Source organism: Mobula birostris, chromosome 2, assembly GCF_030028105.1.
Source record: "Mobula birostris isolate sMobBir1 chromosome 2, sMobBir1.hap1, whole genome shotgun sequence".
Lineage (NCBI taxonomy): Eukaryota > Metazoa > Chordata > Chondrichthyes > Myliobatiformes > Myliobatidae > Mobula > Mobula birostris.
Genome location: NC_092371.1, coordinates 62,339,454 through 62,411,542, shown reverse-complemented (window position 1 = coordinate 62,411,542; position 72,089 = coordinate 62,339,454).

The window sequence follows — 72,089 nt, the reverse complement described above, 5'->3', positions numbered from 1 at the left end:
GTTGCAGGGGATATTCAGCCTCGCAGCATTAAAGCTTTTGGATGTCACACACACTGGAAACCTTGGTTAGCTGTCAAAGGAAGAGCCTGCAGTGGCTGAAAGCTTCATTAACTCAGCTTTGTTCTGATTCGGTGCAGTTGGTTGGGCAAATGATGCCTTAAGTGTTATCAGCAGCATGCAGGTTCCTACGTTACCTAGCAACGCAGATTAATCCTCAGCCTGGGCCTGCAAAAAAATCATCCTTTTTCAATTTCGTAGCAGAGCTAATGTACAGATTTTGCTTCTTACAATTGATCTTCTTCACTGCAAAGTCTAGATTTTTTTAAACAGAAGTATTAACGCTATCTTTGATTTTTGAGAAAATCGGTTGGAAACCTTTTCAATGTGGTAATTAATCCCATAGACAGAAACCTGCTCATTATTCTGATCCATGGTCAGTTTCCATCATGGTGTAAGCTGGTAATAAGATTTGCTGTTATGTATCTACTTATAGAAGTAATAAATAATGATGTACAAAGCAGCATGGCACTGTAATTATCTTGGAGCTAGCAAGCTAGGAATGGTTTTATTTCAAATTTGTTATTCTGCTCAATAACGTTGAAAGAAAGTACATTTGCACTGTTATAAAACTGAGAAAAATGTTTAGTTTTGTTAATGGGTATAAGAAATTTCCATAAAAGTTACAGGTTCCTTTCAAAATTGTTGTGCTAAATCAAATACATGAAATATAGGGAACCATTGACTGACAACTCTTTGTGGTTCAGTTTATGTCTGATTTCAGTGTGGTCGAAGTATGGAATCAGTGTTGAGTCCAGCAAGGAAGCATGGATGTGTTGAAAATAGGAAACTGACCACATCCAGTCCCTGAACTTTAAGGCAGAACCACAGATCCTCTGGAGATAGCAAGTGCAGGTAAATATTTGTGTTAGTTGTAAAGTCATAAAGCACAGAAACAGGCTTTAGATTATGAGGACACTCAGTCCTCGTTTATTGTCATTTGGAAATGCATGCTTGCATTAAGATAAATGATACAATGTTCCTGCAGAGTGATATCACAAAAAACAGGACAAACCAAAGACTAACACTGACAAGATCACATAATTATAACATATAGTTACAGCAGTGCAAAGCAATACCATAATTTGATAAAGAGCAGACCATGGGAACGGTAAAAAAAAAAGTCTCAAAAAGTTCCAGTCGACTCCTGATAGTCCCTGATAGCAGACGCCAGAAGGGAGAAGCTCTCTCTGCCATAAACCTCCTGGCACTGACAACTGTCGATGCATTGGAAGCACCCGACCACAGCTGACTCTGAGTCCATCCGAAAAATTCAAGCCTCCAACCAGCCCTTTGGCACCGAGCACCAAGCACCATCTCTGCCGAGCGCTTCGACCCCATCCCAGCCACTGAGCAACAAGCAAAGCTGAGGATTCGGGGCCTTCCCCTCCAGAGTTTCAGGATCACACAGTAACACCGACAGCGAAAAAGGCATTTCAGAAGTTTCTCCAGATGTTCCTCCATTCTCTCACATCTGTCTCCATCAAATCAGAATTGTGCACGGCACCCTATTTGACAGATTACAGATATCATTCATCGGAGTGGCTGCGCGAGCTGAGTCGCGTCGCCATCTTCTCTTTGACCATGCTTACTATCAAATACAACAAGAGTTATTTTACTTTATTTTAATGCTTTAAATTATTGGTTAGTATTTTAATAAATATATTCTGGAATATTTTTAAATTATTTTAGTTTTTTAGTTACTTAACTCTCGTTGGCTAGTTTTTAAATATCTCTGAGCTGTCAATGTCCATCAGGACACTCCGGGAATGGGGCCTCAGATTACAGAGCCTGAAGCCAGCTTGCTGCTCAAGCCCAATCCACCTCAGGGACATTTGCCTGTGGGTGATGGGTCAGATCCTTTGGCCCTCTGCAATCTCACTACGTCAAGGGAAGTGTGCATCACAGGTAGTGATTCTGGATCATGGCTGAGGCTTAGCAATGAATTAAATGATACCTGATCTCAATGAGAACAAGGGTCTTTTAAGAGACTCTTAGATAGGTACATGGAGCTTAGAAAAACGGAGGGCTATGGGGTAAGGAAATTCAGTTGCTAGGGTAGGTTACATGGTCAACATGACATTGTGGGCCAAAAGGCCTGTAATGTACTGTAGATTTCTATGTTCTGTGTTCTAAAGATTATGTTTAGATGGATGAGCAGTTACCTACAGTCAATCTATGTAAACTTGATCATAAATGGATGACTGAAAATGGTAAGTTGTTTCTTAGTACACAGAGTGATCCTAACGCATGAAATTGTAGTGGACACTTGAAACTACTCCATGATTACTGACGCAAAGTACTCTGACACTAAGGCAGTATACAACATGATAAATAATAGCTTCAGTCCTGAAGAAGGGTCTGGGTCCAAAACTGTTTATTCATTTCTATAGATGCTGCCTGACCTGCTGAGTTCTTCCAGCATTTTGCGTATGTTCTTCTGAAAAATAATAGACTGGATCAAATGTTTCCTTTATCAGGCAGTTGCAAGCAGGATCATTGGCATTCACCATTGAAAGTACAACAATTTCCACATTGCATTGGTTAGCACAAATATCTGGGGAAAACAATGTGCTGGAGATACACTGCAGTTCATGCAGTATCTGTGTAGACATTTTGAGTCAAAAACCTGCATCAGCATTTATAGTGGAGAGGCAAGAACACCAGTATAAAGAGGAGAAGGGGAACGGCAAGAAAGGATTCTGAGATGATTGGTGAACTGAGGAGCGGTGGAAGATGGCAGGCAGCTGGTACCAGACAGAGGGGGTGATTGGGGGTGTAATTGGAAGACAGGGGCAGGTGACTGATAGATGAAGACAGACAAAACAAAGAGTGGATAAATATGGAGAAAGGTGGGGAGAGGTGAGCATAAAGATGTGAGACAGCTTTTGGAGGGAGATCAGCAGGAACACAAAGCACTACCAGAGCTGCATTAGGGTAAGGAGCTGAGAATGGTGACCATGAAGGGGAAAATGAATGAGCATTGGAATCAGACAGGGGATAGAGGGGGTGGGGTGGGGAAACCACTGTATAAACTGAATAAGGAAGCCTAGAAGGGGAAGAGGATGAAGATGGTGGAAGAGTGGGAAAGGAGACGAAAATAGAAGAACTAGAGGATCAGAAGGTGAGGGAACGGGATACCAGAAAGAGGAAGGGGGGGGAGAGGGGATGAAAGGAAATGGTGCTGGGTAAACCTAATTTTGGAAAAATCTATTGTTGTAGATTATCCAGGCAGAATATAAGGTGTTATTCGTCCAGTTGCATTAGCTTCATGCTGGAAGTAGAGAAGGGCAGGGACAGACATATCAGCTTGGGAAAGGGAAGGGGAATTGAAATGATCAGCAACTGGGTCCTCAGGCTGGCCATTGCGGTCTGCATGCAGGAGTAACAAGTACAAAATGCTGGAGGAACTCAGCAGCTCAGGCAGCATCTATAGAGGGTAATAAACAGTTAATGTATTGGGCCAAGATCCTTCATCAGGACTGAAAAGGAAGGGAAATGTTGTTTCTAACGTGGGTTATGACCTTTAATTTTACTGAAGAAAAAAATGGCTGGAGTTGCCTAGCACCTTAATGCAAGGGTGCTTATTAGGTGCATCAAAAATCAAAGTTACAAAAATTAGTGAAAATGCTTGAAAATAGTGCAAAAATACCAATGTTACAAAAGGATATCTACAAGAAAACACTATAATAGCCCCATACTTACTCTTGTCCAATGGGAACTCGTGGCAGCCCCAATATCTCCCTCATATTGAAGGCGATGAACTCTTTTTATAGCCACTATAAAGTCATACCATCTTTAATTGCCAACAAAGTTAACTTAAGACTACACATGAATTATGCACCCCATAAAGTAATTACATATATATGACAAAATAAACAGAAATATCTACATTAAGTACAGTACACTAATAACATATACACATTTACATATCCCCATTACTAAAAAAATGGAGTATCCTGCTGTGCATGGCAGAAAAGGCACCATGAACCCAATCCGAGTGCATCAGCTTGGTTTAGCACCCAGTCGATGCTGTGGAACTGATGGGAGATGGCAGCATGAGACAGTAGAACACTCAACACAATCGCACACTTGCAGTTAAGTACAAATCAAGAATGAAATTAAACTAAACTTTGATGTCTGACTCTGCAGCTATGTAGCAATGTAGGAGGGAAAATAGTGGGTTAATCATGTGAATATACTGGGGAAGACACTGAAGTGTGTACACCCAGTGCAACGACAGCAGAATCACCAGTCAATGTTTATGTGTGTGCGTGTGCGTGCGCACGCATATGTAAGGAGTGCACATACTGGATAGTCTCAGTCATTGTTGTGTATATAATCTTTCAGTAATATTTAAGTAAAATTGTATATATGTTTGATTAAGCATTCTTTGTTTACATAGTTCATTAAAGGTTATATGTAACGCATCATAAGTGCACGCTTCACTAAAGAAAAGAAACGAAATGAACGCAAGATAACCCAGTTTTATATTTTCGAGTTACAAAACATAACAGTGGTGACAAGTAAGTATTAAAATAACCCCAAGACGCCAAGCCAACTATCTACCCATTGAAGTGCAGCATGTTTTTTTTTCTTCACAGGTTGCAGAGAAATATGTTTGAATTAAAAAATAAAACACAGCACATTTTCTTCAGAATTGCAGTGAAACGATCAAGTGGATGAAATTCATGGGTTCATAAACAGTGAGTACCAGGTAATAATAAAAATAAATAATAAAAAAAGCAGAAATAGCTAGCTACATTGGAAAGATAGATGTGCTTGATTGCATGGGTGTTAACCAGATGTTGTACACTGAATGAATTGAACAGTATTATGAAGCAAATGAAATAGCCAATACAAAATGTGTGCCAGTTTTGCTGAGTACTTTAGGTGGAAAGGCATACAGTTTGTGTAGAAGTTCGACTGCTCCAACCAAATCAGCTGAATGAGCTTTGCTGACATTGTGAAAGTAATGCATTATTGATTGTAGAATGTTTTTTGTTTCATAAGTGGAATCGAACGTGGCTGTATTGAAGAAATTCTCTGAGCATTGTCAGTTCAGAAATGGGCTTAATTGTGTGCTGAGAGACTGTTTAGTTTTTCGAATCTTACAAGAATGCATTCAAAAACGGCTCCTAACTGAAGCTCGCAGATAAAAGAGCAGACTAAATAGTTGTTTTGAAGAACGGTCCAGGCCTGAAAAGTTGACTCTCTTCCATAGATGCTGCCTGGCCTGCTGGGTCCCTTCAGCATTTTGTGTGTGTTGCAGTTGAAATAGCTGTATCAATAGAAATAGCAGACTGAGATGCAATTGATTTTCAGTCAGGATTGAAAACAAGCATGAACAAAATTGCAACATCTAAACAGAAACCTGCCTGGCTGAGCAAATTGTGTTAATATTGTGGCAGGGGCTCACATGCATCAGACCAATGCAGATTTAAAGTTGAAATTTGCAGAAAATAAGACCATAAGACCATAAGACATAGGAGCAGAATTAGGCCATCTGGCCCATTGAGTCTGCTCCGCCATTCAATCATGGCTGATCCTTTTTTCTATCTCCTCCTCAACCTCAGTTCCCGCCCTTCTCCCTGTAACCTTTGATGCCATGTCCAATCAAGATCCTATAAATCTCTGCCTTAAATACACTCAACAACCTGGCCTCCACAGCTGCATCTGGCAACAAATTCCACAAATTCATCACCCTTTCGCTAAAGAAATTTCTCCGCATCTCTGTTTTGAAAGGGCACCCTTCTGTCCTGAAGCTGTCCTTTCTTGACCTAGACTCTTCCGCCATGGGAAACATCCTTACCACATCTACTCTGTCTAGGTCTTTCAACATTTGAAAGGTCTCAATGAGATCCATCCTCATCCTTCTGAATTCCAGCAAGTACAGACCCAGAGCCATCAAATGTACCTCGTATGATAACCCCTTTCATACCTGGAATCATCCTTGTGAGCCTCCTCTGGACCCTCTCCAACACCAGCACATTTTTTCTAAGATGTGGGGCCCAAAACTGTTCACAATACTCAAGGTGAGGCCTCACCAGTGCCTTATAAATTCTCAGCATCACATCCTTGCTCTTGTATTCTAAATCTCTTGAAATGAATGCTAACATGGCATTTGCCTTCCTCACTACCGACTCAACCTGCAAGTTAACCTTCAGGGTTTTCTGCACAAAAACTCCCAAGTCCCTTTGGTCCTCAGATTCCTTGATATTCTTCCCATTTAGAAAATAGATTGCACGTTTATTTCTTCTACCAAAGTGCATGACCATACATTTTCCAACATTATATTTCATTTGCCACTTCCTTACCCATTCTCCTAATCTGTCTAAGTCCTTCTGCATCCTACCTGTTTCCTCAACACTATCTGCCCCTCCACCAATCTTTGTATCATCTGCAAACTTGGCAACAAAGCCATCTATTCCATCATCTAAATCATTTATTTTCAGCATAAAAATAAGTGGTCCCAACCCCCGTGAACACCACTAGTCACTGGCAGCCAACCAGGAAAGGATCATTTTATTCCCTCTTGCTGCCTCCTACCAATCAGCCAATGCTCCAACCATGTTAGTAACTTCCCTGTAATACCGTGGGCTCTTAACTTGGTAAACAGCCTCAGGTGTGGTACCTAGTCGAAGGCCTTCTGGAAGTCCAAGTATACAACATCGACTGCATCCCATTTATCTATCCTACTTGTAATCTCCTCAAAGAATTCCAATAGGTTCATCAGGCAGGATTTTCCCTGAAGGAAACCATTTGTCCTATCTTGTCCTGTGTCACCAAGAACTCCATCACCTCATCCTTAACAATTGACTCCAACATCTTCCGAACCACTGAGGTCAGGCTAACTGGTCTATAATTTCCTTTCTGCTGCCTTCCCCTTTTGTTAAAGAGTGGAATAAAATTTGCAATTTTCCAGTCCTCTGGCACCATAATATTTGAAAGATCATTTCTAATGCCACCACTATCTCTAACACTACCTCTTTCAGAACCCTAGGGTGCAGTTCATCTGGTCTGGGTGACTTAAGTAGCTTTAGGTCTTCTCTTCCTTCACACATTACAGCATCAGGCATACTGCTAGTGTCTTCCACAGTGAAGACTGACACAAAATACTCATTTGGTTCAGCAGCCATCTGCTTGTCTCCGGTTATTATTTCTCTTGCCTCATTTTCTAGTGGTCCTATATCCACTCTCATTTCCCTTTTATTTTTAATATACTTGAGAAAACTTTTACTATCCTCTTTGATATTATTTGTTAGCTTGCTTTCATATTTCATCTTTTCCTTTCTAATGATTTTTTTAGTTGCTGTGTACGTTTTTAAAAACTTCCCAATTCTCTATCTTCCCACTAATTTTTGCTTTGTTGTATGCCCTTTCTGTTGCTTTTACAATACCTTTGACTTCCCTTGTCAGCCACGGGTTGTACAATTTTACCATTGAGTATTTCCTCATTTTTAGAATACACATGTCCTGCACCTTCCTCAGAAATGCAGAAACGCACGCCATTGCTGCTCTGCTGACATCCCTGCTGGCAGCTCCTTTCAATTTAATTTGGCCACCTCCTCTCTCATACTACTGTGATTTCCTTTACTCCTGCTACATCAGACTTTACTTTCTCCCTATTAAATTTCAAGTTGAACTCAATCATATTGTGATCACTGGTTCCTGAGGGTTCTTTTACCTTAAGCTCCCTTATCACCTCCGGTTCAGTACAAAACACTCAATCCAGGATAGCTGATCTCCTAGTAGGCTCAATGACAAACTGCTCTAAAAAACTATTTCTTAGGCATTTTGCAAATTCGCTCTCTTGAGATCCCCATTACCAACTTGATTTTCCCAATCGACCTTCATGTTAAAATCTCCCATAATTACCATAACATTGCCCTTTTGACTCGCCTTTTCTATTTCCTGTTGTAACCTGTGGTCCACCTCCCAGCCACTGTTGGGGGGCCTGTATATAACTGTCATAAGGGTCCTTTTACCCTCTTGCAGTTTGTTAACTCAACCCACAAGGATTAAACATCTTCCAATACTATGTCACATCTTTCTACAGATTCGATGCCATTTTTTACCAGTCGAGCCACACTACGCCCTCTGCCTACCTTCCTAGCCCTCCGATATAACTTGTAACGTTGGATGTTCAGCCAACTACGACCATCCTTCAGCCACGATTCAGTGATGGCCACAACATCATACCTGGCAATCTGTAATACTGCAACAAGATCATCCACCTTATTTCTTATACTATGTGCATTTAGATACAACACCTTGAGTACCGTATTTGCTATCCTTTCTGACCCTGCATCCTTAATGATTTGATACTCATCTGTTGTCTGCAACTGTCCCACCATCTGCCTGCCCTTCCTGACAATCTGACTGCACGCTAACTTTACTTTTTTTTTTAACCATCCATCCTTTCCTGAGTCCCTTCACTCTGGTTAACACAAAGTAGGACACATACAAAGAGTATGTTGGGCAGATAAAAAATAAATGGTCTGCACAGGAAATAGAAAAATATAAAAAAATCAAGTTGTAGTTTCAAAAGTAGCACCATTTTATCAAAGTACATATATGTCACCATATACAACCCTGAGATTCGCTTTCTTGTGGACATACACAATAAATTCATAATAGAATCAAAGAAAGACCATTTGTCTTTTGTTCAATCGGCGTGCAAAAGACAACAAACTGTGTAAGTGCAAAAATAAAGAAGCAATAATAATAATAATAATAATAAATAAACATTAAATATTGAGAACATGAGATGAAGAGTCCTTGAAAGTGAGTCCATAGGTTGTGGAAACATTTCAATGATGGGGCAAGTGAAGTTGAGTGAATATATCCCTGTGGTTCAAGAGCCTGATGGTTGAGGGATAAATAATAATTGTTCCTAAATCTGTAGATGTGAGTCCTGAGGCTCCTGTACCTTTTTCCTGATTGCAGTAGCGAGAAGAGAGCATGGCTTGGGTGGTTGTGGTCTCTGATGATGGATGCTAATTTTCTGTGACAATGTGTCATGTAGATGTGCTCAATGGTGAGGAGGCTTTACCTGTGATTGAGTGGACTACATCCACTACCTTTTTGTAGGATTTTCTGTTCAAGGTGCTTCCATACTAGCCTGTGATGGAGCCAGTCAATATACTCTCCATTACACATCTATAGAAGTTTGTCAAAGTCTTAGATGTCATGCTGAACCCTTGCAAACTCCTAAGGAAGCAGGAACACTGCTGTGCTTTCTTTATATTTGCTCTAATGAGCTGGGCCCAGGACAGGTCCTCCAAAATAATAACATGAAGGAATTTAAAGTTGCTGACACACTTCATCTCTGATCCTCCAATGAGAACTGGTGCATGGACATCTGCTTTCCTCCCCTTCAAGGCTACCCAGCCCTGACACAGGACTGGATAGCCTTAAGATTGACAATGTAAAAACTAACAATAGACCAGCTATCTGGCTTACACCAGAAGTGAACTGCAAATTAATGAAAACTGAATTGGACCCTGGCTTGGCTGTTTCAGTCCTTTAACAAAATGAGATCGAATGGCATTTCAAAGATACTGAACTGAACCCTGCAGAAATCCATCTAAGAATTTATACTGGAGAAAAGATAACTCCAATGAGAATACAACAACCAACAAGCCATATTGGGCATGTATGTGGAACAAATAGGAGGGCCAGCATTGTAGGACATGATTATTGAGACAACTATAACTTGATTGGTGATCCATCTACCACTTGCATACCACATCCCCTGCAATTGAGTCAACTGAAAATAAATTAAGAAAGATACTGAATGATGCCACAGCAGTGTTCGAGGATGGCATTGGAAAGCTCAAACATCTCAAGGGTATGGTGTTAAATGAAAAAGATGCACCCAAGTTGTACAAAGCCTGTCTGATTCCTTATAACAATCACGATAAAGTAGCCAGTGAGCCAGATCACATGGAGGCTGAAGGAATGTTTTCCAAGATTGAGTGGAGACCATGGACAATGCTAATGGTCCCAGTAATCAATAAAGGTGGGTTTGTTAGGATCTGTGGTGATTTTAAGTTTACCATCAACCCAGTATTGAAAGTAGATCAATACTTTCTGCCCATGATAGAGGATATCTTTGCAAACCTTTCTGGAGGGAAAGTGGACTTAGCTGAGGCCTACCTACAGACAGAGATGGAAAAAGAGTCCGAAGCGTTTCTCACTATAAGCACACAGAAATGGCTTTATCGCTATAATAAACGTATTTTTGGAGTAGCATCTGCAACTGCACTTTCACAGAAAGCTATGGACTAGGTGCTACTAGGCTGCCAAGGTACTCAGTGTTACCTGGATGACATCATTATTTGCGGTGAAAACAATGAGGAGTATCTCCAAAATCTCAGCACAGTGTTATAAAGATTAGAAAATTATCATCTCAGAGCATGACACAACAAATGTGAATTCTTTACACCAAGCATTACTTACTGTGGTCATGCATTAATGCACAAGGTTTACGCAAGTATGCTGAGAAAATTCAAGTAGTGGTAATTGCCCCAAGACCAAAGGATGTGTCACAGTTGTGGACCTTTTTTAGGATTAGTCAATTTGTCAATTAGCATTTGTTCTGTACCCTACAATATTTAATTTTATGTGCTTTGATTATTTATATGTAATTCATTTGTAGATTTTGTTCTTATTTTCCTAAGTTATTGTGTGTTATGTATACTACTATGCTTTACATCTTGGTTTGGAGAAATGTTGTTTCCTTTGAAGGTATGCATGTATATAGTTAAATGACAATGAAATTGACTTGACTTGACTTGATAACAGGTTCCCGCGAAACCTAGCCCTTGAACTCATTACTGCAGATCAGGAGGAAATGGCAATGGACAAAGCAGTGTGAGGTTGCCTTCCAAAAGGCAAAGGAAATGGTAATGTCAGACACTGTGCTCACATATTATAGTCTACATCATCCAGTGAAGCTTGCCTGTGATGCCTTGCTTTCTGGTATAGGTATAATCATGTCACATGTTATGAGTGATGAAAGTGGATGCCCCATAGCCTTTGCATTATGTTCCCTTATTGCTGCTGAGAAAAATTACATATAGATTTTCAGAATGGCCTTGAGTCTGGCTCGGTTTGTAAAATGTTTCAACTAGAACTTGAATGGGGAGAGTTTGCCCTCAATGATTGTCAATCACCGGTGTCAATTTTCAATTCACAGAAGGGTGTTCCACTAACTGCATCAGCTCAATTACAAGATAGAATTCAAGATGGAAATGCTTATGGATTGTCCCATTTATCTTTGGGAAGGAAAGTACCAGAAAAATTTACCAACAAAGACAATCCTCTTGACGTATTCTCCCTAATGTAAATCAGAAGTCCCCAATCAAGATAAGAGTCAGAAGAGATATATATCAAGCTCATCAAGATCTATTTTACACCTTTGCACAAGTCAAGTGGGAGAGCTGAGCTAAATTTGTTTGTCCGCTGGAATGGATGACGCAATTACAATGTACTATGAAACCGTGATCGGTAGTTCTGTTGCAGGCAGCCTGCCAACATTGTGCTGACCATTTACTTTCTTTGCTGCTGCATGCAGATGACATTTATTGTGCTGCCGAGTAGCTTAAGAGCTACAAGAGGGAGCTAACATTATACATGACCGTTCCAAGCAAGTCTGCATCTTATAGATAGGATATGCACTGTATCTGCAGCCGTTGTCAGTAAAATTGTGGAACTAAGTCTTACCATAAGACCATAAGAAATAGGATTAGAATTAGGCCATTTGGTCCATTGAGTCTGCTCCACCATTTAATCATGGCTACTCCTTTTTTTTCACTTCTCAACCCGTAACCTTTGATGCAGTGTCCAATCAAGAACATATCAAGGTCTGTCCTCCACAGCTGCCTGTGGTAACAAATTCCACAAACTCACCACCCTCTGTTTAAAGAAATTTCTCCGCATCTCTGTTTTAAATGGATGCCTCTATATCGTGAGTCTGTGCCCTCTTGTCCTAGGCTCCCCCACCATGATGAACATCCTTTCTGCATCTACTCTGCCTAGGCCTTTCGACATTTGAAAGGTTTCAGTGAGATCCCCTCTGATCTTCTAAATTCCATTGGGTACAGACCCAGAGCTATCGAGCGTTCCTTGTATGATAACCCTTTCATTCCCGCAATCATCCTTGTGAACCTCCTCTGAACCCTCTCCAATGCCAGCACAACTTTCCTTAGATGGAGGAGCTCAGAACTGTTCACAATACTCAAAGTGAAGCCTCAAGAGTGCCTTATAAAGCCTCAGCACCACATCCCTGGTCTTGTATTCTGGACCTCATGAAATGAATGCTAACATTGTATTTGCCTTCCTCACCACCAACTCCGACTGTAAGTTGACCTTCAGGGTGTTCTGCACAAGGACTCCCAAGTCCCTCCGCATCTCAGATTTTTGGATTTTCTCCCCATTTAGAAAATAGTCTGCACATTTATTTCTTCTACCAAAGTGTGTGACCGTGCATTTTTCATCATTGTATTTTACTTGCCATTTTCTTGCCCATTCTCCCAATCCATCTGTCCATCTGCATCCTACCTGTTTCCTCAACACTACCTGCCCCTCCATCAATCTTCATATCATCTTCAAACTTGGTAACAAAGCCATCTATTTCATCATCTAAATCATTGGTATACAGCATAAAAAGAAGCGTTCCCAACATCAACCCCTGTGGAGTACCACTAGTCACTGGCATCCAACCAGAAAAGGATCCTTTTATTCTCACCTGCTACCTCCTACCAATCAGCCAATGCTCTAACCATGCCAGTAACTTTCCTGTAATACCACGGGCTCTTAACTTGGTAAGCAGCCTCATGTGTGGCGCCTTGTCAAAGGCCTTCCGAAAGTCCAACTGAACAACATCCACTGCATCCCCTTCATCTATCCTACTTGTAATCTCCTCAAAAAATTCCAACAGGTTGGTCAGGCAAGACTTACCCTGAAGGAATCCATGCTGACTTATGTACTATCTTGTCCAGTGTCACCAAGTACTCCACCACCTCATCCTTAACAATTGACTCCAACATTTTCCCAACCACTGAGGTCAGGCTAACTGGTCTATAATTTCCTTTCTGCTGCCTTCCTCCTTTCATAAAAGAGTGGAGTGACATTTGCAGTTTTACAGTCCTCTGACATTGTACCAGAGTCGAATGATTTTTGAAAGATCGCTACCAATGCCTCCACAATCTCTACCACTGCCTTTTTCAGAACCCTAGGGTAGTTCATCTGGTCTGGGTGACTTATGTGCCCTTAGGTCTTTCAGCTTTTTGAGCACCTTCGCCTTTGTAATAGGAACTATCTTGTCTGAGGGATATGGAAAAATGATACTACAAAGGAAAGAGAGAGCTCCAAAGCTTTACTAAGACGAGTGGAGACCTTGTTGGAGGAGGTGGTGAGGAGGGGAGAATTGAACTCTATGTTGCCTCAGCCCAAAATGTTAATTGTTTACTCCCTTCATAGATGCTGCTTGACTTGCTGAGTTCTGTCAGCATTTCAATAGTTCAATGGCTCCACTTAATATCAGAGAATGTATACAATATGCAACCTGAAATTCTTTATCCCCACAGACATCCTCAAAACAGAAGAAATACCCCAAAGAATGATTGACAGAAAAAACATAAAAACACCAAAGCCCCCTGCCCCCTCCCACACACCAGCAGCATCAACCCCCCCCACCCAATTATATTAGCATAAAACATCAGCATTCCCACCACCCATCATGCAAGCAACAGCAAAGCTCCTAAAGAGAGACCATGGTCTACATCCTGCAGGTATTCAAGATTACCAGCATCTGCAGAATCTCTTGTGTTTACACACTTAGCATTCATTGGTTGACCTCAGTCTCACAGGATAAGCAAGGCTACACTGTCCAAGCAAGACACAACAGCCAATGCTGAGGCGTTGACCAATAATGGAAAGAGAATGAAGGTGACCAAACATTGTTGCTCCATTTATCTCAAGCTCAAAATGCACTGTTAATAGTTACATCAAGTTCAATGCCAACAGTCATGGATAATTTCAATAAATTAATGAAGGAAGAGAGAGAAAAAATATGGGAACAGATTTGATGACTTTGAGAATTAACAGTGGCATAAATTACTTGGAACATTCCCCCCCCCCCCCACAAACACACACACACACACACACACACACACACACTCTCTCTCTCTCTCATATACATGTTCACACAAAGAAACACTATAAAGATTGAAGTTCCTCAAGTCAGGTGCTCACCACACACCAGATGCCATTATCTTATACGTAAGTAGCTGTTAAGAAGTTATATGGCGTGCATTTTACAGAGAGAATGCAATCGATGCTCTGAATGATAATCTGTTTGGTTAAGTGTGTCTACAGTTTTGGCCACTTGCAACAAATTTTCAATCTCTTCAAATTTGAATTTACTTGAGAGATTCATTTGACAAGCGATTATTTCTTAGATAAAAAGAAAGTAGGCTAGAAAATTTATGCAGAAAGATCCTATCTAGCCTCTTGATGTTCAAGCAATATGCATTCCTTAATGATTGAAAAATGACTCAATTTTCACAGAAATAACCAATTTGACTAGATGCTTAGATAGATTTGAGCATTGTATCATAATCCAAATATTGTTTCAGCATCTCATAATGTGAGCATTCTCCTCAATCAGTTTAAAGCTTATCCATCAATGTAAAATCTACCAGTCTCATTCTGTAGTCTTAAACGATCACTCTGATTACTGGAGATGCCATTATACTTGTGCCCAAAGATCATATCTTTGCCTAGCATATATCGAAATAAGCTGAATAGCTATTCAGTAATAATTCCAGTGATAACATCTGGCAAAGTTTATTGGATATGGATTTCTGAGCTTACAGCTTCTCAGCATCAAAATGTTGGGTAGCTCTTGCTTGTGCTGCAATGGAATCTGTGGCATTGCATGGGAGGTGTTACGTTACAGGTGGATGCATGAATGTGCTTCTTGTTTTGCCCATTATGCCACTGGTGCTTCGGGCAGCAATGAAGGTCCTCCATCTCTGGCACCATTCACGGCTTCTTTTATCATGTCAGTAACTTCCTCTCAGTTCACTGTCAGTTATGCAAGTCCCGGGTTGAGACTCAGGAAATACTGTCACACACAGATGTGGAAGGATTCTTCATTGCTGTTTCCATAACAATTTTGTTTGACCAGTCAGGGTTGTTATCCCTGAGCTGAACCCTGAAACCTGGAGGATTGGTGGACCACTCTTGGTCTGGCCTGGGGACTTTACGAAGAGCCAAAGCATAAAGCCCTATATGCTGTAAGTCTGAATTCTTCTATGCTTCTTGACATTGAATGTAGTTATTTTGGGATGGACCTCCCAATACCTCCTGAATTTCAATGTGCACACCAGCAAATGTACATCTTAACACTCAAACTTATTCCTTGACAGAGCCCCCTGCGGCAGAACATGAGCTGTTTGTTAGCAAGCTGGTACCTGGACTACACTTTGTACTGGCTGTAGATCACTCATACCCCATGCTTCACCTATTGCAATTACCACTGCAATACTAAGCACTAAATTGTATGCAATCTTGGTGTCTGAGAAGTTGGCTTTAAGTGTGTTAAATACAGAAATAAAGTTGAACATCTTAATTTTCTTCTCGTTCTTATGCCACTTGCTGGTGAGGTTGCACTTTGCAGCTCACTGAAAGAAGAAGCAGAAAGGCAGAAAGTTAGGTCAATGGAGTGGTGGATGAAAGAACTTTTGAGGTTCATCGACTTGGCTTCTGCAGTTAGAAAAACATTTAGGATAATGGAGAGTGGAACTTGAGAAGGAGAATTAATTTTGAGTATTCTCTCATCTTCTTCATCTTATTTACAACTCATATTAAAGAACTTTAACCTACTTTCAAATCTAAATCCCTGGCACTTATTCCTCTATTTGTGACAGCTTATCTATTGGAAACTTTCTCTTGTTCTATGTCTTGTTTCTTAAAAACTTTTCTTCTGTTCATTTACTCTCACATGCACCAGCAAAGAAATGGCTCCAAATGAGTCTGTGGACCTGCTGGTGAAAACTTGATCTAAACTGCTCTCTGAACATTGTCCTGTTCCAAACTCTAATAATGAAAACCAAGACCCTACCTCTGCTCCCTCAGGTAGATATTATCAACCCAGTGGTGCTCTTTACTAGAGTAGAGTAGCTTTGTATGCTTCTATTGGCAAAACTGATCCTTTGAACAATATTAGTTCAAGTTCATTGTCATTCAGCCATAGACGTGTATGGTGAACAGGTAAACATCTGGCACAGAGACACTGATCATGAATGCTCAGCTTCGATGGGTTGGATATGTGGTCTGGATGGAAGACAACCTCCTTCCAAAGATGGTATTCTTTTACGAGCTGGCACAAGGCACCAGAAAACAGGAAGGCCCGACAAAGTGCTATAAAAACTGTGTAAAAGTGTCCTTGAAGGCGTGAAATATCCCTGTGACTGGTTGGGAGGACTTGGCCAAAGACTGCAACACCAGGCAGTCCACAAAGGACCAAGCACATTTGAAGAGCATCGGCTGAAGTACCTCAATCAAAATCACCAAGACTGTCAGGGAGAGACGACCTGACCCTTCAATGGCTGTAACGTGCCCAACCGGCGGGTGCATCTGCAATTCCCAGTTTGGGCTTCGCTCTCATCAGAGGCGTCACTGACGTCATCTTCGTTCCTGACTGACTTCCAAGAAGAAACCAGTGAACATCGTTCCTCTGGGGCCAAGCAGCAAACCACAGTACATGTAGACACACCCAGTACATGTAGTCACACCCAGTACATGTTGTCTCACCCAGTACACGTAGTCACACCCAGTACACGTAGTCACACGCAGTACATATAGACACTCCCAGTACATGTAGTCACACCCAGTACATGTTGTCACACCCAGTACACGTAGTCACACCCAGTACACGTAGTCACACCCAGTACACATAGTCACACGCAGTACACGTAGTCACACGCAGTACACGTAGTCACACGCAGTACACGTAGTCACACCCAGTACATGTAGTCACACCCAGTACATATAGACACTCCCAGTACATGTATTCACACCCAGTACATATAGATACTCCCAGTACATGTAGTCACACCCAGTACATATAGACACTCCCAGTACATGTAGTCACACCCAGTACATATAGATACTCCCAGTACACGTAGTCACACCCAGTACATATAGACACTCCCAGTACATGTATTCACACCCAGTACATATAGACACTCCCAGTACACGTAGTCACACCCAGTACATATAGACACTCCCAGTACATGTAGTCACACCCAGTACATATAAACACTCCCAGTACATGTATTCACACCCAGTACATATAGACACTCCCAGTACATGTATTCACACCCAGTACATATAGACACTCCCAGTACACGTAGTCACACCCAGTACATATAGACACTCCCAGTACATGTAGTCACACCCAGTACATATAGACACTCCCAGTACATGTATTCACACCCAGTACATATAGACACTCCCAGTACATGTATTCACACCTAGTACATATAGATACTCCCAGTACATGTAGTCACACCCAGTACATATAGACACTCCCAGTACATGTATTCACACCCAGTACATATAGACACTCCCAGTACACGTAGTCACACCCAGTACATATAGACACTCCCAGTACACGTAGTCACACCCAGTACACGTAGTCACACACTGTACCTATAGTCACACCCAGTACATGTAGTCACACACTGTACACATAGTCACACACTGTACATATAGTCACACCCAGTACATATAGTCACACACTGTACACATAGTCATACACTGTACATATAGTCACACCCAGTACACGTAGTCACACACTGTACATCTAGTGACAATCCAGCAGACAAACACTGACAAAACAAGTCCCGGAGTGGCCTGGTCTGAAGATTCACAGGTTGACATAAAGTGCGAAGTGCGTCTTTATATAAGACAGTATAATGTTATTGAGACTATTATAATAAAACAAGCAGCTGTATGATAGCAGCAATAAAAGATAAAAAGTGACCAGTGCAGGATGAGAGTGTGTTGGGGAGTGGGGGGGGAGGGTTGGGGTGGCAGGGTATGCAGACAGGGTATGTATCCTGGGTGGCAGAAAGGTGTTAAGAATTCTAAAAACCTGGGTGAGGGAGATGTTATCCAGCCTGACAGTTCTGGTTCTTATACTGAGGTATCTTCTGTCTGCTGGCTGGAGGTCGATGAGATTGGGGGAAGGGTGGGTGGAATCCTTGACAATTCTGGAGTTACGACATATGCACCGCTTTTGATATATGTGCTGAATGAGGCCAGAGACACCCCGATTATGCTTTCAGCTGTCCTCACTACCTGTTGCAGGGTCTTGCGATCTGATACATTGCAGTTCCCATTCCAAATGGTGATGCACCTGCTCAGGATACTCTTGATGGTGCTCCAGAAGAACGTGGTGAGAATGGGAGGAGGGAGCCTCATTTGCCTCAATCTGATTATGGGATTATTAACACACCACTACTCATGGATTTTCTCTACATTGAAACAATAGTACACAATTAACTCTACAAATGATTTGAGATGTTCCCAAAAAAATATGGTGTGTGAAAGCAAGTCTTCAGATGCACCCCAATCTATGACCTGTACTTAGAACCATAGAACACTACAGCACAGAAAACAGGCCATTCGGCCCTTCTAGTCTGTGCCAGAACATTATTCCGCTAGTCTCATTGACCTGCATCCAGTCCATAACCCTCCAGACCTCTCCCATCCATGTACCTATCCAATTTATTCTTAAAACTTAAGAGTGAGCTTGCATTTACCATGTCAGATGGCAGCTCGTTCCACACTCCCACCGCACTCTGAGTGAATAAGTTCCCCCTAATGTTCCCCCTAAACCTTTCCCCTTTCGCCCTAAAGCCATGTCCTCTTGTATTTATCTCTCCTAATCTAAGTGGAAAGAGCCTATTCACATTTAGTCTGTATATACCCCTCATAATTTTGTAAACCTCTATCAAATCTCCCCTCATTCTTCTGTGCTCCAAGAAATAAGGTCCTAACCTGTTCAATCTTTCCCTGTAACTCAACTCCCGAAGACCCGGCAACATCCCAGTAAATCTTCTGCACTCTTTCAATCTTACTGATATCCTTCCTATAATTAGATGACCAGAACTGTACAAAATACTCCAAATTTGGCCTCACCAATGTCTTATACAACCTCCCCATAACATTCCAACTCCTATACTCAATACTTTGATTTATGAATGCCAGGATGCCAAAAGCCTTCTTTACAACCCTGTCTACCTGTGATGCAACTTTCAGAAAATTGTGTATCTGAACTCCCAGATCTCTTTGTTCCTCCACACTCCTCAGTGCCCTACCATTTACTGTGTATGTCCTACCTTGATTTGTCCTTCCAAAATGCAACACCTCACACTTGTCTGCTTTAAATTCCATCTGCCATTTTCTGGCCTATTTTTCCATTTGATCCAGATCTCTCTGCAAGCTTTGAAAGCCTTCCTCGCTGTCCACAACGCCTCCAATCTTAGTGTCATCATCACTAACTTCAGCTAAGATCTCCAGGAAACCAAATTGCATTGGGGTTGAGAAAGGGAAAATAGCTCAGAAAGTACGAGGGGTGATTGATAAGTTCGTGGCCTAAGGTAGAAGGAGTCATTTTTAGAAAACCTAGCACATTTGTTTTTCCTACATTTACACACTTAATCCAGCATATGTGGATTATACGTGGAGCATACGGATCCCTTCTTTGTAGAAGTTGACATCTTAGACCTCCAGAAAATGGTCCACAGCAGGGGTGATTGATAAGTTCATGGCCTGAAGGAGGTGAGTTATTAATTTCAAACTTTCTGCATTTTCACTCAAAGAGTTGAACTGCACGTGCATGTAACAACAGCTGTATAATTCATCTCCTTCTACCTTAGGCCACGAATTTATCAATCACCCCTGCTGTGGACCACCTGGAGGTCCAAGATGCTCTCGTTACATGCACGTGCAGTTCAATGCTTTGAGTGAAAATGCAGAAAGTTTGAAGTTAATAATTCATCTCCTTCTACCTTAGGCCACCAACTTGTCAATCACCCCTGCTGAACCACTTCTACAAAGAAGGGTTCTGTATGCTCCACTACTGCTGGACCAAGTGTGTACATGTAGGAGGGGACTATGTTGAAAAACAAATGTGCTAGGTTTTCTAAAATTGACTTCTTCTACCTTAGGCCACGAACTTATCAATCACCCTTCATGGTTTAGATCAGTGCTTCTCAACAATAAAAATTGTTGCAATTACTAACAAGACATGACAGTGGCTATACTTCATTACAAGTTTGAGGAGAATTGGTACGTCACCAAAGACACTCACAAATTTCTAGAGATGTACCGTGGAGACCATTCTAGCTGGTTGCTTCACTGTCTGAAATGGAGAGGCCACTAAACAGGATTGGAAAAAGCTGTAGAAATTGTAAACTCAACTAGCTCCATCAATGACACTAACCTCCCTAAACTCCAGGATACTTTCGAAAGGCAATGGTGGCGTCCATTTTTAAGGACCCCCATCACCAGATGTGCCCTCTTCTCAGTATTACCATCAAGGAGGAGGTACAGGAGCTTGAACACACATGGGCTCAAAGTTTCAGGAACAGTTTCTTCCCCTCCACATTCAGACTTTTGAATGGACAATGTACTCATGAACTCAACCTAACTATTTTCTCCCTCTTTGGCTCTGCTTATTTATTTAAATTTTTTGTACACACTCCTTATTGTAACTTATAATTTTTATTATAATGTTTTGCAATGTATTGCTTCTGCAAAACATAAAATTTCATGACATATGCCAGTGATATTAAACCTGAATCTGATTCTCATTCTGACTTGGCTGAACCGTGAAGTGGCTCATTTTGGTAGGTCCATTTTGAAGACAGAATATAGTATTGATGGTAAGACTTTTGGAGGATCAGAGAGATCTTGGTGTCTGTGTCCTTAGGACACTAAAAGCTGCTGTGCAGGTTGACAGTGTTGCTAAGAAGGCGTATGGTGCGTTGGCATTCTTCAACTGTGGGATTGAGTTCAAGAACCTTAAGGTAATGTTACAGCTATTTAAGACCTTTGTCAGACCCCTCTTGGAGTACTGTGTTCAGTTCTGGTCACCTCACTACTGAAAGGATGTGTAAGAATGCAGAGGAGATTTACAAGGATTTTGCCTGGATTGGGGAGCATTCCTTATGAAAATAGGTTGAGTGAACTTGGCCTTTTCTCCTTGGTATGATGGAGGATGAGAGGTGACCTGATAGTGGTGTATAAGATGATGAGAGGCATTGATCGTGTGGATAGGCAGAAGCTTTTTCCCAGGGTTGAAATGGCTAACACAAGGGGGCATAGTTTTTAGGTGCTTGGAAGCAGGTACAGAAGGGATGTCAGGGATAAGTTTTTTACACAGTGAGTGGTGGGTGCATGGAATGCACTGCCAGCAGTGTTGGTGGAGGCAAATATAACAGGGTCTTTTAAGAGACCTTATTTTAGCTAGGTACATGAAGCTTGGAAATATAAAGGGCTATGCTGTTGGGCAGTGGTCCCCAACCTCCGGGCTGCGGATCGATACTGGGCTGCGAAGAATGCAGTGGTGCAGCGGTAGCTAGAACGCACCCAGCACATCTTTAAGAAAAAAGCCAAAATAAACAATCTAATTGATTAGGTGCCGCTTGGCATGATTGCCAATGGAGTCGCCTCTGATCTGGGTCGACATTTATGTGCCAGGCGGCACCTAATTAATTAGCGTTAATTTTGGCTTTTTTCTTAAAGATCTGCTGGGTGCATTCCGGCTACTGCTGCACCGCTGCATTCTTCACGGCAATGTATCGGTCTGCAGCCCGGAGGTTGGAAACCACTGCTGTAGGGTAATTCTAGCCAGTTTCTAGAGTAGGTTACATGGTCAGCACAACATTGTGGGCCGAAGGGCTTGTAATGTGCTGTAGATTTCTATAAATAAATATAGGTTTTTGAGAAACAAAAAATAGTGGAGTGAAATTACATAGCTCCACTTTGCTCTTCCAGTAAACAGGATAACAGGATTAAAAGATTAAGAATGTGGGAAGTTTTAAGTCAAGAGCTGTGTGTTTGAAGTATCATGGGAGTACAGACCGGATGGTTACCAAAGACATGGGGAAAATGGTCAGGAAGGCAGTTAAATCCAAGTGGAAAGCATTGGCCAGGTGTGTGGCTGGGATAAAAAGCTGGAGAGTGTAGTAGGGAGGAATGTTGATGAGTGGCAAAAAGTAATGCAAGAGGCAGTGGCCAAGGTCTTTTGGTATGTGTGTGTGTGATGTGAAAGTGATGTACTGGTATTTGCAATTTACCTGAGGAATGAAATGTGCATAGAAGACTTCTCTTGCAAATTTACCAAAGCAATATGCCCTATGTTTTAATGAGAAGTCTTCATGCTCAGCTTGCTTTACACACACACACACACACACACACACACACACACACACACACACACACACACACACACAAAACCTTGCCATGGACGGTCTTGAGCCCAGCTGTTAAAAGATGAGGCTTAGGTATGGGGCTAGGAAACCCCATCCTGTAAAAACCCATGGCTACAGAGACACCAATCAGAAGCTGGGAGAAGAAGGACCTTAGATGGGCCACACCTTGAATGATTGGCCCAGGACAGAGAACTCTGGCGAGCTGCTGTCGGTGGCCTCAGACCCAGTGTGGATGATGGGTTTAAGAAGAAGAAGAACAACAACAAAATGCTGGAGGAACTGAGCAGGCCAAGCAGCAACTGCGGAATGGAATGAAGAGTTGGTGTTTTGGGCGACGTCCTTCATCAGGAGCCCTTTCCATTGGTGCTGCCTGACCTGCTGATTTCCTCCAGCGTTTTGTGTGTTTTTCCCTTAAAAAACAGACAAGAGTGACTGTGGTCGAAAATAGATGGTCCCAGCGCCAAACCGAAATGTAATGAAAGACTGATTTAGAGTCAACCATATCATCATACATAAGTGAGGAGTCAAATAAAGATCATACTGGTGAGAATGCAAAGTGCATTACGGAATGAACTCTGATACTCTCTGACTTGCTGAGTGCTTCCAGCATTTTGTGTGTTGTTGTACTTTTAGTTTCTAAGCATCTTCACTCTTTGAGCAAACATTTGGTTATCCATTCTAATCTCCAAGGCGGAGTGTGAAATTTTATTTGGGAACACTAAAAGGCAGCTCCGGTAATTTTACTGGTTAGGGCACAGAAAATAAAACATGTCAGCTGCCCCCTCAAACTCTCAAACTCTGAACTTCAATATGAGCAGTTTGCGGATATTCTTGCACATGTGGTTTCCAAGATTGAGTAAAATAATCTTGTTTTTACCACTTTGAGGCAATGCATTTCAATCTCCCTTTCAGAAATGTGATTTTGGCTGCATAGTCCTAATTGGTGGGTAATTGGGCTTTTAACGTTTATGGTTTTCAGCAATCATTCGGTTTCCACAGCAACTATCTGCATTTGTAGCTTGTCACCTGCACTCCACTATTATCAGGTCATGCCCTGGCAGCAGTCATTTTATTTTTATTGGATACATATGTTGAATGGATGACTACAGTTTCCACAGCAACCATTTTATAGCAATTTTAGCAAAATCATGAATTTGAAGTAAAAAAGACATAATCTAACCTTCAACTTTATTGTATTTAATGCTTTATTTTGTGAATATTTGGTGCTTCTCTTCATCTGAAAAATGCTTTATTTTTCATGTATTTTAAGAAAATCCCGGAGGGTGATCTGCTGTACATACGCTTTATTGACTAACTAACAGGCCCTTAAATAAAATGCATGTTTAGCTTCCTATTGCTCAAAATTAATTTTAACAATTTGATTCATATCACAAATAGTTATAAACTACATTAGAAGAATAGAAATGGTGAATTTCAGTCATATTTTTGGTAGGATCAAAGTTAAAATTTCAAACGATTATGTTATATTTCACTTGTTGGCTCTGAAGATTTTACAAAATAAATATTCACATCTGGAGTTTCCTCCTGATTGTGCCTATATTTTAACACTTGGAAGGTAAAATGGTGGAACTGTTACTGTTCTTGCTTTCACAGATATGGACCTACTGTTGGTTTGATCTTGATCTTGGGTATTGTCTTTGCTGATTTACAGATTGTATTTTCTCCAGGTCTGTGGGTATTCCCCCCATATCTACAAAACATGTTGCTATGTTGATGGAATTCACTGTAACTGGAGCTGATGGAAATGTGACGGAGAGTAAATTGCATAGTATAGAGAAAAAAGGTGAGCCTGATGTGACCCATCCCCTGGGAGGTATCATGGACCTATGGGCTGAATAGTTCCTTCTGCATAGTAAGATTAGGTAGCATTTCCTACAGTATAGGTACATCCTGTGAATTGCATCCAGCACAACTTACCATTCACAATTTTTCTTATGTATTTTCTGAAGCATCTAAGAAGGGAGCATAGACACAGCAAAATCCCTGAGCTGCTCTGTGACTCAGTTTGTCAATTTGTTCAACATTACCCCATTTATCCCATAAACCTTCTCTGCACAAGCTCCATTAAAGCTTATCTTTCCTTAACCATGGGGTGGGGAGTGGGGGGTGAACCACACATATTTCTCTGGACATCACAAACAAGATGCTGGATGAACCCAGCAGGCCAAAGAGCAACTATGGAAAACAGTAAACAGTCGACGTTTTGGGCTGAGACCCTTCATCAGAACTGAAGAAAAAAGATGAGTAGTTAGAGTTGTGACGAGAATACACATAAATTAAGATGTTTGCTGGCCTGGGTTAGCATCAGTGGCATCAGCAGTTGGTCTGCCACCTGTCCTCAGGGGAAGGAGAGATAAGGCACACAATGAAGCAGCATCTGGAGATGTGTAATGAAGGGACGGGTGAGAGAGCTGTCTGGAGCGGCTCCCCCCTTTGAACCCTGGACTGTTTGTGATGGACAGGCGATACCCCAGCAGGGGGATAAAAAGGGACAGGTTCGCTAAGGCAGGACACACACGACACCCAAGGTAACGAGACCCTGGAAGCAGTGTGCCTCTCACGAGTCGGTGGGAAGTACCGGACCTTAAACGCACAGGGTGGAAAGGTACGATCAGCGGGAACCCGGTGTGTGTCCACCCTCGCTTGGGTGCCGGGTTCACTGCAGAGGATCGACTGCATCTGGAGGAGGGGTCACAGTCGGTGACCTCAGGTGACATCACAAAGGACCCGCCCGAAAGCTGCTTGTGAGCAATATCGCTGGTCTGTGAGTGGAAGCCGTACTGAATGATCAGTCGTTCTCGTTCTCTCTCTCCCTCCCCCCAGTTTGTCCATCGCCATGGCAACGATTACTGCAAACTGAACTAAATTGGACTGAACTTAGTGTCACTTTGAAGTTGGTCATTTACCCCTAGACAACGATAGAGCTTGATTGATGCTGTTATCTTAATTCTGTGCACATGTGTGGTTATCATTGCTGAACTGTTGCATTTATTATCCTTTCGATTACTGTGTTGCTTGTTTCTTTAATAAAACTTTCTTAGTTCTAGTAATCCAGACTCCAACTGAGTGATCCATTTCTGCTGGTTTGGCAACCCAGTTACAGGGTACGTAACAGAGTTCAAGGTGGGAGGAGAGGAGGAAGAAATACAAGGCAATAGGTGATAGGTGAAACTGGGAGGGCGATGTGGCGAAGTAAGGAGCTGGGAAGTCGATTAGTGAAAGAGGTAAAGGGCTGGAAACAGGGAAATCTGATAAGAGAGGACAGAAGACCATGGAAGAAAGGGAAGGGGGAGGAGCACCAAAGGGAAATGATGGGCAGGTAAGGAGATCGGTGAGAGAGCGAAATGGGATTGGTGAAGGGGTGGACAGTACTGGAAGTTCAAGAAATCAGCGTTCATGCCATCAGGTTGGAGGCTGCCTATATAAGCATATAAGGTGTAGTTCCTGAGTGTGGCCTCATTGCCACGGTAGAGGAGACCTCGGACTGACATGTCAGAATGTGAATGGGAAGTGGAATTAAAGTGGGTGGCCACTGGAAGATCCCATTTTGCTGGCAGATGAAGCATAGGTGCTCAGTGAAACGGTCCCTCAATCTATGTCATGTCTCACCAATACACAGGAGGCCACACCGGGAGCACTGGATAAAGTAGATAACACCAACAGACTCACTGGTGAAGTGTTGCCTCACCTGAAAGGACTGTTTAGGGCTCTAAATGGTAATGAGGGAGGAGGTGTAGGGGAAGATGTAGCACTTGTTCTGCTTGCAAGAATAAGTACCAGGAGGGAAATCAGTGGGGAGGGATGAATGCACAAGGGAGTTGTGTAGGGAGCGATCACCGTGAAAAGCAGAAAGAGGGGGGGAGGGAAAGATGTGCTTGGTGGTGGGATCCTACTGGAGATGTTGAAAATTACAGAGAATTTAGTGTTGGACGTGAAGGCTGGTGGGTGGTAGGTGAGAGCAACAGGAACCCTATTGCGGGAGGGAGGATGGGGTGAGGGCAGACATGCGTGAAATGCGCTCCACTTTCTCAATCTGTCTATCTCTATCTCTGGAGACAGCTTAGCTGCTGATGTCTATTTTAAACCAACTGCCTCTCACAGCTACCTGGACTATACCTCTTCCCACCCTGTTACTTATAAAAATGCCATCCCCTTCTCTCAATTCCTCCGTCTCTGCTGCATCTTCTCTCAGGATGAGGATTTTCATACCAGAACGAAGGAGATGTCCACCTTCTTCAAAGAAAGTGGCTTCCCTTCCTCCACCATCAATGCTACCTTCAACCACACCTCTTCCATTTCACACGTCTGCTCTTATTCCATCCTCTCGCCACCCCACCAGGGATAAGGAACCTCTTGTCCTCACCTACCACTCCACTAGCCTCCACATCCAGCACATAACTCTCCGTAACCTCCACCATCTTCAATAAGATCCACCACCAAGCCCTCCCACTCCACTTATAGCTTTCCACAGGAATCACTCCCTATGGGACTCCCTTGTCCATTCGTCCCTCCTCGCTGATCTCCCTCCTGGCACTTATCCTTACAAGCGGAACAAATGCTACACCTGCCCATACACCTCCTCTCACACTACCATTAGGGCCCCAAACAGTCCTTCCAGATGAGGCGACACTTCATTTGTGAGTCTGTTACGATGATCTACTGTACCTGGTGCTCCTGGTGTGGCCTCCTGTATGTCGATGAGACCACTTCACTGAGCACACATGCTCCATCCACCAGGTAAAGCAGTATCTCCCAATGGCCATCCAATTTAATTCCACTTCCCATTCCCATTCTGACATGTCAGTCCATGGCCTCCTCTACTGCTCTAATGAGGCCTCACTCAGGTTGGAGGAGCAACACCTTATATTGTTTCTGGATACCCTCCAACCTAATGACATGAACATAGATTTCTCAAACTTCTGGTAATGGCCAATCCGCAACCCCCCCCCCCCCCGCCATCCCCACCATTCCCCATGCTCATTTTGCTCTCTCACCTTATCTCCTTACCAGCCCAAAATCTCCCAAAGGTGCTCCTACCCCTTCCTTTTCTTTCATGGCTTTCTGTCTTCACCAGCCCTTTATCTCTTTCACCAATCAACTCCTCAACTCTTTACTTCACCCCTCGCCCCACCTGGTTTCACCTATCACCTACTACCTTGTATTTCTTCCTCCCCTCTCCCCACCTTCTTACTCTGACCTCCTTTTTCTCTGGTTCTGATGAAGTCTGAAATGTCACCTATTTACTCTTTTCCATAGATGCTGCCTGGCCTGTTGGGTTCCTCCAGCATCTTGTGTGAGTTTCTTGGATTTCCAGCATCTGTAGATTTTCTTTTGTTCCTATTACCCTAGATGTGGTTTCACTGCAAAGTTGCATCAAAACATCTCTATTTTCATTCCTCTGATAATATAGTACAACCTACTATTCATCATCATCATCATCAGGTGCCGTACCCAGTTTGAGCTCTGACTGCCATGGCCCACACACTCCTGTTTCGGGTCAAGTGGATCAATTTATTGGTATTGATTTCCAGTTCCCTGGCTGCTGTCTCCATCATCATTTGTCTTTGTCTTCCTCTTGCTTTCTTCCCTTCAACCTTTCCCATAATTACCATGTATTCTAACTTCCTCTTTCCTAATCACATGTCCAATGAAGTTATGTTGCCTTTTCATGATTTCATACATTATTTCTCTTTTTGTGTTTGCTCTATTCATGACATCCTCATTAGATATTCGTTTCATCCATGATATTTTTTGCCGCCTCCTCAAAAACCACACCTCCACTGCTTCAGTTCGTTTCCTCATGTTACTAGGTATTGTCTAACATTCTGAGCCATGTAACATAACTGGATAAACGTAACATTTCAGTACTCTGAGGCAGGTTGTCATGCCTAGTTTAGTATTGGTCAGTATACTCTTCATTCTCGTAAAGGTGTCTTTTGCCATCGCTGTTCTTCTTTTGATGTCCATGTCACACCTGCCATCTGATGTCACCCAGCTTCCTGATTAACAAAGGTTCTGTACTTGTTTTATGTTTTATATAATCCTATTATAATCTATTATATAATCTTATATAATCTATTATAATCCTATCTGCAGCCTGAGAATAAATGGGGAAAACATAAAACAAGTACACCATACCATTAGCTGTCAATTATTCGCTGTACTTGCACATCAATCTTCTATGTTTTATAAACTGGGACCCTCAGATCTCATTATCCCAAGATATATTTTAGTATTAGCCCAATAAAATAAAAGCTTGCAGTTTCATTCTTTATCAAATTCTCACTCTACCCCATCTACCGACTTCTTGCTCACTCACTTAATTCATCTATATACCCCTTTATAACTCCTTTTTGTCCCCCAACATCGTGCTAAGCCACCTTTCTTCAAATTATCAGCAAATATACCGTAGCTACAGCACTCAGTCTTTTTATCCATGTCAATAATGTGGATTGTAAATAGTTGAAGCTCCAGCACTGATCACTTTGCCACCCATTAATTTCTGATTGTTAATTCAAAAATTACCCACTTGTCACACTTCTCCAATTTTGGTTAGTTCGCAAAACCTGACCTGCACCAACGTATTATCCCAAATTGTGTGCTCATTTCCTCTGCAGTGATCATTTATAAGGGACCTTGTAGAACTTCTGGATATCCAGAAGAACGTCATCTGCTGATTTCCCCTTAAATAGTGCTTATTTTTTTATATCCTAAAATTACACTGAGAAATGCATCAAACCTATTTTCTCTTTCACAACTGGTTCAGGCTAACTGGTTTATAATTTCCTAGTCTCTGCCCCTTCCTTTCTTTAATCATGGCAATACATTTGTGATTTCTCATGACTCCAGGACCTTTCAGGTCTGGTTTTTTTTTTGGGAGATTAAGCCAACTCATCTCCTTTCTCTGCAGCCACATCCTTAGAGACAGTCCATCAGGTCCTGTTGATCCTTAGTTCCATTAGTTTGCCTGAAACTGTACATTTGCTTCAGTGATAATGATTGTTTTAGCTCCTCCTCCCTATAAACACTTGATGGTCTATTTTAATTAGGATGCTTTCAGTGCTTTCTGCTGAATGATCCAAACTGATCATTTGGAATCTTTACTAATTATTTCCTCATAACAATTTCTGTCTCCTTTTCCAAACAACCAAAAGGAAGTTCACAAAAATGATTCCAGGATTGAAATGTTTTATCATATGCAGAGTGTTTGATGGTTCTGGGCCTGTACTTACTGGAATTCAGAAGAATGGGGGAGGGAGAATCTCATTGAAACCTAACAAATATCGAAGGGCCTTGAAGGCGTGGATGTGGAGAGGATGTTTCCTATGGTGGAGGAATCTAGGACCAGAGGACACAGTCTGAGAATAGAGGGATGTCCTTTTAGGATGAAGATGAGGAGGTATTTCTTTAACCAGAGAGTAGTGAATCTGTGGAATTCATTGCCACAGGCAGTATGGAGGCCAAGTCATTGGGTATATTTAAGGTGGTGGTTGTTAGGTTCTTGGTTAGTCAGGGCATGAAGGGATACAGGGAGAAGGCAGGAGATTGGAACTGAGAGGACAATTGGATCAGCCATGATGAAATAGTTGAGCAGACTCAAGGGGCCAAGTGACCTAATTCTGCTCTTGTATCTTATGGTTTCATGGGATGAGCCATGATAAAATGGCAGAGCTGACTTGATAGGCCAAACAGCCGATATCTTATGGTTTTATAAATTTTACTTCAGTTACTTTCTTCCTTCATATACTGTATACCTAAAGAAATTCATTTTGTCTGTTCTCATCTTTTTTGTTAGGTTATATTTGTATATTTTTTCTCCCTCTTTTTAATTTTTGATACAATTGGTTCACTAAATCATACAGATTAATGTGAATATCTCAACATGATTAATGATTCATTTTCTGAGATAAAATAATATCTTTCTAGATTGTCCGAAGACTGAGATAAAAACTGCACTATATTTATAACTTACAATCACATTTATTTTCATCTCCAAGGTAACGATTTCCATCAAGTATTTTGAAAATATAATGTTAAATGAAAAATTACCAGAGATATTTGTAATATCTGTTGTTCCAAAAGGGTGTAAAGTAATAGATATTAAGGGTTAGAAATTCTTCTCTGGTTGCAAGCATTAAACATGCATTATGATATCACTAACTCATTACACTTAAATTAATCTCCTACATATCAGGAGATTAATTTAACTCTTAGCTGATACTGGAACACCTTGAACAGCAACCAGCCAATGGCAGTTTTTCATTAACTTAAGTTTTTGAGAATCAGCATCAGTTTAGCATTGCAGCACTCTCATTGTAGCTTTACAGAATTTTCTTGTACTGTTTATATCACAGTCCAGAATAAATTGAAACACCGATAGCAAGATCCAGTAACACAATTGATTTGGATTTGCTATTACTATCAGTAACTTTAAATTCCTTGGCATTATCATATCGCAGGATCTGTTCTGGGACTATTATGAGTGTTATTTCAATGAACGCACAACAACATCTTTACTTTCTTGGAAGTTCGTGCAGATTCAGCATGATATCTAAAACTTTGACAAGCCTCTACAGATACACCGTGGAGAGCATCCTGACTGGTTTGCATCATGGTCTGGTATGGAAACATCAATGCCAAAGGATGGAAAAGCCATTGGAAAATGGTAGATACAGCCCAGTCCATCACAGGCAAAGCCCTCCGCACCGTGAGCACATTTACGAGGAGTGCTGCACCAAGAAAGCAGCATCCAGCATCAAGTCCCCCACCATCCAGGCCTTGCTCCCTTCTCACTGCTGCCATCAGGAAGGAGGTGCAGAAGCCATAGGTCCCACACCACCAGCACAGGAAGTTATTACACTTCAACCATCCTGAAGTATCGTGGATAACTTCACTCTCCTCAAAACTGAACTGATTCCACTGACTCACATTTAATAGCTCTACTATTCATCTTCTCAGCATTTATTTACTTGTCTGCCTGTTTGTTTGTTTATTTTGTATTTGCGTGGTTTGTCTTCTTTTAGACACAGGTTGCTTGTCAGCCATTGTTCATGTGGAATTTTTCATTGATTCTATTGAATTTCTTTGTTCTACTGTGAATGCCTGCAAGAAAATGCAAATGAATCTCAGGATGGTATATGGTGACAAACACTCAGTGGTTTATTTATTCAGTACCTCCTGTACTTAACAAAGTGGATGAGTGTATGTTTGTGCTCTTTCACTGCTGTAACCCATCCACTTCAACGCTTGATGTGTTGTGTATTCAGTGATGCTCTTCTACATTCCACAGTTGTAATCCATGGTTACTTAAGTTACTGTTGCCTTTTTGTCAGCTTGAACCAGACTAGCCACTCTCCTCTGACCTCCATTATAAAGGTGTCCATTAGTCTTGTGAGACCATGGATCTGCGCCTGGAAAGTCTTCACTCTCCAGGGCGTAGGCCTGGGCAAGGTTTATGGAAGACCGGCAGTTGCCCATGCTGCAAGTCTCCCCTCTCTACGACACCAATGTTGTCCAAGGGAAGGGCATTAGGACCCATACAGCTTGGCAACAGTGTCGTCGTAGAGCAATGTGAGATTAAGTGCCTTGCTCAAAGACACAACACGCTGCCTCAGCTGGGGCTCGATCTCACGACCTTCAGATCGCTAGTCGAATGCCTTAACCACTTTGCCACGTGCCCACACCATTATTAATGGAGTATTTTCACCCATGGAACTGCTACTCACTGGATTTTTTCCATTTCTTGCACCATTCTCTGGAAGCTGGAGACTGTCGTGCATGAAAATCCCTGAAGATCAACAGTTTCTGAGATACTGAACCACACCACCTGGCACCAACAATCATTCCACTGTTAAAGTCAGTTAGTTGATGTTTCTTCCCCATTCTGATGTTTGGTCTGAACAACAACTGAATGTCTTCACTATGTCTGCATGCTTTTGTGCAATGAGTTGCCGTCATTTGATTGGCTGCAGAAAGTTGCAAATTCTGTTACAAACATGTAACAGGAGGAGGAGATGCTATTTCTGATTCTCATTGACTGTTGTCACCAGGTGAGGAAGTCAAGTACCCAGTTGCAGAGGGTGGTACAGAGGCCCAGGTTCTGGAGCTTCTTGATTAGAAGTGAGGATATGGCCATGTTGTACGCTGAGCTGTAGTCAATAAACAGCAGCCTTATGTAAGTACTGCTGTGATCTAGATGATCCAATGCTGAGTGGAGAGCCAATGAGAATGATGACCTAAGTTATTTTGACTGTTGAATGATTGTTGGTGCCTGAGAGGGTGGTTTGAGCATCTCGGAAACTGCTGGTCTCTTGGGATTTTCATGCACAGGTGTAACAGGTCGACTGAAGATGCCACCTCATTGGCTCTTCACTCAACCCTGGAACATCTGGACAGCAAAGATGCATAGACCAAGGTGTTCTTTATCTACTAAAGCTCAGCATTCAAAACCATCATCCCCTCAAACCTCATCAATAAGTTTCAAGTCCTTGGCTTTCCTGTGCAATTGGTACATTGATCTCCTCAGATGTGGACCCTTCTCAGTTTGGGCTGACAACAATATCTCCACCACGATCTCCCTCAGCACAGGTGCATCACAAGTCTTTGTGCTTAGCCCCCTGCTCTGCTCGCTTTACACTTATTATTGTGTAGCTAAGCACAGCTCCAATGCCATATTCAGGTTTGCTGACAACAAGCTTTGTTGTAGGCCGAACCAAAAGTAGTGATAGGAGGGAGATTGAAAATCCGGCTGAATGGTGTCATAAAAACAAGATCTTGCTCAGTATCAACAAGACCAAGAAGCTGATTATTATCTTCAGGCGAAGGAAATGAGAGGTCCGTGAGCTCGTCCTCATGGGAGGATCAGAGGTGGAGAGGGTCAGCAACTTTAAATTTCTTGGTGTTATTTTGGAGGACCTGTCCTGGGTCTAGCACATAAGTGCCATTACAAAGAAAGCATGGCAGGCCCTCTACTTCCTTAGGAGTCTGTGAAGATTTGGCATGATATCGAATACTTCAGAATCGGAATCAGGTTTATCATCACCGGCATGTGTTGTGAAATTTGTTAACTTAGCAGCAGCAGTTCAATGCAATACATAATCTAGCACAGAGGGAAAAAAAAATAAGACATAATAAATAAACAAGTAAATCAATTACGTATATTAAATAGATTATTTTTAAAAATTTGCAAAAGCAGAAATACTGTATATTAAAAGAAGTGAGGTAGTGTGCAAAGCTTCAATGTCCATTTAGGAATCGGATGGCAGAGGGGAAGAAGCTGTTCCTGAATCTCTGAGTGTGTGCCTTCAGGCTTCTGTACCTCCTTCCTGATGGTAACAGTGAGAATGTAGTGAAGAGCATATTGACTGGCTGCATCACAGCCTGGTGTGGAAACTCCAATGCCCTTGAATGGAAAATCCTACAAAAAGTAATGGATATGGCCCAGTCCATTATGGGTAAAGCTCTCCCCACCATTGAGCACATCTAAACAAAACACTATTGTGGGAAAGCTGCATCCATCATCAGGAACGTGCTCTCTTCTCACCGATACCAGCTGGATGAACTTACAGGAGCCTCAGGACTCACACCACCAGGTTCAGGAACAGTTATTATCCCTCAACCATCAGGCTCTTGAACCAGAGGGGATAACTTCACTCAAATTCACTTACTCCATCATTGAAATATTCCCACAACTTATGGACACACTTTCAAGATCTCTTCATATCGTGTTCTCAAAATTTATTGCTTATTTATTTATTAATTTGAATTTGCAGTTTGTTGGCTTTTGCACACTGGTTGAAAGTCCAAGTTGTTGCATTCTTTCATTGATTCCATTATGGTTATTATTCACTGGATTTACTGAGTATGCCCAAAAGAAAATAAATCCCAAGGGTGTATATGGTGACACGTACGTACCTCAATAATACATTTACTTTGAACTCGAACTTTTGAACTTTACACACCAATCTCTACAGATTACAGAGAATGGTGTGAAAAAATATACAAACATCCAGTGAGTGGCAGTTCTGTGGGTGAAAAAGCCTTCTTAGAAACATAGAAAATGTACAGCACAATACAGGCCCTTCGGCCCACAAAGTTGTGCTGAACATATCCCTACCTTAGAAATTACTAGGCTTACCTACCTAAGCTCCATGTACCTATCCAAAAGTCTCTTAAAAGACCCTGTAGTATCCGCCTCCATGACTGTTGCCGGCAGCCCATTCCTCGTACTCACCACTCTCTGAGTAATAATGAGAGATTTCTGAGGAGAATGGCCAGACTGATTCAAGCTGTTGGAAGGTGACAATGGAAATTGGTACCAACAACATAGGTCGAAAAACGGAGGAGATCCTGAAAACAGAATACAGGGAGTTAGGAAGGAAGCTGAGAAGCAGGACCTCAAGAGTAGTAATCTCGGGGTTGCTGCCTATGTCACGCAACAGTGGGGATAAGAATAGAATGAGGTGACGGATAACTGTGTGGCTGAAGAATTGGAGCAGGGGCAGCGATTCAGATTTCTGGATAATTGGGACTCTTCTGGGGCAGGTGTGATCTGTACAAAAAGGAAGTGTTGCACTTGAATCTGATGGGGACCAATATCCTTGTGGACAGATATTCTGGAGAATGGCCAGACTGATTCAAGCTGTTGGAAGGCAACAGTAACTCAAATAACCACAAATGTTCGAATGGAGTACTGCACAGATGCAACAGAAGCATTCCTGTGCAGGTCCTGTGAAGAGCTTTAAAAAGTAGGAAGTTTTTCGCGGGAGTCTTCGACTGGAGTACTGTGCAGTCATGACAGAAGCGTTCCCACGCATGCCCTGTGAAGTGTTTAAAAACCCAGTCTCTATAAAAGAGAGGTACCGCCTAATGGATTGGTCATCATGGGAGCCGTTGTCTTTGAAGTAGTCTGAGTCAGAGTAGTAAGGCTTTGGATCAACAGGGTTTTGGCGAGAACAGGCAAGATAAGTAGGTAAGTCCATTTCTTTTTTCTTATTTCTTTTTTTCTGAATTAACTCTTGAGAGTATAGGGGGCATGTCTGCAGAGCCAGGGTTCTGATCTGGGTGTCAGATGTGGGATTTCTGGGAGACCTTCAGCCTTCCTGATGGCCACATCTGCACCAGTGGAATCAAGGTACAGGTCCTTAGAGAATATGCTAAAGAACTGGAGCTGCAGCTCGACAGGGAAAATGAAGCCATAATAGACAGGAGCTGCAGGGAGGTAGTCACCCCAAGACTGCAGGAGACAGATAAATGGGTGACTGTCGGGAGAGGGAATGGAGAACGTCAGATAGTGGAGAACACCCCCGTGGCCGTTCCCCTCAACAATAAGCACTCCATTTTGACTACTGCTGGGGGACAGAGGGGGACAACCTGCCTGCGGGAAGCAACAGCGGCTGTGTCTCTGGCACTGAATCTGGCCCTGTGGCTCGGAAAGGCAGGAAATGGAAGAGGGTGGCAACAATAATAGGGGGCTTTATAGTTAGGGGGACACATAGGCGATTCACTGGATGCAAAAAGGAAACTCAAGTGGTAGCTTGCCTTCCAGATTCCAGTGTCAGTGAAGTTTCTGAACGAATCCACAATATCCTGTAAAGGGAGGGTGAGCAGATATACTGGAGCAGTTGGGAGCTGTTTAAGCTAATATGGCAGAGGGATGGGAACCAGTATGATAGGGCTGAGGATGAGCCAGCAGGTTTACAAGTACAAACGTAGATGATGTATTATGTAATGTGAATGGAGGGAAGGACAAGCCAATGATTGGGTACAACTGCAGACTGAGCGAAGAGTTAAGTTGTACCACAGAGGCAAAATTCAAAAGGGCGAAGAATGCAGGACTGTATTTGAATGTGTGAGCATTCAAAATAAGGTGGATGAACTCATGGTGCAATTAGAGATTGGTCGGTATGACGTTGTGGCATCACTGGGTCGTGGCTGAAAGAAGGCCATAGTTGGGAGTTTAACAAAGGATCTACGTTTTATTGAAAGGACAGGCAGGAAGGCCTAGGCGGTGGTATGTGTCTATTGGTAAGAAATGGAATTGCACCTTTAGAAAGAGGTGACATAGAGCCAGAGAATGCCGAATCTTTTTGGGTGGAGTTAAGAAAATGCCAAGGTAAAAAAAAAATTATTGGAATCACACATAGGCCAAGTGCGCAAGTGGAACAGGTCAAAAGCTTTAAGTTCCTCGGGTTCAATATCACAAATGACCTGAGTTGGTCCAACCAATCAGAGTTCACTGCTAAAAAGGCCCACCAGCGCCTTTACTTCCTGAGAAAACTAAAGAAATTTGGCCTGTCCCCTAAAACCCTCACTAATTTTTATAGATGCACCGTAGAAAGCATTCTTCTAGGGTGCATCACAACCTGGTATGGAAGTTATCCTGTCCAAGACCGAAAGAAGCTGCAGAATATCGTGAACGCAGCGCAGCACATCACACAAACCAATCTTCAGTCCATGGACTCACTTTACACCGTACGCTGTCGGAGCAGTGCTGCCAGGATAATCAAGGACATGACCTACCCAGCCAACGGACTTCTTGTCCCTCTTCCCTCTGGGAGAAGGTTCAGGAGTTTGAAGACTCATATGGCCAGATTTGGGAACAGCTTCTTTCCAACCGTGATAAGACTGCTGAACAGATCCTGACCCGGATTTGGGCTGTATCCTCCAAATATCCGGACCTGCCTCTCGGTTTTTTTGCATGACCTTACTTCCCATTTTTCTATTTTCTATTTATGATTTATAATTTAAATGTTTAATATTTTCTAATTTTAACTATTTTTAATATTTATAATATTTAATATTTGTAATCCAGGGAGTGTGAATTGCAGAATCAAATATCACTGTGATGATTGTACATTCTAGTACCAATTGTTTGGCAACAAGAAAATATAAAGTAAAGTATAAAGTAAAGTAAAGTAAAGGCCTCCAAACAATAGCCAGGATGTGGGGTTGAGATTGCGAAGGGAGCTGGAAAGGACAAAATAAGGGTAATGACAGAATTGTAATGGGGAACTTCAATACGCAAGAGGATTGGGAAAACTAGGTTGGTGTTGGATCACAAGAGAAGGAATTGGTTGAATACCTACGAGATGGCTTTTTAGAGCAGTTTGTGCTTGAACCTACTCGGGGAAAGGCTAGGTTGGGTGTTGTGAAATAACCCTGATTTCATTAGTCACCTTAACATAAAGGAACTTTTAGGAGGCAGTGATCATAATCTGATTGAATTCATACTGGAATTTGAGAAGGAAAAGCATAAGTCACACATATCAGAATCACATTGGAATAAAGGAAATTACAGATGCATGAGAGGCATGCTTGCCCAGGTGGGGAATATTGGCAGGGATGACGGCAGAACAGAGGTGGCTGAAGTTTCTGGGAATAATTCGCAAGGCGCAGGATAGATATGTCCCACAGAGGAAGAAGTTCTCAAATGGCAGAGCTGGGCAACCATGGCTGACAAGGGAAGTTAAGGAATGCATAAGAACCAGGGAAGGGGCATATAAGGTAGCAAAAGTGAGTGGGGAGTTGAATGATTTGGAAGCTTTTAAAATCCAACAGAAGCAACTAAAAAAGCTAAAAGAAGGGAAAAGTTGAAATATGAGGACAAACTAGCCAATAATATAAAGCAGGATACTAAAAGTTTCTCAGTTTTATAGAGAGCAAATGGGATGTGAGAGCTGATATTGGACCACTGGAAAAGGTGAGGTAGTAATGGGGGACAAAGAAATGGCAGATGAACTTAGTAAGTACTTTCCTTCAGTCTTTTCTGTGGAAGACACTAGCTGTATGCCAGAGGTCCATGACTGTCAGTGAGCAGAAGTGAGTGCCATTCCTACTACAAAGGAAAAAGTGCTAGACAAACTCAAAGGTCTTAAGGTGGATAAGTCATCTGGACCAGATGGACTACATCCCGGAGTCCTGAGAGAGGTTGCTGAGGAGATAACAGATGGATTGATCATGATCTTTTAAGAATCACTTAATTCTGGCATGGTCCTGGAGGGCTGAAAAATTACAAATGTCACTCCACTCTTTAAGAAGGGAGGAGGACAAAAGAGATGAAATTATAGGCCAGTTACCCTCACATCAGTGGTTCGAAAGTGTTGGAGTCTATTATTGAGGGGGAAGTTTTGGGGCACTGGAGACTTATGATAAGTCAAAGTCAGCATGGTTTCTGTAAAGGGAAATCTTGCCTGACAAATCTGTTAGAGTTCTTAGAGGATATAACAAGTGGGGTGGATAAGCAAAAGGCAGTGGATGTCATTTACTTAGATTTTCAGAAGGAATTTAATAAGGCACTTCACATGAGGCTGCTTAACAAGATAAAATCATTTGGTGTTATAGGTAATATACAGGCATGGATTGAGGAATGGCTGGCAGGCAGGAGGCAACGAGTGGGAACAAAGGTGGCCTTTTCTGCCTGGCTGCCAGTGAGTAGCGGCGTTCCTCAGGGTTCAGTATTGGGACCGCTACTTTTCACGTTGTTTGTCAATGATTTAGATAGTGGAATTGATGATTTTTTGACAAAGTTGGTAGATGATACAAAGGTAGTTGGAGAAGTAGGTAGTGCTGAGAAGCAATATCATTGCAGCAGGACTTAGACAAATTGGAAAAATGGGCAAAAAAGTGGCAGTTGGAATACAGTGTTGGAAAATGGATGATAATACATTTTGGCAAAAGAAAATATAGTGTGGATTCTGGTATCTAATTGGGGAGAAGGTTCAAACATCAGAGGTGCAGAGGGACATAGGAGACCTCATGCAAGGCTCCCAGATGGTTAATTTACAGGTTGAGTCTGTGGTAAAGAAGGCAAATGCAATGATGTCAGTTATTTCAAGTGGAATAGAATATTCAGCAAGGAGATAATGCTGAGCCTTTATAAGACACTAGTCAGACCGCATTTGGAGTATTGTCAACAGTTTTGAGCCACATCTCAGAAAGGATGTATTGTCATTAGAGACCGTCAAAAGGATGTTAATGAGGAATATTCCAGGAATGAAGGGGTTAAAATATAAGGAGTATTTGGCAGCTTTGGGCCTGTACTCACTGGAACATAGAAGAATGTGTGGGGATCTCATTGAAACCTGCCGAATGTTGAAAGGACTAGATAGGGTGTGGAGAGGATGTTTCCTCTGGTGGGCAGGGGGCGGGGGCGTGATATCTGGAACTAGAGAGCACAGCCTCAAAATTGAGGAGCAACCTTTTAGAACAGAGGTAAGTAGGAATTTTTTTTTAGTCAAAGAGTGGTGAATCTGTGAAATGCTCTTCCACAGACTGCAGTGGAGGCCAAGTCCGTGGGTATATTCAAAGTGGAAGTTGATAGATTCCTGATTGGTCGGGGCATCAGGGGATATGCTGTGAGGTCAGGTGCATGGGTTGAATGGGATCTGGGATCAGCCTTGATTGAATGGAAGAGCAGGCTCAATACACTGAATGGCCTAATTCTGCTCCTGTGTCTTATGGTCTTGCGTCTTATGGTCACAACAGTGTTGCGCAGAAGAGCATTGTTGAATACACAACAGGTCGAACCTTGAAATGGATGGGCTTCAGCGGCAAAAGGTGACAAACATATGGTCAGGAGCCTCCTGTACCTAATAAAGTGGACACTGAATGTATTTCAGTAAAATAGTCGCTTAAACAAACTGAGCACAGGGTTGTGTGGGGGTGGGAAAAGTGATGAGTGCTATAGTTAATTGTCTTTTTGTCTTATTATTATTGCAATATATATCAATGATAAATATTCATCTGATTCTATCTTGACCAATATTTGTGTCCAAATCTGCTGTGTTAATAATAAGGTTCCTTCTGCAATCTGTAAGATTTATTACAACTGTCAAAGTGCTATTTATGGTTTTCAATCTTGCAGATAACCCGGCTGCTCCAAAGGGCATGAGTGTTTTTCTAAGGATTTGAACTTAAGCTATGATTTTTTGGATACATAAAGTCGAGCTAATAACATTTTTCAAACAATACTTCAGTAGGATTTAAAGATATTATCATTTCAGTGTGTTTCAGAACCTCAGATCTCTATCATTTGCACGATACAGATGTGGATTCCCTCCTCAACTGACTTGACCACTGTCATCACTGAAGCAAGTGTTAGGAGCTCATCTCACTAAAGTTAAGACCACCCACCCATCAATCCTTGACATCACCTTGCCCATCAGGTTCAACTTATAATAGTCCTCCCCAGACTCAGCACTGAACTTACATCTTTTGCTCTTCCCTAACCTTGCTTCCTTCAATGTTCAAACAATTAGTGTGAACCACCTCCTGCTTTATCATGCCTGTTCTCATTAACTATTAAATCCATGGAGCTTCTTTTTCTGTACTGCTGAACTTTCTAAAGATAAAGCCTTAGCTCCCTTCCACTTTCATGACCCCCCCCCCACTGTCTCCAAATCATCAGTAGTATGGATGAGCAGGTGTTTGCTTCAGGTACTGTAAATATTGAGAAAGCTGAAGCCACTTTTCAGTCCCCATGGCAAATTCATTCTTCTGGCCATCATCTCCATCATTTCACAAGGATAATTTGCAAACTTGTGGTTTTGGCCACATATCCATATCATACTTGCACCTCTGGAACATCACCCACTTCCACAGTTGCCTCAGCCTACCAGCTACTGTTGTCCCTCGCCCACACCCTGTATTTCTGCAGCCTTGACTACTTCAGTGCACTGATGGAGCCACAGTAGTGCTGCTCATGTCTTGGGAATGAATTGTCTGAAAAAATGTTGGCTCGGCCAGCATGTCTAGAAATTGTTAATTTATTCCCTTCCATTAGCTGCAGTATCATGATAATGAGCTGGCTGATATTACACTGCTCTTGTTATACTTCCAGTCGTCTTCCACAAAAGAATATGGCTTTATTTTGCTAGTGCATGAAAATTCATTGATCTCCACTAGCTCCGACTTGCTTCTCTTCCTCACAATTTCTCCCTTTCTCTCAAGATCTGTCTCTGGTTCCTTGGCATTGCAACTAGTTGAAAATCTTCAGGCCCTTATTGGCAAACTGTATAGAGACACCAAACTGGCATATGCATTGGCCACTTTTCTGGAGATGAGTCTCAAAGTCCGTCTTTATTTGGGCATCCAGTACAATTATCTCATCCACTTACTGATCAATACTGGCACTGCCTACATTTTCCCTCGTTTGTCTTTATTTGTCAGGAGGTAAATCATTTGCTGCAGGTGGTTTAGGATATCATCCATTTTGTGGCTTCCATATTTGTGTGTCCGGTCTAGTTAAGGTCTCCTCAGAAACCTCCTCCAAAGAATGTTAATGGTGGCATCTCTCTGATGATAATATCATTGAATAGAAGGGATAAGTGGTTGGGTTCTTTCACTGGTCCACATCTGGGACATAAGCGGTGTGTTACTTGTCATTTTTCAGCTGAGGCCTCAATGTTGTCTAGGTCTTCCCAAATGCAGGCATGGACTGCTTCATCTTCTGAGGAGCTACAAATAGAATTGGACTTTGTGCAATTAACAGCCAACATCCCCAGTTCCAAAATCATGATGGAAGAAAGATTACTGATGAGGCAGCTGAAGATAATTACATCATAATATTTGAGGTCCTGAAGACTAGGTTAATGAACATGTCCTCTTTTTTGCAGAATAAATGCTTAAAATTGCAAAACACATTCATACACTCTATAAATTTAACTATTATTTTAACAATTTAAAACTGATCTTTTTCTCCAGTTTTTGAAGATTATACTTCAGAACCTTTCACATTTTCCTCTATATTTTGGAGGACAATGGTGTTGAGCTACCTGGGGACAGCTCTTTAACTTGATCACATTTCGTGACTTGAGTTCAATTGATCCCTGTGGGAAAGAGCTTTGAAGGGACACATGGAGATTAATTTGTGAGTAACTGTTGAGGGAAGAGTCTGTCAATAACGTTTCTGCACATCGCTTTGTTTTTACTATGTTCTCAATATTCTGAAATACAGCAGCAGATTCTAGGTGAAATCCTTTGATCGATGCATTGAGGTTTTGCAACATTTAAAAATAATATCTGATCATTTAGCAATCTTTTATTTTGTCTTTGACAGGTCTTTATTGGCTTTGATATAAACCTTTATATAGTGGCATTGCTTCAGGTTCAGAAAGCACATCACAGCTACTGTACTTCAAAAATAAAGTCAAAAACAATACCTTTTAATATAAAACAACCCCACTTTTATCAGATTACTATGATTTCTAGAATTTAGCTGCAACTTTTTGTTCTTATTTTTGTTCATTATACAGCTAATTTTTCAAATATATCTTTCCTTAGCTTCAATGTTCATCTCAATAATAACATTTTCACTATTATTGAAGCATGAACTAACAGGAATTCAAATCTCTCCAAGCATTTTTCTCTGCATCATTATTTGCCGTCAACTGCAATTTCTGTAATGCTAGATTTTCAGCTCAGTGAACCTCTTCCAGCAAAACTTTGCAGACCATAACAGCCAACTAGATTTTTGCCTTGGCAGCTGAATTTTGCTTTTCAGAAGTTACAGAAGGAAGGAGTAGCAATATCTGACTAATCAAATTAAGGACAGTTGCTATGCATAAATCTTGCATTGTGTTATTGGCACAGAATTTGCTGCCATTTTCTTGTTCATACTTCTACTGAACAATAGGCTAATGCTAACAACACGCACAAAATGCTGGAAAAAATCAGCAGGCCAGGGAACATCTATGGAAAAGAGTAAACAGTTGACGTTTCGGGCCGAGACCCTTCCTTAGGACTCAGGACTCTTCATGTACCAAATTAAATCAAATTAAAATAAAAACATCTATAAGCTAAAATACTTAAGAACACTTAAGTGATCAGCAGCATTTAATTTACCACATAAAACTTTCAAAGAAATTATATATTATGTGCAGCATCTCAAGGTCATTCCTTTCCACTTGAATTGAAAAGTGCTTTTTGCTGCATCAGGTCTAAGATAGCAAAGACTGACAAATAGTTATCTGGCATAATTCTGAGGGAACTGTCATGACAACATGTGCCACTGTTAGACACAATGAAGAGTGAAGTGAGGAATGACAAAAGATAACAGAACAAATTTTGGAATTATGTGTTGGCACTTGCATAAGCAGAATCTCAAATTTATTGGCTTTCATGCAGGGAAATCCTGAGTGTTCCTTGTACAAGTACATTTCCATTGAAAATCAGGACTACTGTTCTAAATCCTTTTACCATTGAATGAAGAATCACTGTGATGATAAAGATCCTTCCTACTTGTGCAGCCAACTACATTTACACTGAATTGTCATGATTTTTCAATACATATTTATTGATAAATATTTTCAGCTCCTGTGATTTGACACTATGACGATAATAATTACCATTCATAGACAATCATAATCACTTCAATTATGAACTAAAATAGAAACAGTTTTCATTCCTTAACACATGTCCAGCGGTGAGATTGGTGTCACAAACATGGAAGCACCAAGCAGGAAAGGCAGACTCTGTGGAAAGAGAAAATGAATTAATGTAACACATACAAAATGCTGGAGGATCTCAGCAGGTCAGGCACCGTCTATGGAGAGAAATAAACCGATGACTTTTCAGACTGTGACCCTTTGTTGGGAATGGAAAAGAAGGGGAAAGAAGTCAGTATAAGAAGGTTGAGGGAAGAGAAGGAGAATTCTTTGAGGAATCAGATGAGGAATAACTGTTGAGCAAGTCACAGAAAGCCCAGTCATTCCTCGTTCATGTACACTCACAAGGTTCAAAGTTCAAAGTAAAATTAAATAGCAGACTACATATATGTCACCACCTACAACCCTGAGGTTCTTTTTCCTGTGGGCATACTTCATAAATCTATAGAACAGTAACTGTTAACAGGATCAATGGACAACAAACTGCAAATGCAAATATAACCAAATAGCAATAAATAATGAGCATGAGATAACAAGACTATGAGTCCTCAAAGTGAGGCCATCAGTTGTTGGAACACCGGAAGCAGAATGAATGTGGTTATCCCCTTTTGTTGAAGAGCCTGGTGGTTGAGGGTAGTAACTGTTCTTGAATCTCTTGTTGCGAGTCCTGAGGTACCTTTACCTTCTACCTCATGGCAGCAGTGAGAAAAGAGCATGGCCTGGGCAGTAAGGCTCTTTAACGAAAAATGCTGCTTTTCTGTGGCAACATTTCACATAGATGTGCTCAATGGTTGGAAAGGTTTTCCCGTGATGTACTGGTCTAAATCCACTACCTTCTCTAGGATTTTCTGTTCAAAGGCATTGATGTTCCCATATCAGCTGGAATGCAGCCAGTCAGCACATTTTCCACCATACATCTATAGAATTTTGCCAAGGTTTTTGATAACATGCTGAATCTCTGCGGACTAGACGTAAGAGTCTTATGAGACTGTTGTGTATCTTAGGAGTCTTATGATTCACTCAACATCAAAAAACAAGGAAATGATTATCGATTCAGGAAATAAGACCATTAGATATAGGAGTTGTATTAGGCTGTTTAGCCCATTGAGTCTGTTCCGCCATTTCATCACGGCTGATCAATTTTTTCTCTCAGCCCCAATCTCCTGCCTCCTCCCTGTATCCCTTCATGCCCTGACCAATCAAGAATTGATCAACCTCTGCCTTAAATCTACCTAAAGACCTGGCCTCCACAGCTGGCTGTGGCAAAGAATTCCACAGATGTACCACTCTCTGGATAAAGAAACTGCTTCACATCTCCGTTCTAAAAAGATGCTCCTCTCCACATCCACTCTATCAAGGCCCTTCAACATTCGATAGGTTTCAATTAGGGCACCTCTCTCAATCTTCTGAATTCCAGGGAGTACAGGCTCAGAGCCATCAAACACTTCTCATATGACAAGCCTTTCAATCCTGGAATCATATTCATGAAGTTCTTTTGAACCCTCTCCAATGTCAGCACAGCCTTTCAAGAAGGTATGAACAAGCTCCACTACTCATAAGCGGTGAAGCAGTGGAAAGGTTTTCTAGTTTTAATTTTTTGGGAGTGAACCACCAACACCTCCTTGATAGTAGGAAAGGCTCAGCTGTGCCTATTGAACTCCTCAAATATTAAAGAGAGCAAATCTGCCCCCAAAACTGCCAATAAACTTTTACCAATATGCCCTTTAGGGCATACACTGTCACAAAGGCGGGGCATTGGGAGCAAGGGTGGACCCAAACGCAAGACACATCTTGTGAGGTTACTTAAATTTAGTTTATTGTTCGATACCAGGAGAGCAAGACAGAAGCAGGAATAGCGAACAGGATTAGGACTCAGGACTATGAATAGGCTGGGACCAAGGGTCTGGGCTTGGACTCAGAATCAGCTCCCAGAACTGGAGGAGACATGAAGAGGCTAGGGTATGGACTCTGAGTCAGAGACTGGGAAAGGACCCAGTACCTGGGACTTGCCACGGGCTCGGACCCCAGAACCAGGCAAGGACATGACATGGGCTAGGGAGAGGAGGAACATGGGAACACAGAGCCTCGGTCTCGGGAGAGCAGGTACGTGGAACCATGGACACATACACAGAACACAGAGTTGAGACCCCTCCTTGGGAACAGGACATAGGGCTGGGACTCAGAACAGAGAACCGGGACCCCTCCTTGGGTACAGGACATAGGGCTGGGACTCATGGCCCTCCGTGGGGCAACGGCAAGACTGCCTGATTTACCCCATGGAAGCGAGGACAAGACAAGACAGAACATGACCCCCCCCACGGGGCAACGGCAAGATGGCCTGATCTACCCCACAGAGGCGAGGACAAGACAAGACAAGACATGACTCCCTACGGGGCAATGGAAAGACGGCCTTACTTACCCCACAGAGACGAGGACAGGACAAGACATGACTCCCCGCGGGGCAACAGCAAGACAGCCAGACTTACCCCCACGGAGGCGAGGACCAGACAAGACAAGACCAACACGAATGAACATCAGGCAGCACCTATCTAGCTCTGGTGATGGAACTAGACCGAAGGGCAGGTGGGGGCTGCAGACGAGGGCTAGAGGCGAGAGGGGCAGAGAAGGGATTCAGACAAGAATCACAGACCGCCACTCAGAACTGGGAAGCTGCCAGGACTAGGACTTGTCTTGGCGCTTGAATGCCACCAGAGTCAGGACTTGACTTGGTGCTTGAATGCCGCCAGGCCTAGGACTTGACTTGGTGCTAGAGTGCCGCCAGGGCCAGGACTTGACGGTGCTAGAATGCCGCCAGGGCCAGGACTTGACTTGATGCTAGAGTGCCGCCAGGGCCAGGACTTGACTTGGTGCTAGAATGCCGCCAGAGCCAGGAGTTGACGGTGCTAGAATGCCGCCAGGGCCAGGAATTGACTTGGTGCGAGAATGCCGCCAGGGCCAGGAATTGACGGTGCGAGAATGCCGCCAGGGCCAGGAATTGACTTGGTGCCAGAATGCCGCCAGGGCCAGGACTTGACTTGGTGCTAGAATGCGGCCAGGGCAAGGACTTGACTTGGTGCTAGAATGCCGCCAGCGCCAGGATCTGACTTGGTGCTAGAATGCTGCCAGGGCCAGGACTTGACTTAGTGCCAGAATGCCGCCAGGGACAGGACTTGACTTGGAACCTCCGGGTAGTGGCGAGCTCTCGACTCGGCCTGGGAACAGTAGACAGCGGTTCTTGATTCCCTCCACCGGGTTAACTGACAGACCCACCTCGGTGAGGAAACTTTGCAGGTTCGCTTCGGTGAGGTAACTGGACAGGGTTGCTCTGGTGAGGAAGGGTGAATTACCAGCACTCGCTTCGGCAGTCGCTAGGCTTGCTCCAGCCTGATGACATCGGCACACCGTACCTTTGATGACTTTGCAGACACTCCCGCACCGAACAGCTGAAAGCCGGAGGCTATAAACTACCGGTTCAGCCGAGTGTTAATTGCCTCTAATCACCAAAGTCGAGGGACACGGGAAAATAGGGAATCAACGGTCCGGATCGTAACATAAGCAACCTAAATTTAAAAAGACCCCGATCCGGACCATGACAGTACCCCCCTCCCAATGGGAGTCTCCAGGCGACCAACAGATTTGCCTGTATTATCGATGACCTGGGTGGGTGGGAGGGATTTGGCTGGCGGGCAAAACAAAACAACACCTTAACCTTCATGCTGACAAGAGTTTGGTAAAAACTGTTTGTGTCTGCTGGGTCTATGTTCGGCGAGAGCGTTCTGTCACACTGGCGGCTGTATTGGGAGCAAGGGTGGAACCAAATGCAAGACACATCTTGTGAGGTTACTTAAATTTAGTTTATTGTTCGATACCTGGAGAGCAAGACAGAAGCAGGAATAGCGAACAGGATTAGGACTCAGGACTATGAATAGGCTGGGACCAAGGGTCTGGTCTTGGACTCGGAATCGGCTCCCAGAACTAGAGGAGACATGAAGAGGCTAGGGTATGGACTCCGAGCCAGAGACTGGGCAAGGACCCAGTACCTGGGTCTTGCCTCGGGCTTGGACCCTAGAAGTAGGCAAGAACATGACATGGGCTAGGGAGAGAAGGAACATGGGAACACAGAGCCTCGGTCTCGGGAGAGCAGGGACACGGAACCATGGACACATACACAGAACACAGAGTCGAGAGCCCTCCTTGGGAACAGGACATAGGGCCGGGACCCCTCCTTGGGTACAGGACATAGGGCCGGGACTCACACACAGAACAGAGAGCGGGACCCCTTCTTGGGTACAGGACATAGGACCAGGTCTCATGACCCTCCACGGGGCAACGGCAAGATGGCCTGACTTACCCCACGTAGGCGAGGACAAGACAAGACAGAAAATGACCCCCCCCCCCCCGTGGGGCAACGGCAAGACGGCCTGACCTACCCCACGGAGGCGAGGACAAGACAAGACAAGACAAGACCAACATGAATGAACACCAGACAGTACCTATCTAGCTCTGGTGATGGAACTAGACCGAAGTGCAGGTGGGGGCTGCAGACGAGGGCTAGAGGCAAGAGGAGCAGAGAAGGGATTCAGACAAGGGGGTAGGACAGGAATCACAGACTGCCAGGGCCAGGACTTGGTGCTAGAATGCCGCCAGGACTAGGACTTGACTTGGTGCTTGAATGCCCCCGGAGCCAGGACTTGATGTAGTACTTGAATGCCCCCAGAGCCAGGACTTGACTTGGAACCTCCGGGTAGTGGCGAGCTCGTGACTTGGCCCGGGAACAGTAGACAGCGGTTCTTGATTCCCTCCACCGGGTTAACTGACGGACCCACCTCGGTGAGGAAACTTCGCAGGTTCGCTTCAGCGAGGTAACTGGACAGGATTGCCCCGGTGAAGAAGGGTGAATTACCGGCACTCACTTCGGCAGAGGCCAGGCTTGCTCCGGCCAGATGACATTGGCACACCGTACCTTTGATGACTTTGCAGACGCTCCCTTACCGAACTGCGGAAAGCCGGAGACTATAAACTACCGGTTCAGCCGAGTGTTAATTGCCTCTAATCACCAAAGTTGAGGGACACGGAAAAACAGGGAATCGACGTTCCGGATCGTAACATAAACAAGCTAAATTTAAAAGGACCCCGATCTGGACTATGACATACACTAGTTGCAACAAGACCAGCAAGCACTTCAAAGAGTGATCAGAACTGTACAGAACATCATTGGGACACAACTACCAGATAGTTTTCATAGGTCTACAGATCTACAGTAGGCATGCTAATAGTGATTGTCTCATCCCACTCCAGTAATCACCTGGTGAATCTCCTACCATCTGACAGCAGAGTCAGAAACATCTCTGCAAGGACGTCCAGACAGAAAAAAAATAGCTTTTTCCTCAGGGTTGTAGTGGAACTGAACAATGCCCTTCCCTGCACACCATTATCCATAGGCACTATGGGCAACCTCTACTACAATACATGGGCACATGCAATATTTGGGTCTAAATGGGGCAGCTACCTTCCTTTGATTTCAGAACTCTTTTTCAGCTTTAATTCTTGACTCTATTTTCTATTTAATTATTGCATTTTATAACATGGGCATGTGCAATATCCTGAATGGGGCAGCCACCGTTTATTTTAATTTTAGAGTTGTTCGTTTTTAATTCAGTTGTAACTTAGATGTCATTCTAAATAACTCAGACGTTATTTTAAATTTAGTCATTGTGTTTTTAGTAATTGAATTGCCAGTCGGCTGCTTTGCACTGAATGCAGCATCTCTATCATTTCTTTGTCCTGACCAATGACAATAAAACCAACTAACTAACTTATGACTTCCTGTAATCATAGTCATTCCATGCCACAGCATTTTATTTCAGGAAATCCAGCCCATTCGTTTTAAACAGTAATCACTTTTAACATTAACTGTCTTTCTCTAAGACCTGATGAGTATTTCCAACATTCTCTGTTTTTCTCTGTTTTTCTTCAATAAGTGGAACATTTAGGTGCATATTTTAATTCGTGTATACTATATAATACAGGTATAAAATCTCCTTAAGAACTTAACAAATTATTTCTGTTGGACATTGGTAATGTAGAATACTACAAGTCCAGTTCACTGCTTTAGTGAAGAGTCCCACAGTGGGGAGCTGGAGCTGCATGGCCTTGGCTATAGCACAGACTAGGCCTCATGCCGCAGGCTCGCCAGTTGCAGCTGCCTGGGAGGGAACACACTGGAGGCGGTGTTACACAGCATCCATGCTGGACTGGGGGCTGGCACCTCCCATCAGCGCTACCCTCCAGTGCTCATTCAGTGGAAAAAAAGTTGGATTGTGTGGGTGAGTGCGTACGTGTGTTCATTCATCCGCAGACTGATGAGGGCTTATTCTTGCGTTAACTTCTGTACACCATCAATTTACAGGACATATCACTCAGGAACTTGGGCTATATTATAATTTTTGTGTGACTGTATGTTTATTGCTAGCTTATATGTGCTGTATGATTCCTGTGCTGTGTACGACCATTGGTACTGTGTTTTGCACCTTGGCCCTGGAGGAACATTTTCATTTGGCTGTATTTGTGTATGGTTGAATGACAATTAAACTTGAACTTTAGGAAGAAAGACTCTTTAAAATGAACAAATACCTATGAACCGAAGAAACATGATTTTTATGTTCTTTTTGAAAAGTGTTGATATAATTTATGAACACCCTGTGTTTCAACAGGGCTGGATGTGCAGGAGCAGCTGGTGCCTCACATTGGCCATTTGCTAGCTCTGGGGTCAAAGTCAAGTTCAACTTTTATTTTCATTGAACCATGCTTGAATACCAATGTATACAGACAGATGAAATAGCATTACTTCAGGGCCAAGGTGCAAAACAGAACTAACAGTCACACACAGCACAAGGTACATATAAGATACTAGTAAAATAGTCACACAAAAACATATGTTATCCAAGACCGTGTCTATGAATGTTGCAGAAATCTGCAGTCGACCACAATACAGCTTGTCTTCTGCCGAGTGAATATTGGGAGGTAGCACCGACTCCAGCTTGGACCCAATGCCGCACCGCTTCCAGTGGAGTGCTGTGACTCCAATACCCCTCTCCTGGACAGCTGTAAATAGACAACACTGTGGACCGAGATGTAGTCCCCTCTATGACTGACACAATGCTCCCTCACCGTCCTCCCCTGCCGTCCGTGAATTGGCCTTGCAACGTCCCACATTAACAATGTCCAACAGGATCTTGCGATCACGAGAAAAGCGACTAAGAAGATTACCTGTTGTTAGACTGCACACCTCCTTCATCACCGGCTCCTCTGAGGCAGGCAGCAGCACGATCTGCATTAAGTACAGCTCCTTCATCTTCTCCACCAACGAGCAATCGCCAATGGGGTAGACCTGTGGTATTTTAAGTTTTTAATGTCCAGCGGGGTCTTGCAATTGTAAAAAATGTTTAAGAAGGACAATAACACCTTTGATTGACCCCATAAAAGCTGCTGTAATCACATGTGCTGCCATCTTAGTCAGACTCACCATTCATAGCTGCATGGCTTATAGTGTCCTTCTGGAGTAGCACACTCCAGTACTTCTGAAGACAGACTAGTCCGTGAGCACTCACCAAGCCACAAGCGATGGAAATTAAGTTCCCCACTTCAGCTCAAGGTATCAAAGGTCTTTTGCAGTGCTTCTAAATATCTTTGATGGTCATGGACATTTAGAAGCTACATCATAATTTGTGAAATTATTGGATTATTATATTATAGAAGGAAGTCATTTAATCTTTCAAGGCCACATTCTACTAAGCCAGAGTAATAGCAGAATTCCTGATGTTTAAGCACATTAAAATTTTTTAAAAATCTTGCTACTCTGCTTGCTGAAAATAGAAGGGGCCGCATGTTGGCGTACCAGTTCAGGAACGCTATTACAGTGCCAGCAACCCAGGTTTAATTCTCGCTGCTGTCTGTAAGGAGTTTGTACGTTCTCCCCTGGTTTCCTCCAGCTGCTCTGATTTCTCCTCACATTGCAAAGACCATAAGACCATAAACCCATGAGATACAGGAGCACAATTTGGCCATTTGGCCCATCTAGTCTGCTCCGCCATTTCATTATGGCTGATCTATTTTCCCTCTCAGTCCCAATCTCCTGCCTTCTCCCTATATCCCTTCACGGCCTGACTAATCAAGAATCTATCAACCTCTGCCTTAAATATACCTAAAGACTTGGCCTCCACAGCTGCCTGTGGCAGTGAATTCCACAGAATCACCACCCTGGCTAAAGAAATTCCTCCTGATTGCCCTTCTAAAAGGACACTCCTCTATTCTGAGGCTGTGTCCTCTGGTCTTAGACTCCCCCGCCATAGGAAACATCCTCTCCATGTCCACAAGACGTAGGGATTAGAAGGTTAGTAGGTTAATTGGTCACATGGTGGTATTTGGGCAGCGCAGGCTCATTGGGCCAGAAGGGGCTGTTACTGTGCTGTTTCTCTAAATAACAAAAAATAAAAAAGTGCATTTGAAATTGATTCCTGATGCATGATTTCCTAATTATGGTGTTTTTAAAAAGAAACATTTTTTATCTGTGAGTCAACCCTGAACAATGGTTGTCTTTTTTTTAACTGGCTAAGATTTTATCACACCTATGGCCTAGTGGGATTGTAATGGATCATTGCATCATTTTCTGTGTCAAAACTGATAAGGGACAATTTGTCCCTTCGGACAGAGAGCTCCCTCAGAGGTCTAAGCTGTTAACGTCGACTGTCTGATTTCGTTAGGTCATATATTTTGCCTTCACTTCCCGCTCCCTGAAGCGAATTATTTCGACAAATTAACATTGTAATTGCCTCTTAACTATTTATCAGTGTGGAAAAAGATTGCAAACATGTATCCAGAGGTAGTCCTCAGAGAACAGAAGACAATCAATCTGGCAATCAGCTTTATTTGTGAATTCATTTCTAGCTGTATTTAAAGATAATGGAAACTATTTCAGCTTTAATTAATATTTCTCTTGGACTAATAAATAGATTGGAGTCTATTTCTTTCCTCCTTTATTGACATTTTTCTGCCGGGAGATCTCCTGAGAATAGTACTGCACACATGGTAAACAGTGCTTCATAATAGTCTGGAACAGTTCCTCGTATTCATTGTTAAAACCATTATCAAGACGGAAGTAATGATTGTAGTTCTGATATGTAGATTTTCTCTGACAAATGCATGTTTGCCAACTACCAGGATGCCAGGTTAAAGCCTGCTTCTACACTAATGGCCTCTTTATTAGGTACCCCTATCAGCCTATGAGGTACCTACCATAGGGCCTCTGAGTGTTTGTTCGTGGTCTTCAGCTGCTGTAGCCCATCTACTTCAAGAATCAACTTACTGTACATTCAGAGATGCTCTTCTGCACATCACTGTTGTAACATGTGGTTACTTGAGCTACTGTTGCTTCGTGACAGCTTGAATTAGTGTGGCCATTCTCCTTTGAACTATCTCATTAACAAGGTGTATTTGCCCACAGAACTGCCACCCACTGGATGTTCTTTTTTGTTTTTCACACCAATCTCTATAAACACTGGGGACAGTTGTATGTGAAAATCCCAGGAGGTCAGCAGTTTCTGAGATACTCAAACCACCCCGTCTGGCATCAACGATCATTCAATGGTCAAAGTCACTTTTGATTATATTTCTTCCCCATTCTCATGATTGGTCTGAACAACAACTGTATCTTTTGACTATGTCTGCCTACTTTTATGCATTGAGTGGCTGCATCATGATTTGCATTAATGAGCTGGTGTACAACTGTCTCTGATAAGGTAGCCAATGAGTGTATTTTTGTTCTCTCCACTTTCTCTGGTCTCTTAATCTCTTTTACTGAGTTGATTTGCAACTTTATTGTGTTTGGGTATTCGTCTATTTCAGCATTACTTTAAGTAAATTTATAGCTTATTCTCTCAAATATTGGAATCTGAAATAATATCCTTCAAAACAAGCATAACAAGGTGGTGTCATGGGTTCATAGACGAGCCTGGCCTGCTGAGTTCCTCCAGCATTTAGTGAGTGTTACAAATATTCCTGGTATTTTCTTTTTTTATATTATTATTGATTTTGGCTAAATATTGTCTTAAGAGAAAATACAAGTAAAGAACCTTTTGAATACTGTGCTAAATTTTACATTAGGCTACAAATCTAATTGTACCGTGATACATTTTATGAGCCAGGAAGAAGGTTCTCAGCCTGAAGTGTTGTATATTTATTCATTACCATAGATGCTGCCTGACCTGCTGAGCTCCTCCAGCATTTTGTGTGTGTTGCTTTGGATTTCCAGCATCTATAGAATTTCTTGTGTTCACATTTTTACATAATATGATAGTCTTTGTTCCTAAAGGTGATTGCAAGAAGTTCTAACTGCCATCAAAGTGTGCTTTAGCAAATTCATTGTGTTATTGCAATTGCCATCTGATATCACAGATGCAGCACTGCAGTGTGGATACATGATGTTGTAGACCTCAAATGCAGATCAAGTCTTTACTAGGGGAGGAAAGTCTGTTTCAGCTCACTTTTTGCCACACTCTTCACCTGAGATGCTACTGGGGGACTGCACAACTGAAGCAAGTTCTGGAATGTTCACAGTCAGTCCTAATGCTGAAGTCGTCGTTTTTCTCTGCAAGGGGGTCGCGACAACAATGAGTGCCTGCAATGTCGGTTGGTGCTCATTTCTATCAGCCAATGGCTTCAAATCTAATCCTGAGTGAAGATGCAGGAAGAAGTCCGTAGCTTTAAGAGTAATAGTAATGGAGAGATTTGACACTGTGAATTTCCAACTTCGCACTCTAATTTGCAGCTAACATATTGACACAGAAAGAACCTGAGATTTGTGATTTCATAGAACAACGCATTACATTGTCTGTATGTGAGAAAATCAATCCCCACACAAAATTAGCACGAGTCCAGCAAATTGCCACTTTAGCTTAGATTTTATAGAGGGATGAATTTCTAGACCAGCTGTGTTTTGTATCATTTTTTTCTGGTAAAATACACAACAACCTTGCTTTATCATAGTTCCCAAAGGGAATGAAAATTCTTGTAAATTTACTGGTTTCATCACTGTCTGGTTTGGTGCCTCCAGTGCACAGGATCACAAGGGACTCTGGAGGGTTGTAGACTCAGGTAGCTCCATCACATGCACAGCACACCCCTCCATTGAGAACATCTTCAAGGGATGGTGCCAAAAGAAGACAGCATCCATTATTAAACATGCTCACCATCAGGGATATGTCTTTTTCACATTACTACTATTGGGGAAGGAAATACAGGAGCAGCTTCTTCCCATCCGCCATCAGATTTTTTAATGGTCCATGAACCCATGATTCTACTTTGTTATTTTCCTTTTGAACTAGTTATTCATTTTGAAACTTACAGTTTTTATGTCTTGTACTCTACTGCTGCTGCAAAACAACAAAGTTCTCTTCATATGTAAATGATAATAAGTTTGATTCAGATGATCATAACTAATCACATATTGTTACTCTGGAATGGTGAACTGTTTATGAGATAATAATTTCTTGAAGAACCTATGTTCAGCTACGTTTATCTAATGCACTGTAGAGTTTTAATAAGGGAGGTGGTTGAATGGAATATAATGAACTGCCACTTTGCTTGTTGCACTGTCTGCTTGCTGATAGCTTTTTTGATTTAGTTTTCCTGGTAAATATATTAACATTTCATGATGGTTGATACAAAAGTGAAGCAATCTAGTTAAATGTGAATGCCTTTTGTCATAATATATGTTTCTAATCTATATGGAAACAATTTCAATAATAACTAAAAAAAATCTTGAAATCAATTGAATTGAATTGACTTTATTACTTACATCCTTCATATACAGTGGCATACAAAAGTTTGGGCACCCCTGGTCAAAATTTCTGTTACTGTGAATAGCTAAGCGAGTAAAAGATGACCTGATTTCCAAAAGGGATAAAGTTAAAGATGACACATTTCTTTAATATTTTAAGCAAGGTCACGTTTTTTATCTCCATCTTTTACAGTTTCAAAATAACAAAAAAGGAAAAGGGCCCGAAGCAAAAGTTTAGATGCCCTGCATGGTCAGTACTTAGTAACACCCTCTTTGTCAAGTATCACAGCTTGTAAACACTTTCTGTAGCCAGCTAAGAGTCTTTCAATTGTTGTTTGGGGAATTTTTGCCCATTCTTCCTTGCAAAAGGCTTCTAGTTCTGTGAGATTTTTGGGCTGTCTTGCATGCACTGCTATTTTGAGGTCTATCCACAGATTTTCGATGATGTTTGGGTCAGGGGACTGTGAGGGCCATTGCAAAAACTTCAGCTTGCGCCTCTTGAGGTAATCCATTGTGGATTTTGAGGTATGTTTAGGATCATTATCCTGTTGCAGTAACCATCCTCTTTTCATCTTCAGCTTTTTTTACAACACAAGCCCAAAGCATGATCGATCCACCCCCGTGCTTAACAGTTGGAGAGGTGTTCTTTTCATGAAATTCTGCACCCTTTTTTCTCCAAACATACCTTTGCTCATTGCGGCCAAAAAGTTCTATTTTAGCTTCAGCAGTCCACAGGACTTGTTTCCAAAATGCATCAGGCTTGTTTAGATGTTCCTTTGCAATCTTCTGATGCTGAATTTTGTGGTGAGGGTGCAGGAAAGGTTTTCTTCTGATGACTCTTCCATGAAGGTCATATTTGTTCAGGTGTCACTGCACGGTAGAACAGTGCACCACCACTCCAGAGTCTGCTTAATCTTCTGAAGGTCTTTTGCAGTCAAATGGCAGTTTTGATTTGCCTTTCTAGCAATCATACGAGTAGTTGTCTCGGAAAGTTTTCTTGGTCTTCCAGACCTCAAGTTGACCCTCACCGTTCCTGTTAGCTATCATTTCTTAATTACATTATGAACTGAGGAAACGGCTACCTAAAAACGCTTTGCTATCTTTTTATAGCCTTCTCCTGCTCTGTGGGCATCATTTATTTCAATTTCCAGAGTGCTAAGCAGCTGCTTAGAGGAGCCCATGGCTGCTGATTGTTGGGACAAGGTTTGAGGAGTCAGAATATTTATAAAGCTTTGAAGTTTGCATCAGCTGGCTTTTCCTAAGGATGACTGTGAACAAGCCATAGCCCTAACAAGCTAATTAAGGTCTGAGACCTTGGTAAAAGTTATCTGAGAGCTCAAATTTCTTGGGGTGCCCAAACTTTTGCATGTTGCTCCTTTCCTTTTTTCACTCTAAAATTGTACAAAACAAAAATAATACACTAATCTTGCTTAAAATGTTGAAAAGAATGTTTCATCTTTAACTTTATGACTTCTGGAGATCAGTTCATCTTCTACTCACTTAACTATTCACAGTAACAGAAATTTTGACCAGGGGTGCCCAAAATTTGCATGCCACTGTACATGAGGCGTAAATATCTTGAACATCACATCTCTGTCTACATGTGCAATGTGCAATTTATGGTAATTTATAATAAGTAGTATGTACAACAGGATAGTCAATATAACATGGAAATCTACTGACAAATCAGTATATCAAACTTCAGATTGTAAATTTTATGACAACCTAATTTACACTACTCTGTAAGACCCTTTAATCACTTGAACCCCCTTAATTCCTTCAAATTATTGCCGATAAAAGGATGATGGTAGATTCGTAAAGGGGATGGCAGGACTCTGGTGAACCTGAAGTTTTCGGTTGACTAAAATGCAATTTAGCCCAGGATCTTGCTTTTAGTCCGGGTATTGGGAAACCCAAAACATTTCTGTCTACAGATACTATCTGGAGACTGAGTTCATCCAGCAGTTTGGTGTTTTGTTCCAGATTTTGTAGTCTCTTGTAGCTTGGAGAAACTGGCAGGCTGCCTTGCCAGAAATTTGTGACAGTTCATGTGATATAACTCCTCCCCTACCCCTCCTGTAAGACCATAGACCATAAGACGTAGCAGCAGAATTAGGCCTTTTGGCCTATCAGGTGTGTTCTGCTTTATTATCACTTGCCTGATTTATTATCAACTCAACCCCATCCTCCTGCCTTCTCCTTGTAACCTTTGACATCCTTACTAATCAAGAAACTATCAATGTCTGCTTTAAATATGACTTCCCCTCACATCCATCAGTGACAATGAATTGCACAGATTTACTGCCCTTTGGCTAAAGAAATTCCTCTTCATCAATGTTCTGAGGATGTCCTGTTATTCTGAGGCTAATGTAATACCCCATTTCATCAGCTGTGAAAGCAGAGTCTCTGAAATTGAATTAATTAAATGTCTTATCCATGATCCCCCAGGATATTATAATAAAAATAAGTGTTTAAAAGTTTTTGCTTTTTAAGGAAAACGGTAAAAACATACACAATTTAAAATCAATTAACTACAATCCACTGGATTAAATCAAAATTTTAAAAAGGTTGAGAGGGTGAAAAGCAAGAACATAAAGGCCACAGTGTCGTAATGTGATATGTGAAGAACCTAATGGTGGTCAGGACTGAGTTTAGAGAGAAAGGATAGATAGTATAAAGAATCAGGATGTGTATAGGGAGGGAATTGTATCTGCTGTAACCTGGCATTGTATTAGTTGGCAGATTGCCAGGTCTAAGATTCAGGAAAATGACAGAAGAATGCATTGTCAGAATCAAAATAGAATCAGCTTTATTATCACTGCCTTGTTAAAAAAAGGATCTAGTGCTCTCCCTGTGTATATGACAAATAAGCTCTTCTCGGGCTTCCAGCCAGGTACAGTTATCAATTATAACCAACATTTCGATGACAAACTCTGCCATCTTCATGAAGAGTTTATTCATGAATATTGTTGTTTTGTGACAGAGGTATTGTGTGAAGATGTAGGATTACTATAAATTACAAAATAACTAAATAGTGTAAAAAGCAGAAATAATGAGGTAGTGCTCATGGATCATTCAGACATCTGATGACAGAGGGAGAGATGCCTTTCCTCAGTCATTGAGTCTGATTCTTCAGGCTCTTGTACCTTCTCCCTGACAGTAGTAATGAAGGAGGTCATGTCCCAGTGGTGGGGGTCATTGATGATGGATACTGCAACTTTGAGGAACCACCTTTTGAAGATGTTCTTAATGTGTAGTGGGGGACGGGTGTTGGGGAAGGATTACGACCATGATGGTGCTGTTTGAGTCTAAACTCTCTGCAGCTTTATGCAATCCTGTGCATTGGAGCCTCCAAACCAGGTCATTATGCAATCAGTCAGAATACTCTCCAGAGTTTTCGTGACATACCAAGTCTCCTCAATCTCCTAATGAAGTAGAGCTGCTGGTATGCCTTCCTTGTGATAACATCAATGTCTTTGGCCCAGGATAGATTATCTGAGATCTTGACACCAAAGAACTTAAAGCAACTCACCTTTTCCTCCATTGATCATTCACCGAGACTGGTGCATGTTCTCCTGCCCTCCCCTTTCCGAAGTTCAGAATCAATTCCCTGGTCTTGCTGATGTTGAGTATGAGGTTGTCATTGTGACACCACTCAACCAGCCACTTTATTTCACTTCTGCATGAATTTCATGGGGGCATGCAGCAAGGTGGCACAGCTCAACCTGTTGGTGCTGACCCGAACCAGAGGCAAACCTCAGGATTTCCATGAAGAAGTCTAGATTAGTCTGTGAAGCATTTCTCAGGTAGAAGATCTACTCCAGCGAAATTAAATACTGATGGTGTCGAGCTTTGTCCAGAGTGTCATAGAATAGGAGGGAAGAAAACTTTGTTGTCATTGCTCAAGAAAATAATATTGTGGTGCAATCTAATCATAAGGAAACAAACTTACTTCACTGTTAGTTCTAATTGTATCTCAGAAGTGCATTGTGGATTTGATAAACATGACGCCTGATATCATACGTGCCAAATTAATTTTGGTACATCAGTGGTATTTTACACCACAATCATTGCTATCTTGCTTTGAAATTGCTGTTAACTATCTATTAGAAAACAAGATGAGGCAGACGGAGATGCTTTGGGGAATCAGGAGGCTGCAGACCCAGTCTCTAATCTTTTCAAGCAGACATGCAATACATGTACTGTAGCTCATTTAATTGAGCTGCTGCTGAATTAGAGTTCCAATTGGAATTCATCAGTGTTAATGCTGTTAAATGATATTGAGAAATGATTAGAGCCTCAGTGGAACTCAGTGCTGGTACTTGTGTCATGCAGATGGGACTTACCCTATAGCAACCCATTCTTGGAAGTTGCACAATTACTCTTCATACTTCCAGAGTCTTTGTATTGTAAACAGAGTAACATCACTACCTGTGTGACTAGATCTTTAGATGTAACTAGATTTATTTTGTGGATAATATATTAACTATTTTCAAAATGAATCATGGCTACTGACCATCACTCATCCTCTGTGGAGTCAAATCAAATTACATTTGCCTTTTTATCATTGTTTTCAATTTCATGTTCAGGCAAGAATCAACTTCAGAGTGCACTTTATTAACCAATACTGCTTAACTAATTATAGAAAATAGAACATTGAACAGTACAGCACAATACAGGCCCTTTGGCCCACAATGTTATGTCAACCCTTAAACCCTGCCTCCCATATAGCCCTCCACCTTGAATTCCTTCATATACCTGTCTAGTAGTCTCTTAAATTTCGTTAGTGTATCTGCCTCCACTACTGACTCAGGCAGTGCATTCCACGCACCAATCACTCTTTGAGTGAAAAACCTTCCTCTAATATCTCCCTTGAACTTCCCACCCCTTACCTTAAAGCCACGTCCTCTTGTATTGAGCAGTGGTGCCCTGGGGAAGAGGCACTGGCTGTCCACTCTATCTATTCCTCTTAATATCTTGTATACCTCAATCATGTCTTCTCTCATCCTCCTTCTCTCCAGAGAGTAAAGCCTTAGCTCCCTTAATCTCTGATCATAATGCATACTCTCTAAACCAGGCAGCGTCCTGGTATATTTCCTCTGTACCCTTTCCAATGCTTCCACATCCTTCCTATAGTGAGGCAACCAGAACTGGACATAGTACTCCAAGTGTGGCCTAACCAGAGTTTTATAGAGCTGCATCATTACATCACGACTCTTAAACTCTATCCCTTGACTTATGAAGGATAACACTCCATAAGCTTTCTTAACTACCCTATCTACCTGTGAGGCAACTTTCAGGGATCTGTGGACATGTACCCCCAGATCCATCTGCTCCTCCACACTTCCAAGTATCCTGCCAGGATTTGAAATAATGCAAAAGGTTTCCATTAGCTTAGGCCCTTCTCACAATTAGATGTAAGTCTGATTTTTCATTACTTCAAGCAATAAATTAGAATGGTAATGTATTTTATTTTCAGCTCCATTAATAATAATGATGGTAATTATTTATAGAGCACTTTTCATACAAGTGATGTAGTTCAAAGTGCTATACATTGGAATAAAGTGCAAACATAAAAATTAAAGACAAAAAGATGTTAGTTGCAAGCAAGGTTAAATAAATAGGTTTTGACCTGGCGTTTAAAAGAGTCAACTGCGCCTGCATCTCTTATAGTTTTAGGTGTTGAGTTCCACAGTTGGGAGCCGAAGTTATGTTTCTCTGTTGATAAGGCTACTTGAGAAACAACAAAACCACTTGAGAAATTGAAGTGGATTTGGACAATGTTTAATGTGGTCAAGATTTTGTAACAACCAAAAACAGGGAATAGCAACTTCAAGTGACGCAGAAAGAATATGGATTATTGTTGGATTCCATATGCCATACATTCAATGTGCTATTAGATTAAAAAAAATGTACCTGTGCTGTCCTAACAAAACGGTTTTTCCTGTGTAAAGATATACCGCTTAGTTTGAAAAACATTGCGTTGAGAACAATCATAGCACCTGTCCAACAGATAAGAGAGCAAGTGCTAAGTCTCCATTGAAACAGATAATTATTTTAGAGTCATGGAGGCAAAGATCACCACAGTGCAGAAAGTGACCCTTTGACCTATCTGGTCCATACTGAACTAGTCTGCTGCCTGTACCTAGACCATAGCCCTCTATATCCTTCTCATCCATGTGTGGTACCTACTGTATACAAACTTCTCAAATGTTACAATTAAATATGCATCTACTGCTTACACTTAGCTCGATCAATGTATGGGTCAGCCTCTGAGTGAAGAAGTTCCCCTTCAGATTCACTTTAAATATTTCACTTTCAACCCTAAACCTATCACTTCTTGATTTAGTCTCACCAAACCCGAAGAAAAATGACTTCCATTTATTCACCCTATTTATACCCCTCATAATTTTGTTTTTCTCTCTGAGATCTCCCCTCATTCTACTGCATGTCAGGGAAAAAAGACCTAACCTATTTCACCTCGGTCGAATTGCAGGTAGATGGAACTGGGCAGAAGACCAGGATAACAGAGACTAGATGGGCTGAAAAGACAGTGCTGTAGTACTCTATGACTTTATAGGAAAGAATCTCTCAAGAAGTATCAATAATGGCCAATATCATGCAATACTTTCAGGCACACTAAGCTGATGAATGGCACAATTACATTCCATTATTTTCATTGTTTTTATTGGCTCAATTTTGACATAAATCTGAAAATGAGCTATAATTCTGTCTTATGTTCAAGTAAAATCAGATACAGTCCTTCAGTATTTTATCAAAATTAGTCAGAAATTACGCAGATCATGCATGCTTATTTTATCTCTGGACAACAGTGTTAAATGATTATGTGGTGTCACCTTTTATGGTATTTTTCTCTTAAATAGCCCTTTTTATTCAAATATCAGAGTTTATAGAATTTCCATTTGTTCTATTTATATTTTAATGAAATAAAAAATAAATGCTATCATCTGTCCTTTCTTAAATTGTACTTCTGGTGTTCTTTTAATTTTCATGCTAAAATGCATTTTGCTCTTGCTTTGCTTTGCCTAAAGGGAAAAAGGTTAAAATTATTTGGATAAAACATTTGCTTCTTGGTATAAGAGCCTATAGATTAATAACTAAGTTGATTCCTCTCAGATTTGGATACAGATTTCATTAATTAGCATTACCTTAAGGAAATATTGTTCATAATGCAAAGCATTCCAATCTTTCCTTCAGCCACTGCAACGCTGAAAATTTCAGAAATTTATGATAAAGAGAAAGAAAATGGGAATACTTATTTCTTCCCAGAGTGTCTTAGAAGACATCATGGGGGACGACGTAAGTCATGGAATCGAATGAAAGCTTCAAATATTTGCTCAAAGTAGATTAGATTAGATTAGCAACACACATAAAAGTTGCTGGTGAATGCAGCAGGCCAGGCAGCATCTCTAGGAAGAGGTGCAGTTGACGTTTCAGGCCGAGACTCTTCGTCAGGACTAACTGAATACAAAGCCAATGAAATGCATTTAGTATCTGACCAGAAATGCAAAGAATAGTGTTATTTGCAAAATAACTGCGAATAAAAAAGTGCTACAGCACGCAAATATAGAAGTACTGAGACAGTACAATATGGGTGCAATACTGCTTAGCGCTGTGATGAGAGGTTCAGCAGTGTCACAGCCTCAGGGAAGAAGCTCTTCCTGTGCCTGCTGGTGCAGGAGCGGAGACTCCTGTAGCGCCTACCAGATGTGGGGAAAGTAAAAAGTCCGTGGTCCGGGTGAGATGCATTTCTAATAATGCCTTTCACCCTGCCCAGGCAGCGTTTATGGTAGATGTTCTCAATGCCGTTATAAAGACACACCGTTATTCCATTTATTTTTTAAAAGAGAAGGTAATAATGAGGTGTCTCATATTGGAACTGAGAAGTAATGATTAGTGCATTTTGCCTTATTTGATGGGCATCGATCAATTACAATATACAGGTATATGATGCATATTTTACTACCATTTTCTTACCTGCTGCTTTAAATATTTGGTATTGGTTTCAGACGAGATTAGAAATTCCATGAACAATACTGGGATGCCTTTTCTATTTCCACAAATGGGTTCCATCACCTCAAATGCCCAGATGATTGATGCAGTAATATGTTTCATTTTAAATCATTAAAATTTCATTTTGTTTTTAAACGAAAACACAGCCGTCCCTCAGCTGTTTCTCTTAGCCCCCACTGAGAATGAAAATAGCGCTTGGGTCTTCTGCAGCAGCTGATACTCAGAGAGCAAGCCGACTTGGCCCCGTGCCAGCCAGCACTGCCATCTGCAAGCAAACAATCCCAGTTCCTCGCCAGCTCCATATGCCTGACCAACTGATCATATCTGTCCCTTGCTGATCAGCAGCAAATGTACAGTTGTAATGAAATTCCTCTGTACATAGACTCAGAGGAGTTAATCCTTTATTTAGAGTCATTTTGTTTTTTTTCTTTTATTGCTATGTGGTTTAGCCGCAGCATCAAATGTATGCAAGGAAAGAGATTATACAATGTATATATTATTACATAATTAATATAATTATAAGTGATTCATTTTCCCCAAAAGATCCCTGCACAAATCAGTCTGATTTTAAAACATTTCCCAGTTTTAATCTTTAGAAGTTATAATTTAAATCTTGGATTTTGGAAATATCTCTGATTCAAAAATTTATTTATTTCAAAGTTCAAAGTAAATTTTGTTATCAAAATACATATAGAGTATGTCACCATTTACAACCCTGAGATTCATTTTCCTGTGGGAATTCTCAGCAATCAATGAAAGATCCACCAGAGTGTAGAGGATAACAAACTGTGCAAATGTAAATATAAGTAAGTAGCAATAAAGAACAAGAACATGAGATGAAGAGTCCTTAAAGTGAGTTCATTGGGTGGAGGAACATTTTAATGATGGAGTGAGTGAGTGAGTTGAGAGATATAGCATGGTAACAGGCCCTCCTGGCCCAACAAGGCCACACCGGCCAGTTACAGCCATGTGAACAATCAGTCTGCTATCCCTCATGTCTATGGAATGTGGGAGGAAACTGGAGCACCCAGGTGAGGCCCACACAGTCATGGGGAAAATGTGTAAACTTCTTACAGACATTGACAGTATTGAACCGGGGTGACCGGTGCTGTAATTGTATTTCACTAGCTGCTACATCACCGCACCCACCGGGAAGATATATATACTTCAGTCAGGATAATAAGGAAATCAATAACAAGCAACCAGAGAAGAATTGCCTTTCTAACCAATGGTCTTGATTGTAGAGTTACTGTGAAACTTTTGAATTTGTTTCTTACCATCACTTCCATTTACACTAACATATTGTAAATGATACGTCAAAAGTGGGGCTGTTTTTCTCCCTGTGGTTATAAGACTCTACAACTCTCTCTCTTTAAGTGTATATATACATATAATATTTTTTATATATAGATATAATAATAACCTTGCAACAATAATTTTCTTCGGGATAAATAAAATTTCATCTTATATTGTGTTGCTTTGACACTAATTTTATCCTATTTGGCCAATGTTATTTAAAATGTTCAAGTAGATATGAAATGTCCGTAATTTCTTCTAGAGCAGAGGATCCCAACAGTTTTTTATGCCACAGAACGCAGGTTGGGAACCCCTGTTCTAGAGGGAAAGGTTGAGCGTTGCTAATTGGTAGTGGGTCGGAAGTGCACTTCAACTTCCCTATTTTATCTTATACTTAAAATGACACAGGAGGGCATGTGCATCAAGACCAAGCTGGCTCCCAAGTGAGCAACCATCCAAGTCTTATTCTCCCTCTTCATATTACCAGCAGCTTGGTCTTTCTCACTTGCGCCCATCAATCTTCTTTGAATCTTTTTGTTGTTAACCTACACAAGCAGGCAATTTACAGTGGCCAACTAAACTATCAATGTATCTTCAGAACGTAGGAGGAAACCAGAACACCTAAAAGACACCCACAACTCTATGGAGAGATTGTGCAAACTCTACACAGACTGTATCTGGACCCGCACACAAAATGCTGGAGGAACTCAGCAGGCGAGGCAGTATCTATGGAAAGGAGTAAACAGTCGAGGGTTCAGGCAGAGACATTGAATGTATATTCTTTTCCATAGATGCTGCCTGTCTTCCCGAGTTCCTCCAGCATTTTGTGTGTGTTGCATTCCAGCATCTGCAGTTTTTCTCGTGTTTGTATCTGGGATCAGGTTTGAAATTGGGACCCTAAAATTATTCCACCAATGTAATTTTTCCCCATTCTTAGTACTTTCTTATTTTCACTCTATTAAAAGGTAATACACAGGTACATCTTTGAGCTAGGTTTACTTGCCCGCTGATTATCATAGGATGCAAAAAATATCTAAGCTCTTTCTATTATTAAAATATTGCCAGATGGTGTTCTAAAGGGACACATTTCTATTTTCTTTTAATTTCTTGCATTATGCCACATATGCTTTGAAGTAATGTTCTATGACAGACATTTGTTCAATCACACAGTCAAATATGGACAGTATCTTATGAGTGATCCAGAAGACATGCAATTGAAATACAATGCACACAGGTGTCATACTTAGTTTTCCAAATTATTTCAGACCTGGTACTTCGTTCATTTTTAACAGTTTTATTAAGAGAATGAATTGTGCAGACTTTAAATTGCATATGGGATAAATGCACCATCTCCACTTGTCCAGTTTAATCTTAAGGCCTGGATTTAGGCCTCCTGTTTTAGTGAGCTGGTTGATAATAGATTGTTTCAAAAAGTTATGCTACTTTCATTCATTTCTTGGCCTATAGGTTTCATATGGCTTCAGTTTTAATGTATGCAGTGATTGTAATTGATTATCATTGATATGCTCAGTTGCTGCTGCAAAAAGGAAAGCAGAACTTGAAAAATCTCCTATTACTTGGATAATCAAATACCACACAAAAACAGGAACGGTCAGTTTGTTGATACAAACAAGATGAAGATAACTTCTCTGTTTTCAGATGTTTCCCAAAATAAAAATAGAGACTCCCAAATTTCCAAATAGAGTTATTGAGCAATTTGGGAATATATATTTTTATTGGCCTCTTTTTATCCCTTCATGTTGCTAATAATCCATCATCCCTTGGACAGGAAACAAATTCTAATAAACTGGTCACCTAAGCACACTGAGACTACAATTAGCACTGAGAGCTGTGATTTACATTTGATTAAACCAAATAACCAAAGGGAACATTAAGTACAATTGAAGGGTCTCAGTCTGAACTAGTGACCGTCTATTTCTCTCCACAGATGCTGCCTGACCTGCTGAATTCCTTCAGTAGTTTGTTTGATTTATTGTTCGAGATTCCAGCTCATACAGTACAGTCTCATGTACCCAAAGGGAAACCAAGTTTAGTACCAATTCAGAAAATAATTAAATAGATAGCTCAACTGTAGATATGAAAACATCTAGAACATAAAGATGCAACAGAATGATTATATTCGTCTGACCACATTTGATGACAGCGTTGAAAATGCAAAGATGAACTATCATTTTAAAAAAGGCCATTTTATATGATTTTAAGTTCCATTACATTTTTGTTGTATTGTATCTGCAATACAAAACATAGACTGAAAACTCTTAAAATGATTTAAATTGTGTTCACCTAATTTAGTCGATTGCCACAAGTAAGATTTGTAATAAAAAGGGATTTCAAATAATGACTTAAAATGTTATTCTTAATCTTTAAGCCATCTGTGTAGATTATTTGTGATTAACTACATTGAAAATGCATTCTTTCAGTGAAAAATAACATTATTTGAAAATTTCAAAATTAAAATTTTGACTGAAGTTGAAAAAGTTAAGGTAACTTTAAATATAACAACAGAGAAGAAATGGTGGAAATGATAAAATGAATGAAAACTTTGGAAAGTAGAGGTGTACATTGTAAGTTGTATGTACATGAATATTGCAGGATGATATTATCTTCAATGTTTGTGAAAGTTCAAGTTCAAGTTTAATTGTTATTCATCCATACACTTGAATACAGCCAAACGAAAAGGCATTCCTCCAGGGCCACGGTGCGAAACACTGTAACAGCGGTCACATGCAGCACAAGGCACATACAGCATAGCAGAAAAACAGTCACAAAAAATTATAGCTCCTGTCCCTCAGTGTCATGGCCTCTAAATTAATGGTGCATGGGATGTTGTCCTGGAGACATGCTTCTGCAAGAACAAACACACAGCAGTCCATATCATGTGCTAGTGTAGCTGCAGACAAATACAATCCAGCTCATCTTCGAGCAATCAAGCAAACACTGGAGGCAGCACTGATGGGAAGGGCCAATCCCCAACACAGCACAGACTCCAGTGCCCCCTTCACTTCCGCTCTCTCCCACACTGCTGCCAGTGTCTCCTCCCCTGGGCGGCTGCAACAGGCAACCTCACAGCATGAGGGCCGAGTCACCTTCGCATTTTAAATAATATGCTCTCTCTCTCTCTCTCTCTCTCTACATATATATATATATATATATATATATATGCCTAAGACTTTTGCACAATTCTGTATGTCAGGTTTGTTTACACTGGGGGAGATTGCCTTTTGCATTCTGTGATAGCTTAGACCTCTTTGACTTGAGTGGACATATCAGTTTGGCAGTTGCAATGCGATGGGAAAGTTGCATTCTTTTCTTTTTAATGTTTTGTTGTAATTTCAACAAAGACCATTTACTTTTTATAAACTTTATGTGAGGATATTCTATTATTCTTTTAAAAACAAATCAATCTTTAGATGAATATATGTTAACAATGTCTTTGGCCTGTAGAGCAAAAATGATTTTATTAGAGACTATATAACATATATATTTATATATCTATACCTATATCTATGTGTGTGTGTGTGTGTACATCATGTTGCAGTTTAATATTTTTGTATTTTTAAATCTAATTTTTGAAATGTTTTAAATCATTTTAATAGTTTTAAAAGCAATTACATGACCCTCACAGATTTGACAGCCTGATGGCTGAAGGGTAATAACTGTTCCTGAACCTGGCGGTGTGAGTCCTGAGGCTCCTGTAACTTCGTCCTGATGGCAGCAGCAAGAAGAGAGCATGAACTGGGTGGTGGAGATCCCTGATGATGGATGCTGCTTTCCTTCGGCAGTGTTTCATGTAGATGTGTTTAATGGTGGGGATGGCTTTACCCATAACTGACTGGGCCATATCCATTATTTTTTGTAGGAGTTTCCATTCAAGTGCATTGGTGTTTCCAGACCAGACTGTGATGCAGCCAGTCAATATACTCTTCACTACATACCTGCAGAAGTTTGTCAAAGTATTCAATATCATGCCAAATCTTTGCAAGCTCCTAAGGAAGTAGAGGATCTGCCATGCTTTCTTTGTAATTGCACTAATGTGCTGGGCCAGCACTGGTCCTCCAAAATGATAACATCAAGAAATTTGGTTTCCTTCTCCAGAAGACAATAACCAGTTTCGTGGTCTTGCTGACATTGAGTGAGAGGTTGTTGTTATGACGCCACTCAGCCAGATTAACAATCTCCCTCCTAAATGCTGATTCAGCGCCACATTTGATTCGGCTTACAGGAATGGTTGTTGTCAGCAAACTTGACTATGGCATTGGAGCTGTGCTTAGCTATGCAGTCATAAGTGTAAAGCAAGCAGAGCAAGGTTCTAAGCACAGAGACTCGTGATGCACCTGCACTGATGGAGATCAAGGAGGAGGTGTTGTTGCCAGACCACACTGAGCGGGGTGTACAAGTGAGGAAATTGATGTACCAATTGCACAAGGAGGTATTGAGGCAAAGGACTTGAAGCTTATTGATTAGTTTTGTGGGGTGATGATATTGGATAGCAGTATTTGATAAAGAGCATCCTGATGCATACATGTTTGCTGTCCAGATGTTCCAGGGTTGAGTGAAGAGCCAATGAGGTGGCATCTGCTGTGGACCTGTTACATCTGTGCATGAAAATCTCAGGAGATTAGCAGTTTCTCAGATACTGAAACCACCCTTTCTGGCACCAGTGATCATTCCATGGTCAAAGTCACTTAGGTCATCATTCTCATTGACTCTTTGCTTGGCATTGGTTCATCTAGAAATTAGTAAAACTTACATAAGGCTGCTGTTTATTGACTACAGCTCAGTGAACAGCATGGTCATACCCTCAGTTCTAATCAAAAAGCACCAAAGCCTGGACCTCTGTACCACCCTCTGCAACTGGGTACTTGACTTCCTCACCTGGTGACAACAGTCAGTGTGGATCAGAAATAACATCTCCTCCTTGCTGACAATCAACATGTTTGTAATGGAATTTGCAACTTTCTGCAGTCAATTGTATGGCAGCAACTCAGTACACAAAAGCAATCAAGGGGTTCAGTTGTTGTTCAGACCAAACATCAGAACGGGGAAGAAACATCAACTAACTGACTTTAACTGTGGAACGATTGTTGGTACCAGGCGGTGTGGTTGAGTATCTCAAAAACTGTTGTTAGAATATAGAACATAGAACATAGAAATCTACAGCACATTACAGGCCCTTTGGCCCACCATGTTGTGCCGACCACGTAAACTACTCTGGAAACTGCTTCGAATTTCACTAGCACATAGCCCTCCTGGGATTTTCATGTACAACACTCTCTCGAGTTTACAGAGAATAGTACAAGAAACAGAAAAAATCCAGTGGGTAGCAGTTCCGTGGGTGAAAATACCTTGTTAATAATGGAGGTCAGAGGAGAATGGCTAGACTGGTTCAAGCTGACAGGAAGGCAACAATAACCATGTGTTACAACTACGGTGTGCAGAAGAGCATCGCTGAATGCACAACACGTCAAACCTTGAAGTGGATGGGTTACAGCAGTGGAAGAGCACAAGCATACACTCATCCACTTTATTAGGTACAGGACGTATCGAATAATTTGGCCACTGAGTTCATATCATATACTACCGAGAAATTCATTTTCATTTTCTTGCAGACATTCACAATAGAACAAAGGAATACAATAGAATCAATGAAAAAGTACACATGAACAAAGACTGACAAGTAACCAGGGTGTAAAAAAGACAAACTGTGCAAATAAATAAGTAGATAGATAGATAAACAGACAAATAAATAGATAGATAGATAGATAAATAAATAAATACATAAATAACTACTGAGAAGATGAATTGCAGAGCCCCTGAAAGTGAGTCCATAAGTTGTGGAATTGAAGTGAGTGAAGCTGATTCACGAGCCTGATGGTTGAAGTGTAATAACTTCCTGTGCTGGTGGTGTGGGACCTATGGCTTCAGTACCTCCTTCCTGATGGCAGCAGTAAGAAGGGAGCAAGGCCTGGATGGTGGGGGACTTGATGCTGGATGCTGCTTTCTTGTTGCAGCACTCCTCGTAAATGTGCTCACGGTGCGGAGGGCTTTGCCTGTGATGGACTGGGCTGTATCCACCATTTTCCAATGGCTTTTCCATCCTTTGGCATTGATGTTTCCATACCAGACCATGATGCAAACCAGTCAGGATGCTCTCCACGGTGTATCTATAGAAGCTTGTTAAAGTTTTAGATACCATGCTGAATCTGTGCAAATTTCGAAGAAAGTAATGATGATGTTGTGTCTTCATTGAAGTAACACTTTCATGCTGGTCCCGAAGCAGATCCTCTGATATGATAATGCCAAGGAATTTAAAGTTACTGATATTAATCACATATCCAAATCAATTGTGTTACTGGATCTTGCTACTGGTGTTCCCATTTATTCTGGACTGCCATATAAACAGTACAATAAAGCTCTGTAAAGCTGCAATGATATCAAAGCAAACAAAAGAAATAGTTGAAGTAAAATTGTAATACAAGGGGAATAATAAAGAATTTCAGCTGTGAATTTTGATGATCATCATCCTACCCACTATGTTTTGACAAAAGAGAAACAAGGTATCAACTGTTTGCTGATGCAATATAGGGCACTTTCCGCACAAATCTGCAAACAAGGAAACAAAGACTTCATATAGTCGAACCAGGAACCCACACATGGATTGTTTAAATTGCTCCTTGCTGGCTCTATGTTAAATGCCCACTTTTATGTGCACATTATTCTCTGTTATGGTGTTTTATTTTATTTAATCAGGTTGTAGCAACTTTCTCTGGATCTGTGTATCAATTGCAGAGAGCGCTGCAACACTAAACTGGTGTTGATTCTCAAAAGTTTAAGTTAAAATGAAAAACTGCCATTGGCTGGTTGCTGTTCAAGGTGTTCCAGTATCAGCTAAGAGTTAAATTAATCTCCTGATATGTAGGA